The sequence below is a fragment of the Antechinus flavipes genome, chromosome 5, assembly GCF_016432865.1.
Source record: "Antechinus flavipes isolate AdamAnt ecotype Samford, QLD, Australia chromosome 5, AdamAnt_v2, whole genome shotgun sequence".
NCBI classification, from domain to species: Eukaryota; Metazoa; Chordata; class Mammalia; order Dasyuromorphia; family Dasyuridae; genus Antechinus; species Antechinus flavipes.
In genome coordinates, this window is record NC_067402.1 from 280,889,000 (window position 1) to 280,960,640 (window position 71,641).

The 71,641-nt window shown below is 41.2% G+C and overlaps 3 protein-coding genes and 1 long non-coding RNA gene across 4 annotated transcripts in view; 2 read left to right on the top strand and 2 right to left on the bottom strand.

Moving 5' to 3' along the window:
* The first annotated feature begins 7,207 nt into the window (after window positions 1–7,207).
* Window positions 7,208–8,522, top strand: LOC127538954 (E3 ubiquitin-protein ligase TRIM39-like). The gene has a single exon (XM_051962837.1). The coding sequence runs from the start codon at window positions 7,398–7,400 to the stop codon at window positions 8,418–8,420; it is 1,023 nt and encodes a 340-aa protein (XP_051818797.1). The 5' UTR covers window positions 7,208–7,397; the 3' UTR covers window positions 8,421–8,522.
* Window positions 8,523–23,130: 14,608 nt separating this feature from the next.
* RTCB (RNA 2',3'-cyclic phosphate and 5'-OH ligase) lies at window positions 23,131–41,721 on the bottom strand. The gene is made up of 12 exons (XM_051961528.1): window positions 41,536–41,721; window positions 38,899–38,977; window positions 37,035–37,102; window positions 35,487–35,586; window positions 34,575–34,731; window positions 33,022–33,178; window positions 31,937–32,096; window positions 30,385–30,560; window positions 28,979–29,167; window positions 28,131–28,241; window positions 25,805–25,924; window positions 23,131–24,976 (listed from the first exon to the last, which is right to left on the bottom strand). The coding sequence occupies exons 1-12, from the start codon at window positions 41,626–41,628 to the stop codon at window positions 24,869–24,871; spliced, it is 1,518 nt and encodes a 505-aa protein (XP_051817488.1). The 5' UTR covers window positions 41,629–41,721; the 3' UTR covers window positions 23,131–24,868.
* LOC127538048 (uncharacterized) lies at window positions 41,722–44,105 on the top strand. The gene is made up of 2 exons (XR_007947665.1): window positions 41,722–41,819; window positions 43,560–44,105. It is a non-coding gene; the product is annotated as an uncharacterized LOC127538048 (long non-coding RNA).
* Window positions 44,106–46,530: 2,425 nt separating this feature from the next.
* BPIFC (BPI fold containing family C) overlaps window positions 46,531–71,641 on the bottom strand; it is a 27,217-nt gene continuing 2,106 nt past the window's right edge. Inside the window, exons 3-15 of the mRNA XM_051961529.1 lie at window positions 69,084–69,212; window positions 65,976–66,131; window positions 65,803–65,866; window positions 64,909–64,969; window positions 63,006–63,097; window positions 60,873–61,049; window positions 57,692–57,745; window positions 56,029–56,199; window positions 54,681–54,748; window positions 51,988–52,030; window positions 50,474–50,537; window positions 48,978–49,054; window positions 46,531–47,054 (exon numbers count right to left, since the gene is read on the bottom strand). Coding sequence (XP_051817489.1) covers window positions 46,980–47,054; window positions 48,978–49,054; window positions 50,474–50,537; window positions 51,988–52,030; window positions 54,681–54,748; window positions 56,029–56,199; window positions 57,692–57,745; window positions 60,873–61,049; window positions 63,006–63,097; window positions 64,909–64,969; window positions 65,803–65,866; window positions 65,976–66,131; window positions 69,084–69,212 — 1,231 coding nt within the window. The 3' untranslated portion in view covers window positions 46,531–46,979. The remainder of the gene's footprint in view (window positions 47,055–48,977; window positions 49,055–50,473; window positions 50,538–51,987; window positions 52,031–54,680; window positions 54,749–56,028; window positions 56,200–57,691; window positions 57,746–60,872; window positions 61,050–63,005; window positions 63,098–64,908; window positions 64,970–65,802; window positions 65,867–65,975; window positions 66,132–69,083; window positions 69,213–71,641) is intronic.

The following is a 71,641-nucleotide window of genomic DNA, read 5'->3' on the forward strand; positions in this document are numbered from 1 at the left end:
ACATGGGGGAGCCCTGGCAAGAGGGGAGCCCTCCTGAGCGGCCTTGGGAAACACCCATATGACTCAGTCTTCCCCGCCTCCATGTTGGTGGTACTGACTCATTCCTGCCTGAAGCCTCTTCCAGACTGAAAGCTGCTGCTGACCTCCTCATTCTGCACTGATCTCCCAGCATGCTGGGGCAAGAGCGCTTTAACGAGATCCAGGAGATCTGAGTTCAAATCCCAACTCTGCCACTGACCTTGTGTGACCTCGAACAGGTGACATCACCTCCCTGGGACTCAGTTTCCTCATCTGTAAAATGTGCCTTTGTGTGTTGGGCTATTCCCAGGGTGAGGCCATTGAGACCTTGCCTCAGGTAGAAAATTTAAATAAATTCTTGTTTTCTTCTTTGCTTCCTCAGAGTTTCCAGAGACTGGAGCTTTTCAATTACTTTCTCTTGCTCTCTTCTCTCCTCCTCTTCCTCCTTCTTTGCCAGCAGTTACCAGGCCTTTAGCAGCCTAGAATCTTTGAGTTGTGTTGGGATATCTCACCCAGGGGCATCTCACCTTCTAATATCCTTGATCATGAAATCCAAGAGTTACAATTATGCCTTGGAGTCATGTTCAGTCATTTTTTCAGGGTTCCCCCTCCCCAGTTTTTCAGCTGATTTTTTTATTACCCCATTTGAGGTTTTCTTGGCAAAGATAGTACAGTGATTTGCCATTTCCCTCTCCAGTTCATTTTATAGTTGAGGAAACTGAGGCAAACAGGGTTAATTGGTTCACCCAGGATCACACAGTAAGTATCTAAGGCTGGATTTGAACTCAGGAAGATGAACTTCAGACCCAACAGTCTATCCACTCTGCCATAAAGCTATTCTTTCTTTCCATTTTGAAAGCATCAAGGAATATATTTTTAAGAAATCTCACAGAGGTAGATATCAAACAATTATGGAGGAAGAAAGAGAAATCCACAAAGGATATTTTTGCCTACCCAAAGTGACTGAGAAGATATCAGTAAATCTCCAGGACGCCCAATCTTGCACCAATGCCCCAAACCACTAGGTTTAATGCTTAAAAAGGCTTGATAAATTGTTGCTGGTCCTTCCTTCTCAACATCCTGACACCAGGGAGGGGATGCCATGACAGGAGAAGGAATTGGATTTCAGTGACAAGGTCGCCTGCCTCACTTTCCCCTCCAGAGCCATCTGGGTCCAATGGCCAGGTATAGATCTGGACAATTGGAGATGGCCCTGGATGAATTAATATTTGTTAAACGGATGAATGAGTGATCACTCTGTTTAGCAGGGATTTTTAACCTGGGGTTCTTAAACTTGTTTTAAAACATATTTTGGGGGCAGCTAGGTGGTACAGTGGGTAGAGCAGCAGCCCTGAAATCAGGAGGACTTGAGTTCAAATCTGGTCTCAGTCACTTAACACGTCCTAGTTGTGTGAGCCTGGGCAAGTCACTTAACCCCAATTGCCTCAGGGAAAAACAAAAACAAAAAAACATATTTTGATAACTATATTTCAGTATAACTCCTTTCCTTTGTGGTCCCACGCATTTTCTTTCCTGCATCTAAAACCATGATTCTGAGCAAGGGCCCCTGGGTCTCATGACTTCCAAGAAGGGGATAGATGGTCTAATAAAAGGTTAAGTGTGGTGATGATCTTCTTTTAAAATAAATAGAATAGTTCTCTCTGGAGGAGAGGGTAGGTTTTTCGGGGGAGGTTTTCTTGGAGGCAGCCTTAGTATCAGTTCAGATCAATAATTATCCCAAATGCAGCCAGCTGGTAAAAATACAAACGTTTATTTTCTCCTTCCAAAGTAGCCTGGTTAGTTGAGGCCTCTCTCTCTGCTTGGTTCCAAAAGCTCCCTCGGAATGTTTCCAAATCCAAAGATTTTGTCCTTCAGCCTCTGCCTCTGCTTTCTTCAGCCTTCAGAGCCAGCACCAAGTTGAATCTGTCTTGCCTCTGAGAGAGCCTTCTCAGTCTTCACTGAACTCTCGACTCGTAGCTTCTTCCTCTGAAAACTCTTCTTCCGCCACCAGCCAGCCAAGTGGCTATTGAATCACTCTTCACTGGCATATATATGACTCTTCTGAGAGAATGGGATTATGGGTTTTCTCCCATAGTGCTCTCTGGCCCTAAGAGCTTTAAGGGAGGTGTGAATTCAGATATCTCATACTAAACCCTGAAATTTTCCAAACGTGTGAACTCCAATGAGTAAAGGTGTGAACACAAGCCTTGTATCAATTAGTTCTACTTAGTGCCTTGTTTCAGGTTCTGGCCCAAAACATCTTCTTGTAAGATCAGATCAATAATCTATCAACTCTAATGAGTTAGCAGTTTATACAGATTCCAATAGTTAAGAGCAAACTTGAACTGAGGACCCCTTAGGTCAAGGATTCTGTATCTACGGTCTTGGAGAGGCAAGATGTAAATAGGTGAGAAGTTAAATCCGCTCATTCTCCTCCTCATCCGTCATCGACAAAGCCTCCAACAACTGCTGACTTACACACAGGTAGTATGATTAAGTTATCTGGGGTGTCCAGGGCTTCATATCTTGTTCCTTAGGAGAATACCCCAAGATTCCTGCTGGGATGACTTTTACTCAAGTACCAGAGAATCTCAGGGTTTCAGGGAATCTCACAGAGGTCATTGCGCTAGTCCCGCTTGCACCTGAGCAAAAATTCCCTCTTTATCAGTCCTTCGGTCTGACCGAATACCTGCAGTGAAGGGGAGCTCACTACCTCCCAAGAGGCCTTGTGCTACTTACTACCTATGTGACCCCGCTGGGCTTCAGTTTTGAACAACTCAAGCTATTCAGAAGTTTTTCCCAACATGGGGAACCAGGCCTTTACCTGTGTTTTATTATATCAACACATTCATTTTTTGTTAATATAATTAATTAATCAATTAATTAATAGTTATGTCTACACAGGGGAAAAAGTCATCTGAGAAAAGGAGAAACATGATTACTAGGGAGGGGGGCTGAAGGAGACCCACCCAGGGGCACAGAACAACCACAGACTCTCATTCCTTTTATCAGCTCATCAGGTGTGTGTGTGTGTGTGTGTGTGTGTGTGTGTGTGTGTGTGTGTGTGCTGGTCGGAATCAGGGGAGGGAAAACTACAAACTGAGGCAGTGTGGGGCAGTGGATAGAGCACTGGCCATAAGGCCAGGAAGTTTGCTCTCCAGTTATTTCAGTCATGTCCAATACTTCATGACCCCATTTGGGGGTTTTTAGGGGAGATACTGGAGAGGCTTGTCATGTCCTTCTCCAGATCACTTTATAGAAACTGAGGCAAACAGAGGTAGATGTCTTGCCCAGGATTTTACAACTTTAATGTCTGAGGCTAGATTGGAACTCAGTTTTTTGTTTTTTTTTTAAGTTTTGCACCATTTATTAAGTCATCTTGACCGTTATTATGGAGTTTAACTTCAAACGCAGTTCTCTAGCCATACCTGGTCATGGGAAAATCAATATTATATGAAAAAAGAAAAAAGAAAAACAAAAAAACAAAAAAGAAAAAAAATTATATAAAGACCAAGGAAAGAAAAATTATTTCTGACATGAGTTATCAAGGAAGACTTCCTGGAGGAGGTGATGCATTAATAAGGGTCTTAAAGGATTTCAGCAGCTGTAGGCAGGTGGTAGGGAGGGCTTTCTGTGCATAGTAGAGAAATAGTCTGAGCAAAGTTGCCAAGGTGGGAAAATACTGATAATATTGATGGAATGGTGAATTATCCCATTTGGCTGTAAACTAAGGGTGCAAAGATAAGTTGGAGCCAGAATGCAGAGAACTTCACCCAGGGCTTTTGTTGTCTCCTAGAAAAGCAGGTGCCAGGTGGGTGGCTGGGAGGGTGAACCGGGAAAGATGCCAGGGGTTTGTATTCATTTCTTGCTGCCGATTCTGAGCAGGGCAATGGCAAAAAGCTTCTTGACTTAGGTTCCTCTGGATTTAGAGCAAGAAAGGGTTTTTAGAGAGCAACTTATCTCATTCTTTAGGTGAAGACCCATGGGGAAATTACTTAACCAGGGTCAAATAACTAGAATGTGTTCAAGGCAAGACCTGAACCCATGTTTCCCTGGTTTTGAGGCTGCCTCGGCAATTCTGGAACCATGGTCAGATCCATATTGCCATAGCCCACCTTTGAGCACTTACAGTGACTTTCCCAACCAATTCTTCCTTCCTGGTCGCCTCCCTTGGGTGACAGCTCTTCCATGAAGATTCCCCTTTTTCCCGCCATCATACATCACTTCCACCACCATTTACCACCCATCGCCACCACCGGCTGCCATCACCATCACCTCCCTCCTCAAATATTCCTAGGGATCTTTGGTTGAAACTCCCCTTTGCCTTGTCTTGGGTTATTACCCCCTCTTGTATATGTTGTATGTCAGTAAAATGTGAGCTCCTTGAGGACATTATCTCTTTTTGTTTTTGTATCCAGAAACAAAGTAGGTGCTTAATAAATGTTTGTGAAGTGGAGTGGATTGGAATAGCCCGGATATAAAGTTAGAAAAAATGGCTGGTTCTTGCCCTCAAGATGCTTACAATCTAATAAAGAACATGTGCAAACATACAAAAAAAGCATGTGATCAGTTAATCCCAAATGTATTGACAGAAAACTCTTTTTTATCTTTGTATGACTAGATAGTAATAATTAATATTTATTTAACATTTACTATATGCTAGGCGCTGGGTTAAGTCCTTTAAAGTAAACAAAAATGGAACTGAGACATTGCCTGCCTTCAAGGAGCTTATAAACTAACAGAGGAGCCGTGTACCAGCCTTGCCCGGATTAGTCACTAAAATGTTTGTTGAAATCAAAGGAACAGCATTTCCATGACTGACATTCAGACGGCGGCAGTCTCTGAACTTTGGTCTCTAGAGAAGAACTGAAGATGAGCCCAAAATGGACGGAGAGAGGAAAATGTGCTTGGGAAACTGTGGAGGACGGCCAACCATCCTGAGCAGCTTCCTTTGGAAAACAGAGATGATCTTCCAAATTGGCGCTCTCCCAATGAATGGTATTATATTGCCATGAATCAGGGAACATGATGAGCTAAGAAATAATGATAATAATAATGATGAGGATAATATTAGGGATGAGTCAACAGTGACTCCTAAGACTGGAGCCCAATCACTTGGTTACCAACAGCAGAAACGAGGATGCTGGGAAAGGGAGTCAACTTGGGAGGAACTTTCTTTTAAGTTGAGAATATTTAGGATAGAAAATGGCAATGGAGCCTATGAATGCAGTTCTACTGAAGGTATTTGGAGATAGGTGACTGTCCCTTATATGAGAAGTCTTGGATCCATCAACGGTTTCCTTTCTTTCCTTTGAAATCCTATAAGCTTTATTGTTGAACTCTAGGATTTAGGATACTAGAAAAAAAACAATAATAATAATTGGTGTTAATATAGTGCTTTATATGTATCTTCCCACTTGATCCTCACAACTACCCTGTAAGGGTTGAATTATTATTATTCTTATTTTATCAATAAGAGAACCGAGCCTAAGAGAGGCTTACATAGGGTCACACAGCTAGGAAGTAGTTAAGTTAGAATTTAAATTCAGATCTTCCAGACATCAAGCCTAACATTCTATTCACATAGGGTGAATATTCACCCTATTTATTCCTCTCTCTCTCTCTCTCTCTCTCTCTCTCTCTCTCTCTCTCTCTTCATTCATTTATTTATTATTTATATAGGGTGAATATTCACCCTATTACTTAGCTGCCTAATATATGTATTCCCTCCAAAGACAGACCACAACTCGTGCATTTCTATCCATCCAGTGTGACTTCTGTCCATGGTCTTCCATAACCCTGTCACTGGCAGTCCATCTAACATGCTGGAATATGCCATGAAGAAAAATATAATTATGGTGCAAAGAAGAGAGCCCTGGGCAGCATGATGGCACAATCAATAGAGACTCACCTTCCTGAGTTCAAATCCAGCCTCGGACACTTATTGGTTGTGTGGCCCTGGGCTAGTGACTTATTGAATTCAGTTTTCTCACAATAAGATATACTGGAGAAGGAATGGCATGCCATTCTGGTATCTTTACCAAGAAAACTGCAACTGCCAATACTCGGCTGAAATAATAACTGAACAACTGAAATGAATAGGATGCCCACGTTAGGAAGACTCATTTTCTTGAGTTCAAAGTTCATCTCAGACACTTATAAAATGTGTGACCCTGTGCAAGTCATTAATCTCTGTTTGCCCCATTTTCTACAACTGTAAAATGAACATAATAGAGCCTTTGCCAGGTTATTATGAAGATCAAATGAGATGATATATTTTTAAAGTGTTTCATACAGTGACTTAGCACATAGTAGGTGATATATAAATGCTTATCCCTTTCTCCCTTTCCTTCCTTTCCTTACCTTTTCAGCCTTGCTTTACATTACCCCTTTTCACACTTTATATTTCAACCAAACTGATGTCCTAACTTGGCATCCCATCACCCACCCTTGAACATTTTATAGTAGCTGTCCCTTCTGTCTTGAATGTACTTCTTCAATCTCCCAGTTTACTACTCTGTTGTTTACTAAGTTGCATTGCCCTATATTTTCCAGTTCCTTTTTGGAGATCCAGGAGTTGGAAGTTGATGCTATTTCCCACTTTACTACTCTGTTGATGTCTTTGAACTTGGCTTTGGAGGCTTCTAGGAAGAACAACCTGAAGAGTAGCATCTGCCTTCCATCTTGTGCCATGTGGCTAGAAGTGCCATTGGCTATATGACTCTATCAAGCTGTGCCCAATTTCTACTCCCCTTCCTCTGGAATTCTGGTGAGGTGCACCAGCAGGATAATGTCATTCAGAACAGAGGGGATGCTTGCTATCGGTCTCACCCTGATTCTTGCTTGGTTAGAGGAGGAAGAGGAAGAAGGAAAAACAGACTGTACTCCAGTCTCCAACCCTTGTCAAAGATATCAGCGCAGTCTCATTGCTTTGTATATTTTTTTGTGTCCAATGATAAACAAAGAATACTCAGCAAGTCTTTGTTTTGTATGGGATGAGGGATGGTTCTGGGAGAGATATGGAATATTCAATAAGTCTTTGTCTTGTATAGGATGAATGATTGTAAAGGGCAGAATTCTGGAGAAGAATACTTGAAACAAGGTGTTAACTCAGTGGAATTGCTAAGACAATGGTTATCTACTTTAGCATGTGAGTTCTCTAGTTCAGTATGATTAATTCAATCCAACAACAAGGTGTTAACTCAGTAGAATTGAGATAATGATTTCTAGTTTTCACGTACTTGGTAGAGTTCTACAAGTCGACACCTATTCTACAAGTCGACACCTATTCTACAAGCTTGACACCTCCCATGATGTACTTATAATAGAGTATATAAGAGCTAAGAGATCTGGAAGGGGAGACAGACTTGGAGCTCTAGATGACAGAGAAGACCAGAGAAGACCAGAGAAGACCAGAGAAGACCAGAGAAGACCAGAGAAGACCAGAGAAGACCAGAGAAGACCAGAGAAGACCAGAGAAGACCAGAGAAGACCAGAGAAGACCAGAGAAGACCAGAGAAGACCAGAGAAGAGAGACCAAAAGAGCAGAAGCTATGGCCTCCTATCACATTTCAAATCTTTGGGAAGAGCTGAAGTGCCCCATCTGCCTAGATTTCTTCACATGTGCCACATCTATAGAATGTGGTCACAATTTTTGTGCAGAATGCATCCATGCACTTATGATCAAGACTTCAAAGTCCAGATTTCGATGTCCCAAGTGTCACAAGAAGTGTACGGAGAATACCCGGCCTAATAGACAACTGGGGACAGTAGCACAATCCTTCAAATTGCTCACACTTCACATGACCAGGAACTGGAAGCTGAGAGATGTGATCAGGAGAAAATTCTACGAGGAAATCTTTCTGGATCCTGAAACTGCCTGTCCTGAAATCGTTGTATCCGCAGATAGGAAAACAGTAAGAAGAAAAGCTAAATGGAAGAAGCTGTTTTGGAAGAGATCTAATCTATGCGGTGCTGTTCTAGCAACTCAGAGCTTCGAGTCTGGGAGACATTATTGGGAGGTGACAGTGGGAAACAGTTCTGCTTGGGATCTTGGTCTTTGTCAGAACTCTGTGAAAAGAAAGGGGAAAGTTTCACCATCTCCTTCTACTGGACATTGGCTTTTGAGTCTAAGACAAGAAACATATATTGTCTGTACCATGCCTAGGATGAGCATTCCCATACCAAAGAAGCTCTACAAAGTGGGGATCTTTTTGGATTACGAGGCAGGTGACATAACGTTTTATGATGTAGACAACAGATGTCTCATCTATACATTCACCAGTTCCTTTTCTGAGCCTCTCTTGCCTATGTTTTCCATCGGCCTCAGCTCCAAGAATGAAAATGTTCTGACCATAGACCCGGTACCAGATGAGGCTGCAGAATCCCCAGAACATGCATAACCATGATCATAACATTTGCTTGGAGATTTCTTTTAGAAAGGAACTCAGACCCTGACTTTTTATCTCACTTTGGGAGCAGGGAGAAATTTGTCTTATTTTGAAATATTCAGGCAATGTATTGCGCACGAGGGGGAAGTCAGATGTGTCATTAGTCCGATGTTGATTTAATAAACTATATGATCAAATTGTATTTTGGTGAACAAAATGAGAGTATTGATTTTTTAATAATAGCTTTTTTATTTTTCAAAATACATGCAAAGGTAGTTTTCAGCATTCACCCACGTAAAACCCTCTCTCCCAAGCAGGTAACCTATCTGGTCCCTTCCATTCATCACTTTCGCATTATCTTAATCAATCATACCGAACTAGAGAACTCACATGCTAAGCTAGATAGCTGTTGTCTTATCAATTCCACTGAGTTAATACCTTGTTTCTAGTATACTTCTCCAGAGTTCTGCCCTTTACACGTGATGGTTGTGGAAAAGATATGGGAAGAGGTTTGGATGATTTAAGGGACATGAGAACCCCAGTTCTAGACAGATGAAGGGAGGCCAGTAATACTATAGAAACTTATAAGTGATACACAAACTGATGCTGAGTGAAACGAGCAGGGCCAGGAGATCATTATATAGTTCAACAACAATACTATATGATGATCAATTCTGATGGACCTGGCCATCCTCAGCAATGAGATGAACCAAATCAGTTCCAATGGAGCAGTAATGAACTGAACCAGCTACACCCAGGGAAAGAACTCTGGGAGATGACTATGAACCATTACATTGCATTCCCAATCCCTCTATTTTTGCCTGTCCACATTTTGAATTTCCTTCACAGGCTAATTGTACAATATTTTGGAGTCTGATTCTTTTTGTACAGCAAAATAACGGTTTGGACATGTATACTTATTTTCTATTTAATTTATACTTTAACATCTACTGGTCATCCTGCCATCTAGGGGAGGGGGTGGGGGGAAGGAGGGGAAAAATTGAAACAAAAGGTTTGGCAATTGTCAATGCTGTAAAATTATCCATGCATATAACTTGTAAATAAAAAGCTATTTTTAAAAAAAGAAATTTATAAGTGAGAAAAAGCTAAATAATAAATAAACAAATAAATAATAAATAATAGGCAAGCATATGTTCCCCAATAAGCAAGAGAATGTACAAGCAGATTACCCTAATTTATTAATGTTTATCACATATGTATATTATTTATATGCTACATAATATACACATATATTATTTGTTGTTGTGTTTATTTATTTATTATCTTTGACTTGTCTGAGATAAAAGCCAGAGGCACATACATGAAATATTCTGTTCCCAGTAGAGTATAAGCTCATTGAGGGCAAATATTGCTTCATTTGCATCTTTATATCACTATTATCAAACATGGCACCTTTTTCCTAGTGAGTATTTAATAGATATTTGGTGTTTTTAGAGAATGGTGGCCACAGTGGGATACCCAAATTCTCTTCCTTGGGTCCCTTTGACTTTCTAAGGATGAGATCTACATTTAACTTTCTCTACTTTGTCCCAGATGCTTAGGGTCGTTATATCTTAGAACTAGGGTTAGAAGGGTGTTCAGGGTCATCTCATCTAACACTCCCATTTTACACATAAAGAAACTGAGACCTGGGGAGGTCAGAACTCCCGAGATCTAGAAGAGAACTCATCTAATACCCTCAGATATTTTAAATAGGAGGGAATTGGGACCCAGAAAAGTGAAGGGACTACCCCAAACTGATACATATAGTAGAAGTCAGAGGTAGGATTGGAATCCAGAACTCTTTCGTACACTCAGTGAATTTGGAGGAGCCAAAGGATGACCTTCAATTTCCTTCACCAGTCACTAAGGCAAGCCTAAAATTCCAAATCCATTGCAAATATATTATGGAAATCCTTGCATCTGTGGCAGCCATATGGTCCATTTTCTTTCTATCTCTACCATCCAAACACCAAGTGTGATTCTAGCCCAAGGTCATACAGGTAGGAATTGTAAGAGGTAGAATTTGAATTCAAGTCTTCCTGCCTCTTTTTAGCATTCCAGCTCCTGTACCACCTAGCTTCCTAGAACCCAGACCCTGATCTGTATCTGGCCACTAGATGCACATGGCTCTAGAGAAGGAAATAAGGCGGGTGACTTTGCACAGCCCTCCCTCCCTCAATTCCAACTGACTTGCACGGCATGGCGTCACCTCCCTGATGACATGAACAAAGGATAAACAGCAATGGAACAAAGGTAGACATATCCCTGGTTACTGGGGATAAGAAGTGCTCTTGGATTTATTCTGTTAAATATATGTAGCTCAATTGACTGGATGATTGCCTCAGCCCTCACTTTAGATTGTTTTTGAAGCTCCAGCTTCGGTCTGACCTTGAAATGTCCCCTGTTGCAGAGATCTTGAACAGCACAGAAGGAGTTCCTGTGGGGAGCACATGCTCATCTGAGATTAAAGCTCCCAAATATTTTAAGACAGATGCTATAAAGATTTAGCTGTCCTTTACTTCACCCTAGAAACTTCTCGGCTAGATGCAAATGACTGTCGAGAGAAAAAAAAAAATCAAAATCCTCCTTTTGTCTTTTTTTTTTTTTTCTGCTGCTTCTGTTTGTGTGGACCCTAGAACTGAGTCAAGGGGAACTGAATATTCTGTTCCTTCTATTGGTGTGAACTCTAGAACTGAGTCAAGGAGGATTAGATAGAGAGGAGAAGGGAGATAGAAAATGTCAGGGATGATGAGACTCTTGATCCCTTGCAGAATGAATTAAAAAATGAGTCAAAAGCAATTAAATTCAATGTTGACAGGCTGAGGGGAAACAGGTACACCCATTCTTTGCTGGGAAAATTTCAAACTAACTAGCATAATCTTTTTTTTTTTTTGAAGAAAGGAAGCAAATTTTTATTATGCACCTATTCTGTATCAAGGATTTTGTTAAACATCTTATAAATATTAACTTATTCAATTGTCACTGCAAGGTGATTTTAAAAAATAATTGCTTTTTACTTTCAAAATATATGCAAAAATAGTTTTTAACATTCACCATTGCAAAACCTTGTGTTTTGAATTTTTTCTCCCTCCCTTTCCCCCATTTTCTCCCATAGACAGCAAGTAATCCTCTGGAAGCATAATCTTTTTTTGAAGAATTAAAAACAAAACAAAACAAAACAAAGCACCTGCTATATGTCAGGTAATATTCTGGGCATGGAGAATGAAAATATAAAAAGAAGTTCAGTAAATCCCTACCCTCAAGAAGCTCGTGTTCTGATAAGGGTTAGTCTCAGAAGTCACAGGGATATGGATGGGTGGAACCATAATGCAGTTGATTGATTTGTATTTTCAGGAATGGTAGCATTCATTTCATTTTTGAAGCTGCTAGATGGGTAGGTAGAGTGTTAGTCTTGAAGTTAGGAAGACTCAACCACTTCTTAGCTGTGTGACCGTTGTTTGCCTCAGTTTCCTCATCTGTAAAATAGGGATAATAATAGCATCTCCTTCCTAGCGTTATTGTGAAGATCAAATGAAATATTTGTAAAGCATTTAGTAAAGTGCCTGGTATATGGCTGATGCTATCTAAATGCTAACTATGATTATGACTATTATTCTCAATGATAGAAGTAGAAAATTTGGCATGGAGGGGCAAGAGAATCTAGAAATCAAAGCTAGTGGGTGGGTCTAGGTCTTTTTGGGGACATCTCTCCCTGGATTCCAGATTGCTTCCACTCTCTCCAAATAGTGGATCATGTCTCGGAAATTTCCAGCACCCCCAAATAAAGCTCCAAGAGTTCTCCAGCATCACATCTCCTTCTAAGAAGAGTCCAGGTGCCCCCCACCCCCTTGCTCCATTCGTAGGTGAAATCCACAGTGCATCTTTAACGTTATGTACTTTGGGGCATTGCGCAGCACATGTTAAAAGAGAATCATTATTATAGTTTTGAGCTCTTTCCTCCTGATTCTTTCTTCCTTCTGGCTTTTCCTAATACTGTGATCTCCTGGTTATTTCTTACACATCCAACTTTACTTCAATTTCCTTTGCTGTCTTGCTCACAAAGTGTTGATGTAGCCCCAATCTTTAGTCTTTTTTCCCCTTTTCATTTAGTGACCTCATCAGCTCCCATGGATTCAGGGAAATGGTCACTCCTCTTCCATATCACCAACTGGAGGTCTGATTCATCAGTTTTGATTCATCAAAACAAAATTCATCATCTCTCCCTCAAGCTCACCCCTCCTCTGGCCTTCCCTATAACCTCCTGAGGACCCCACCAGCCTTCTGGACACCCAAATTTCATCCAGTGTCTCCCTCTCATGCCCTCCTCATATTCACTCAGTTGCTAAATCTTGTCATTTTGGAAACTCACCCCTCTCGTGTATTTTTCCTTCTCTCCACACATTTAGCTCTCAGCCTATTTCAGTTTCTCATCTCCTCTGATCTGGGTTATTACAATAAACTTCTAATTAATTTCTGCCTCAGGTTCTGACTTTCACTCTATTGACTAACTGGTATTCTTGAAGCATAAATATGTTCATATCCTTACCCCTCTCTCATCTCATTAATCTCCAGTGGTTGCCTTTAGGATCAGCTATAAATTCCTTTTTGGGGGCATCTAAAGACCTCCATAACCTATCGTTCCAGTTTTCTTACACATTTCTTTCTTTCTTTTCCTTCCTTCTTTCCTTCCTCTCCCCCCGCCCCTCTCTCTCTTTTCTTTTTTATAATAGCTTGTTAGTTTTCAAAATACATGTAAAGATAACTTTCAACATTCACCCTTGGAAAACCTTGTGTTCCATATATGTATATTCCTCCCTCCACATCTTTTCCTTCCCTTAGCAAGAAATCCAATATAAATTAAACATGGGCAATTCTTCCAAATATATTTCCACAATTATGTACCAAAAAATCAGGTCAAAAAAGGAAAAAAAAAATGAGAGAAAAAAAACAAGCAAGCAAACAACAACAATAAAGGTGAAAATAGAGTGTTCTGATCCACATTCAATCCCCACAGTTTTCTCTCTGGATGCAGATGTCTCTCTCCATCCCAAGTCTATTGGAAGTGGCCTCAATCATCTCATTGCTGAAAAGAGCCACGTCCATCATAGTTGATCATAGCATAATTTTCTTGCTGCTGTCTTATACATTTCTTTAAAAAAAAAAGACAAGTTATATGATGGTCTGTTTTTGCATTGCAGATTATTCCCACTTTGTTAGAAGTTAACAGTTAAATAAAACTAATAGTACAGTGATCTCATATGAAAATGCATATCACATGGGTAGCAGTCCTTATCTCTTTTTTTGTAAATGAATAGAAATCTACTTTTTCTCCCTTCAACCTCTCATCTCATTGGGGAAAAAAGAAAAATAATACATTTCTTATATCAAAATGTGCTACGAATCTCTCCATGTCTTGGTTTTCTGATCTGTAAAGTGGAAGGTTGGCCCCCAATTATTCTATGATCCAGATAACTTTTGTCTAAATTTCACTTTGATTGGATAGGATAATCTTCTCAAAAGGAGAAATGACACGAGCCCTATTCTTGGGTCAGTTCTCTTGCCTCCAAGTCCAGCACTCTTCCCATGAATTTTCCATAAAAAGGAAAAAAAATTTTGAAAAGTAAGACTCAGCTTCTTGAGTTGTTAACCTTCAAGCTTCAATGATCAACTCATTTTCTACAAGATGCAAAAAAAAAAAAAAGAAATAAATAAATAAAAGAGCAAACTAATTATCCTTTTCCTCCAGAGCTTAACGATTAGAAAAGGGCTGGAGACTAATTTGTCCTAGGATTGTTTTTTTTTTTTTTTTTCTGAGGCAGTTGGGGTTAAGTAATTTGCCCAGGGTCACACAGCTAGTGGGTTTTAAAAAAATACTATTTTATTTTTCCCCAATTACATTGTGAAAGACAATTTTTAGCATTTTTTTTAAATTTTGAGTTTCAAATTTTCTGCCTTTCTCCCTTATCTCCCCCCCCCCCCCCCCCCCCCCCCCCCCCCCCCCCCCGTCCCTGAGATGGCAAGCAATTTGATATGGGGTTACACATATACAATTATGCAAAAAAAATTTCCATATTAGTCATGGGGAAGAAAACAGATCTAAAAGGGGAAAAAACACACACACCCAAAATATAGAAAGTGAAAAAAAAAATCTGCTTTAATTTCCATTCAGACTCCACGACTTCTTTCTCTAGAGGTGGCTAGCATTTTTCATGAGTCCTTTGGAATTAGACCAGGAATCTTTAAACTGGGTCCCATTGACCTTCAAATGGATAGATAGATTTATTTTTATTTTTATTTTTTTTAGTATTTCTTTTTTTATATCTATAAAGCTTTTTTTTTTCCCCGCTTCAAAACACACCCATAGATAGTTTTCAATATTCACCCTTGCAAAACTTTGTGTTTATGGGTAAATTTCAAGGCATCTCTAAAATCCCATCTTTATTTGAAATTTAATATTTCCTTCATTTATTTATAAACACTCTGCGGCGAAGGAGTCCACAAGCTTCACCAGATTAACTACCAGAGGGATGGATGACATTAAAGAAAAACCAAAAACTACACCCCCAAAGCCCTTGATCTAGAGATGTTTCGGAAGAGAGAGGATTTTTCTGTGTGATATGATTTTGTAGACTTCTACCGGAAGCAGGGAATAGACTAAATGTCCTCAGAAGTTTCCTTTTAGCCCTGTCTGAGGGATGATCTTATCTGAAGGGTCTATATAAACAAGTGAGCTAAGTTCACTCAGATGTTACAGCAACATAAACCACTTGAAAAAACAGTTTTCATTTTTTACCATTCTTACTAAACACGGAGTCTTATGAGCATTCTACAGATGGGGAAACTGAGGTGCAGGGCTAAGTATATTATTACATACGTGGTTCATTTGACTTCTGTAGGAAGACGGGGTCCTTAATAAAAGGAGTTCCAGTGTTGAAGAACAAGGACTTTCCCCTTTTGTCCCCAAATTTGGGACTTCTGGGACAATCTAGTCCGAGCCGAATGCAACCACAAATATCCCTATAATAGAGCTAACTTCCTCAGGCAATGCAATTTTGAATAATTCTTATGGTTAGGATATAGGGCCTAAATCTGCTCTTTAGTAACTTCTACTCCTCATGGAGGAAACTGAGGCAGCCAGAAATGAAATGGTTTGTCCAGAGTTTTCCAGCTAATAAATGTCTTAGAATAGATTTGCACTCAGCTCTTCCCCCTGTACTTTGTACACTGATTCTACTTCCCTTCCTCTTAGATTACAGTAGAATTATACTCTCAGTTCTGGACATTTAATGCAGTTTATGGTCTACCTCCATCATCCCACTTTGTAAAGTGGGGGGACCAAGGATGTGGAATATTCCATATAATTCTTTTTTTGTTGTTGTTGTTGAGGCAATTGGGGTTAAGTGACTTGCCCAGGGTCACACAGCCAGGATGTGTTGTGTCTGAGACAGATTTGAACTCAGATCCTCCTGACTTCAGGGCTGGTACTCTATCTACTACACCCCCTAGCTGCCCCCACTCCATATAATTCTTGACTTTTACATATTGGTTAGTTTTGCTGAAGTTTTTTTTTTTTAAAACAACCTCTTTAAATTTGTTATTAGAATGGATGGCTCTTTAGGAGCTCTTCCTAAAGGAAGATGATGGAGAATACATCATTCATACATCATGTATGAAGAATCCAAGACTTAGGAAAAAAAAAAAAAGATGAAGGAGGAGGGGGAGAAGAAGAAGAATACAGATGAGATGAAAACAAAAGATCAATAGAAATTTATTCTGAAAAATTGCATTAGCCTATTGAGTTGATGCAAAATGAACTTGTTGTCCACTATAACCTCCAGATCTTTATCTGGCAAATTGCTGTCTCGTGATTTCTCTCATCTTGGACAAATGAAAATCAACCAATCAACATTCATTAAGCTCCTACTATGTGCGAGGCATTTACTAAGTGAACGACTACATTACTATTCAGTTTCTTTGGGTCTCTGACTTTCGGTGATTCCAGCTTTCCTCTTCGTTTGGGGTTTTACTTTTTAATTTTCTGTTGACTCTTTTCTATTTTGATACCAAAGCTTTGGCTCCCTTGGGATTTCTCTACTGAAAACCACAACCAAAGGGCATCCAGGGTAAGCTGCTCGAGTGGCAGGTTGTTTTGTTTTTTCTTTGTATCCCTAATTCTTAGCACAGGGACAGGAAGAACACATTAAGTGCTTAATAGATGCCAGTTACATTTTTGTTTGATGAATAAGGGCTTCTTCACCCCCCTCCTTTCTGCTGAGGTTCAGCACTTTGATGGTGTCTACCCGATATACACTGAAAATTAATCTCAACGACCTGACCTGGGAATTCTACAAGACTCATTATTCGGAACTTGTCTGATCCAGCTAGAACCTGCAGACATGCTCTGGGAGGAGTGAAGGAAGGAGCAGGAGGCGAATGCCCCAGCAGATGATTCTCCCCATCTGATTTCCAGGAATTCTGGAGTAGAATGAGAACATTTCACACTTAGGGTTTACAAAGCACGTCCACCTTTTATAATAGTCAGGTCAGGGACTGTTATTCCTATATTATGTATGAAGAACCCAAGATTTAGAGAAAGAAAGAGATGGAGAAAGAGGAGGAGAAAAAGAAGGAAGAGGAAAAGGAGGAGAAGGAAGAAGAAGGAGAAGGAAGAGGGAGGAGGAGAAGGAAGAAGAAGGAAAAAAGGGAAGAATAAAGAAAGGGAGGAAAGGAGAAAAGGAAGGGAGGAAAGAAAGAGAAAGAAGGAAAAAAGGCAAGGAGGGAGGGAGGAAGAAAAGAATGAGGGAAGAAAGGGAACAAGAAAAAAAGAAGGGAGGAAGAAGGAAAAGTAGAAAGAAAGATGGATGGAGGGATGGAGGAAAGGAGGGAAAAAGGAAGAAAGAAAGGAAAAGAAGGAAGACAGGAAGGAAGCTCAGAAAGAACAAATTAATGAGTGAATGAGTGAATGAAAACAATTTAAGTATATACTAAATGCTGGATTCAAAGAGAAAACTCATAGTCCCTTCCCTTGTGTAGGACAGTCACGTTCTAAATGAGGAGCATGGTACCCATGGGGGCTCAGCTGCAGGGTGCAGGCGTACTTAGGGTGCACTGACAGGCCATCTGTGTCTGAAGGGCACATTTACAGACGGGAAAAGCTCTTTCTTTGGGGGGGAATCCTTCCTGCTTCATGACTGACTCGGAAATTCTGAGGGCTCTTAGGAAGATGGCCCATGAGATAGCAGAGGTGGGGGAGGGGGCAATGGATGGGGAGTGGATCGAAGGCTTTAGAATGCAGGAGGTGGGAGGGGAGGGGGGCCAGTTAGGAAGAGGAGGAGAAGGAAGGAAGGAGAGAGCAAGCAGAGCTCAGGGCAGTTCAGGCTGACTTTGAAGAGCAGGAGGGGAGCCAACTCATTTTATTTATGTTTTGGAAGAAGAAAAAGCGGTTAAAAGAGACCCAGTTCCCTTTGCCAGAGATTTGATCAGAAGACCCGGGTCTCCTGCCAGCAGACCAAACAGCCAAGGGAGACCACCGGCTTTTAGAAGAGCAGACACGATGGTGGGGCCCGAGTGGAAGCGTTGACGGGAGGGGAGGACACAGGGGAAGGCTGGAGATGAAGACTAGGGTGGGCAAAATGGTGAGTTGGGAGCGAGAAAGCTCAGAATGGGCAGCTAGAACTAGGGGGTTTCCTTGGGATCAGAGACAAAAGGCCCATAGGACTGAAAAGTTGCTTGCTTCAGCCCCATAGTTTATGGACAGACGCAGAAGTTGGACATTGCCTAAGGTGACGCTGCTAAGTGCTGGAGCTGGGATTTATTGCTTTCTTCCATAGAAAGAATGAGATCTCACATGCGAAGCACTCTGCAAACCCTCAAGGGCTAAAATAACATATGGGTCTACGGAAATTCTAGTTATTTTTAAATTGATATTGAAAGGGAAGAGACTAAGAGAGAATAAACATTTCTACAGCACCTACTATGTGCCCGGAATTTTCCTACAATATTATCTCCTTAAAATGACCCGCAAGGTACAGGTAGGTCCATCTCCTGCTCAGGGACCACTGCCCATCTCAGAGCTGAGGCTAGGAGGTCACTGTCTTCGAGCTCTGTAGTTCTCTATTGGAAGAGAGCTGGGATAACTCTCCAAGCCAATGGCTGCCTAGTCTAGCTATAGTTCTTTCCAGCTCGGGATTCACCATCCTATTCTTCCTAACTCCCATTCTCATCCGAGTATTTTTTCCTTTGCACCAGAGCTTGAAGTCAGCGAGACCTGATTCAAATCCCACTGCTGAGTGGGTAGTAGAAGTTACCTAGCTCGGAGCCATAATTTCATCAGAAATGAACTGGGAATGAAATGAAGTGAAAAATGAAATAAAATGAATAAAAGCAAAATGGAATAATATAAAAGTAAAATGAAATGAAGCGAAATACAATAAAAAATGAAATAAAAGTAAAATAAATAAAATGAAAGTAAAATACATAATAAATAAAAGATGAGATGATGAAATAAATGTCTCTGCATTCTAGGCAACTTTACAAATTACTGAGCAGGAGCTGGTCTTCGTTGGGAGAGTTTTCCTTTGGGGAGTGTGTTCTTCCAGTGAAATCTAAGCCAGACCAAAAGGGATTGGTTCCTTGCACAGCTGTTTCCAGAACTCCGATGAGGCAAGGTACTTCAAAGGGCAGTAAAGGCCAGGCCGTTATTTGCTGCCCCGTTCGGATGGTCTGGGCCAGTCTTCGAGGGCTGAGCAAACTCCGGCCCCGCCAGGCCCCCACTGGGCGGCTCCCCCCTTACCACCGCCATGCTTGGGGCCGCCACTAGCCAACTGGGCCACACTGGCAGATCTAAGACACTGATTCTTAGTGCGGGAGCTTCCTTTTGCTCCTGCAAAGGCCACAAGGTAATCAGCAGGGCGATTTTTCACGAGGTCTCTGTTAAGGACATAACACGGCTCTGTTAAGGACATAAATTACTCACTAACCACTTGGAGGCCGCTATAAGGGTGAGAACTTTTTTTTCCCCCACCATTTGGGGAAGAGACAAAGTGGATGATTTCATTCTTGATTAAATTCTAGCGTTCAGAGGGTCACTGTGAACGTCGAATCCCCCAAACTTCCCAACAGGCCTCCATTGGATCGGGATCTGCTAACTGCCCCCCTCCTTCTCTCCTCCCCCCCAGAGCCCAGGGGTATTCCCGCCCTGTTTTAGTTTTACAATAACCGACACAGCTGCCTTTTGTTTACCACCCACAGTCATTTCTGGAAACGCTCCCTCTTCCCACCCTCCACAGAGAGCATCCCTCACAACGAATCGCTGGATCCCCAATGACACCTGGGACCCAGCTCTGGGCCTCCGAGCTCGCTTGGGCCGCCCTCTGTTCACACTGGGACACTGGGAGGCTGGGAGGCTGGAGGCTGGAGGCTGAAGGCAGGAAGCTTGGGTTCAATTCCTGGCTTTCCTCCTGTGTAACTTTGGACAAGGAGCTTTTCTTATCTCAGTTTTCTCATCTGGGAAATGGGGGCCTTGGACTAGCTCTCCTCATTTCATTCCATCTCCAAAGCCAGGAGCAGAGCCAGGGTCTCCAACTGTAAGCTCAAGGCCTACACTGACATGTGGGGTGGGGGGTCATGGGAGATGGACATGCTGGGAAAAACCATCTGGAAGTTTCTGAGTTTCTTTTAGACTAAAAAAAATTACATCTTATTACTCAGTACGCTCCTCCCTGCTCCTTCTCCTAGCCGTCCCTTAAAGAATTAAAAGAAAAGGGGAGAAAACAGTTCCACAAAAATGATCATGATACTGATATGTCATATACAGAAGGCCACACCCACGGGTAACAATCCCCAGAATTTCCCCACCTGGTGAGGTGTCTTCTTGTATCACTTGTTAGGGCCTCAGATACCCATTTTAGCCAATTATTTTTGTTGACTAGGGAGGAGTTCTCTATTGTTTCTGTACTGTTACAGGACTGCAAGTGCTAACCTGCCCTCTAAATTCAGTCCCTTCAAAATCTATGCCTTGGTACACAACCCCAGCTGCCCCATCCTTGTTTCGGCTCTTTTTCTCTCTACTACACTTTGAACAGTTCCCATTTCCACAGCGCTTTCAAGTTTGCTAATCGTTCTATTAGCTTCTGATCTTACGTAATTATTCCTGTTTCCATGCTGTGTTTAGTATTTTGTACCGTATGATTTCCGGTGTCCTAGGGACAAAGCCTCAGTCGCCCCACCTTGGTTCCAGCTTTGCTGGTGGATCCTCCGTGGAGGGCAGGCCCTTCCATGGGCCAGCTTTGCCACTTCGGCTTAGACTTACCCACTCATATAAGTCACAGGGGCTTCGTTGAAAGGAGTATCTATAGACTCCATGGCCTGTTTTTGTGGATCCACAGACCTTTCAGGAGCTGATGCAGGTGCAAGAGGAGCCCCAGGCCAGGATCTATAAATGCATAAAGTCAGCGTGCCCCAGCACTTCCCCCATAACAATCCTGCGCCCAGGGAGGTGCTCTGCCAAAGGTCAAACTGAACCCACTATAAACTTGTCGTTTCGGCGCTGGCCAAACATGGATCCTTAGCGGGGCTGCTACAGCCTTGTCCCGTCAATCAAATGAACATCTTCTGTGTATGCTAGGTGCAAATGTTGGGGCTGAACTATTTTTCCCCCTAAATTAAAGTCAATGAATGAGGCCTACTGAGATGTTTTGTACTTTAAAAAATGGTTTATTATTTTATTTTATAATGTAATATAATATTATTATTATTATTTTATTAAATGGCAAGCAGATACCACTACAGGCCCTTTGGTTACTTTTTTTGGAAGGGTATTAGTGGATAAAGTATGAGATTTGGTATGAGGAGCACAGGATTTAAATCCCTTGCTGATTTAACAGGGCTGTTTTTTTATGTGAAAAATGGGCTTGATACTATTGGCAGAACTGATTTTATAGGATTACTTAAATGAAAATCCTTTGCGAACTCTGCAATGTTATAGAAATATGGTGTCATACTGGATTTTATGTTTGTTTAAAAATTTTTTTTTGCTGAGACAATTGGGGTTAAGTGACTTGCCCAGGGTCACACAGCTAGGAAGTGGTAAGTGTCTGAGGCCACATATGAACTCACTCCCAACTTCATGGCTGGTGCTCTACTACGCCACCTAGCTGCCCCCTGATTTTATGTTAATAAATAGATTATTTCATTAATTATCATTATGATTTAGATGGGACCATTCTATGGAAGATAAATAAAGGTGTGGGAATAATGAGGAAAAAAAGAGAAATAGGACCTTTACGCCGGGAATTAAAGCCCAGATATTTGAGAAACAGATGTGACATTTTGATTTGGGCTTTTAGTCAAACCTCTGCTAGTGATGAGCCATTTAAGCGGTGTGTCCTTTCACACAGGGAGTCAGTATCAGGACGAGGGTTTTGACTCGGACCCTTTGATAAACGTAAGCTCTAAAAGTAAACATAAAATGCAGGGTTATGATATGAGGGGAGAGGAAGAGAAAGATGGGGCCAGAAAACATAAATTAAGTTGTTACTGCTGATGGTACCGTCCTCCTTGTCCTTCTCGCCCTCCAACTCCAACGTGTTGGCGAGTCCCTTTGATGTTACCTTTCTGACATCCCAACAGTACCCTCTCCTTGTTCCCATACCTATGGGGCATGGGGGCATGGGGGTTCTCTCCTAGCTCCAGTTCATCCTCCACTCAGCTGTCAGTGATACTCCTCAAGCACAGGTCTATGTGGGTCGCCTCCTTACTAGGGGATCTCTGCCACGCTCAAGTATAAAAGCCTGTTTGGATTCAGTCTCCATCTCTTGCCTCCTCTCCGACCCCTTCCTCCTCCCACCAGGTCCTGACTGCAGGTAGTTTTTATTGTGCCTCCCCCCCCCCCCCCCGCCTTCCGCCTCCAGGCTCTCCCCAACTTCTACAGAATCCTGATCCTTTGCAGTAGGGCCTTCTCTCTGTCCAGCTTTCCAATTCCTGCGTGAAGCTTGTTGACCTGAATAGGGACTATCTTTTGCCTCTCTATGTATGTTTAGCACTTAGCACAGTGCCTGGCATGTAGTAGGGACATGTTTACTGGCTAGGGAAAAATCTTCTTTCAAATTAATTTTGCAATTTAAGGTAAAAAAAGGAGTTCAGAGACCCAAAGGTAGATAACCATCGATCCAGCAGTTAAGACCTGGTCAGGCCACGAGGTGGCACTCCAGGGAACAACACTGGCTTGGAGTTGACCCCAGACTCCCTACCTGGGTGACTTGGGGCAAATCCCCTCACTGGCTGCCTTTTCTGTAATGAGCTGGGGAAGGGAATGGCCCAGCCCTCCACTGTCTGCCCAGAAAACTCCAAGTGGGGGCCCGAGGGCCCAGCCCAACTGAACCTGACCTAGTCACAGGCCGTTCCAGAAATCTGCCTAGGTGGGAGAGGAAGTTCCCACCAATCTCTGCTTCTCATGAACGGCCTTCCCTTCTTAGATACTACTTATCTTCAAGCTCTTGTGGCAATGGGAAGTCCCATCAGACTGGTAGGAGTCTGTTATACGCGGGGATTTCAATATTAGCCACCTGTTTTAACTCCAAGAGGGGAGAGACCGAGTGGTTCTCCTGACATAGGTGCCCGATCCTGCCCAGCCCATGGATTTCCCTGGCTGGGTGTACATGTGCCCTGATGTGTCTGGGGGCCCACCTGGCGGAGAAACAAAAAAGGCATTCACTTAGACTTCATTTTCAGGTAATTTATTTTTAAGTCGTGTTTTTTGAATGGGCAAAGAAAACTTTTTTAGAACAAGCGAATCCTAATGTTAGCTCCTTTTCTTCTACAAACTCAAAATACCAACAAATAACCAATATACGGCTTGGGTAAGACCAGGGAAGGAAGAACAGTTTCTCTACTGGGCCAGAAAACAGCATGTCTACAAACCACCAAAGAAATACATTTCAGAAAGTCCAATAAAAGTTAATTTTGTGTCATTAAAATGAGCTAAGCCATCATTTCCTGAACTGACGTCAGTCAGCTACTGGAAAGATTCTTGTTTTGAATTAGCTTCATAAACAAGAGTCGCCAGGCAAGCCCTGAGATGTACCCTGGCGAGTCTGGCCACACCAGACTGGGCTTCTCGCTGTGAAGTGCCCTCCAGCGCCCACCACTGCCCAGGGGAGTGGGTCTGGTTTGAAGGTGTGTGTAATCTAAAACAATTACATCGTACCTCATCGCTTAGTTGGTTACACAGTGACACGAAAGTTGGTTTCCAAGGACAGGTGTAAAGAATTATCCCTCCCCAAACATGCACCACATCTAAGAGGCGTGACCCCCCCGAACGTGTTCCCGCCCAGTATTGAGAAGAGAATCTGGGAAAAGTACTCCAGTGAGATTAGGATGGAGAAGGGTGTGAACTTTACAAGAAGGCAGATCTGTCTCTATTAAGCCTGGTTTTTGGAAGCAGGAAAAAAGACCAGGAAAAATGGCAGCATCTGATGGCAATCCTGGGAAAAACTCATTTTCTTTATAAGCAAATTCTCTTATGTTTCTGATATAAAGTATAAATAAGCTACGGTAGTTTTGTGACATTGCCACTTTTCTGGGCTGTTCAGATATACTAAGGCCTCAGTGCCAGGCCATCCATTCACCACGAATGGCCTTTTATCAGTCCATGGAAGATCGCAGAACAAGATCAGACCCACTTGGCAGCCTCAGATTTATTACTGCTGCCAGGGGTCATGGGTCAGCCATGTTTAGCCACAGAGACCAGCCACTCTATGTGCCCGATGCAGTAATCTGAGTCATGGGGACACCCGCGTCCACCATGACTGCAAGAACTTTCGCACACAGAGCCAGACCCAAGGAATATCGTCTGTCACAGGTGCGAGGTCTCCAATTGGCAGGCAGCCCCAAACGTTGCTTTGTATTTAGAAATAGGAAGGAAGCCCTGGTGATGGTAAACTGAAACACTTTGTCTTTCTACACTACTTTTCTCCCCTAGACTTACCCCCCCCCTCCCCCCTTACCCCCTCACCCCTCAAAGGAAGCAAAAGTTACTCTTCAGTCAGGGTATCCCCCGAATTAAGAGCAATGGAAAACCTTTTGGACAAGGAGCCCCAGAGCCGCCTTGGAACAGAACGTTCTGATGCTCATCTCAGCTACCAGAATAGGAACAAAACTCAGTATTAAGATAGGACTTCTTTTTAAGCGCTCGGATGGTGGGCCCTGGCCGGCCATGGTGAGTGACTGTGGCCGGACCACCGCAGCGGCAAGCACAGTCGTATATTCCTCTTTGAATGAGTCAGCGTGGCTTCTCTAGTGGCGGTCCTTTACCACGCTGGATCAGTCAGGTTGGAATGAGAAATGGGCCAGGCACCCTCAGAATCAGGGAGGTCAGGAAATTTGGCGTCGGAAGTGTGCATGAATGCGTGTCTGGGTCGGGGCTGGCGTCAGTGCTCTCAGTCGGGCCAATCGAGCCCTTAGCCTTTGATGACTGCGATTGGTCTCAGTTTAATTGCTTTCTTGCTGATCCCAGCATCGTGGCAGGTATTCACGACATCTGTCACATTTTTATAGGACTCAGGAGCCTAAGAAGGAAAAAAAACCCCGAGAGATTTGTACAGGAAGTCTTTGAATCCTGCATATAGATAATATTTTTGAAAATGCATCTTCCTAACCAAACTTCCTACTCTTCTCTACAAAGATTATGTGTAAAACTTAAAATACAAGGATAACAATATGGTAAAGGCAATATTTACAAACCAGGACACCTTTCCCCAGCCCCAAGAGAACACTTTATTTTTAGCCTGGTAAAGTATTTTACTATTTAACAAGGGAAAAACTTCTTTACCCCTCCTCTTTCCCCCACAAGTAAATTTAATTTGGGAAAATCTTGATGTTCCTCATCTGTGAAATGAGGTGGAGAAGGAAATGTCAAAAACTCCGGGATCTTTCCCAAGAAACCCCCAAATGGGGTCAAGAAAAATGAGACATGACTGAACAACCATAAAATCTTAATTTTAGGAATTGAAGACTTTTACTGAAAACAGTTTGGTCAGAAAGAAGTTTTTGAAGGGGGAATATCTGAATGATTTTACTGGGGGGCTTCACAACTTCTTGGTAATGTTTGCTTACAACCAATGATCGATGTTACTGTGAAATGATATTACTTTGCATGCCCTTATGCAGAATATGTTTATATGTGGATCCTTTATACAACACAACAGACCAAGTCAGGATCCTTTCCACACTGAACCACAAATTAAGAATGTGATTGAGAATACAACATATAGTCTAGTTTAAAAAACATATAATTTACATGAATAGCAGCTACAATGCCCCCTACTCACAACTGCTCCCAAGCAAAGATATAAAATGTAAAACTGTCACGTGAAGGCCCATTAAATCTTCCTTACCTCTTCCATCACCAGTTTAGGGGAAGCCACCCGGATCGCAATGCCCATGTCAGCCAATTTATCCAAAACATCCTGGAAGTCTAAGTTACGTCGAGATTTTGCTCGGGATAACGCACGACCCTGTAGGGAAAAGTATTGAAATTTTAATAACAAACTAGGGACTGAGAATCTTCAGACTAAAGGATAAATACGAAGAAGTTTCTGGGCACATAAGTGCCCACCAATAGGATAAAACAAATCTCCTCCAAAGAGACTGAGCCACATGTTATGATTCTGAATTCATTGCCAGCCTTTGAGAAATGTAAAGAGTCCTTGGCAGGTGTGGAGGGCAGCTGTACGGCACCAGGCCGGCCCTGACAAAATACCACTGACTTCTTGGGATTGGTGCAGCTTGCATATTATTAATCCCTTTTCACAGATAAGGAAACTGAAGTTTAGGGAAATAGTCCCAAAGCTAGGAATCCAGAATCTCACTCCAGTCTTCTCGCAGAAAGAGCAGGGGCAGAGGCTCTTCACATTAAGAGTAGCAGGGTGTGGTATGAGGATCTGCAGGGAGCCTGACAGACAACAGGTGATGGGGCCCATGAGTAAGAAAGTGCTCAGAGACCAAGGACTCAGAGAATTGCTTATCTATTTAACAATGTCCTTAAGAATGGAGAAGAATCTCATCTGTTGGCAACATTCAACATCTTTTTTTTTTAAAGTATAATATGTACAATCCTTTTAAACATGTTTATATACGTCATATGTTGTGCAAGAAAAATCAGGCCAAAAGAAAAAAATAAACCATGAGAAAGAAAAAGCAAGCAAATACACTACAACAAAAAGGTGAAAATACTCTGCTTCGATCTACAGTCTCCACAATTTTCTCTGGCTGCAGATGGCTCTCTCCATCTCAAGTCTCCAGTGTCCTTTTTATAGTATATTCTCACCACGCAACCTCGTGGCTACTTTGTGGACCGGAGAAGACTTGGGAGGGACACGACTGTTGGCCGCCAATATTTTAACTGTCATCAGATAGAAGAGGGATTAGATTTATTCCACCTGGTTCCCATAATGCAGAACCAGAAATAATAGGTGAAAATTACAATGTGGCAAATTGTGATTTAATGGAAGGAACTAATAATCATGGGCCCATTTGAAAATGGAAGAGACTGCTCTCCTGGAGGCTAGATGACCCCTTGGTGGTTCAAAATAAATAATCTTTAAAGACCTGAGGTTAATATAGCAAGAGTGAATGACAGCAGGGACAACAGTTTGGCTCTGAGCTGCTAAACATTATATTTATAAACATTTATGCATAAAGGTATGACTGGCAAAATGCATCAATTTATCTGATGACACAAAATTGGGAGGAAGAGCTAAGTCACAGAATGAGAGGATCCCAAAGATCTTGACAGGTTAAAGCACCACAGCAGTTACTATGATTAAATTCAAAATGGACATATATAAAGCAGTCTTATACCTGAGTATTAAAACAATCAATTTCTAAGTATAAAATGGGAAGGCATAGTTGGATAATTTAAAAAAAAAAAAAAAAAAAGACCTGAGGGTTTTAGTGGACTCAAGCTTAATGGGTCAGCAGCATGGCCTGCATTAAGAGGCAGGAGCACGGCTTCCAGGAGCGAGGAAGGATAGCTCCTGTCTGCTGCCCTTATCAGACCTTCTCTAAAATGCCACAAAAGGAAAGACTGATAAGCTGAAGAGCAGTCAGAAGCAGGGGTGACCATGATGGCAAAAGGCCCAACATTTAAGTCTTAGGAAGATCAAGGTAAAGTATGGCCCATATTTAATGTGGGGGTGCGCGAGACTCTTATGGAAAAGGGAAAGACATTTCTTTTTCTGGCCCCAAGAGCAGAACCAGAAGCTAAGGAGAAGAGGCCCAAGTGCTCCATGTATGAACAACCCAAAGGGGGAGGGAGATGGCCACATCTCCCAGGGATGTTGCGGGGATTCCTCTGAGGCAAAGGCATGCAAGAGGTCAACGAACTCATTAGGACATTAAAGAGTCCTATTTAAAGAGGCTAGGAACAAAGGACAGATAACCTTTTCTGCAGCATGGATCTACCCAGTCACCAGGAAAACTTGGGAGCTTGGGAACAACCTCAGGCCCGGCTTACACGGACTCCTCTGGGGTTAGTCACTATGGGCCCAAGCATCACCTTCTGATCTCTGCCCTCTGACCCTCGAATGCATTTGGGGGCAGCGGGCTGTCAGCTCATCTGCAAACCACTAAGACCATCCATGTGCACAGTGAAGCACACTCAGCAAGAAATGTGATCTATTCCAGAAGGAACAGAAAGGAAGGTAGGTGACTTCTACTTACGGCTCCGTGACAGGTGGTTCCGAAGGTCTCAGTCATGCCCTGCTCGGTCCCAGTAAGAACATAGCTGCAGGTTCCCATGGTGCCCCCAATGAGGACTGGCTGTCCGGTCAGCTGAGGACCCAAACAAACCCACCACATGAAAATCAGAGTAGCAAAACCCTCCAACACGCAGCTTCGAATCTCTCTGGTTTGGTTAGGCGGTAAGAGAATCCTAAACAGAGTAACTATCTCCCCACATTAAGACAGAGCAGGTCTAGTACAACAAGCAGGGCTTAAAGTGCCAGTTCTGATCTGCCATTCCCCTTTGAAGAAATGGTCTCAGGGGTGGGAAGAGGAAGCCCCTTGGGATCCTAGCATGAGGCCTGGAGAATGGAGAGAAGTGAGAAAGAACTTGAAAGGTCCATGATTTATTAACATTAATTACTAAGAAAGTCTCAGTGTTTTGGACTGGAAAAGGTTTGACAGGGAAACAAGAGGGTCTGACACCAAAATTACAAGGAAAACAAAGGGAAAGGCTGTGACTCAGTTCTTGTGTGTCTCAGGATAATCCAGTTCAAAAGCAAATTCATTGGGCTTCATATTAGCACAAAGATATGCTATATATGTATGTATATGTATATATATATGTGTGTGTGTGTGTGTGTGTATGTGCTTCCTTCAGAATCATTTAGGGGCAATCACACAAAACTCCCCAAAATACACCTTCTCTGAGGCTCCTCTGTCCAGTGGACAATATTCCCATGACTGCAGGGGCAGAGAGGCTCACGGCAGGCCAGCCTTCTCACTAGAAATGCTTCCTGTGGATTTCCCCTCCCCCTGCAAGGCTCCCACGAGGCCCAGTCCCTGACCTGGTAATCCACAGCGATGAGGGGGTGGTGTGGAGGGAAGGCCCGCGTGGAGCCCTTCCTGTGCACCAGCAGGGTCCGTTCCTTGCCATCCACCACATGCTGCTCCACTTTGGCGATATTGTGGGAGACGTCATAGATTACATGGAGGTCCAAGTCATCAGGGGTTGTGTTGAAGACCTTGGCAAAAGCCTAAGCAGGAGAAAGTTTGGTTTGGGTTTCAAGCAGTCAGGACCGAGTATCCTGGTACAGCGCAGGCATGTATGCTCACACACACATGCACACACGCACTTCCTCCCTTCTCCCCATGTTGGCTCTTACCTGTTCTTCAAGTGGTCCAAGAAAGGCTAAGAAACTTGAACGACAGCCTCTCCATGATGGTGACTGGAGATGACCACTGCTCTACACTCTCTCATTGCACAGAGCCCTGAATCCACAGGATAGTCTCCTCCTCTTGTCACCCCCACACCCTTGACCTTGCCTCTCTGGCGGTCTCTTTTTCAGGAGCTAAGCTTTACCCCTCTGGATTATTCAGTTATTAATGAGGTTTCACAGGATCTCCAAGGCTGCTGACTTGGCATCCCTTTGCAGGAGGATGACTAGCTGAGCAGTGGAGTCTCTCCACTGTCTCTGTCCTCTGAGTTAAATCAAGAACAAAGCACTGGGGTTGGGGTTGTGGGTGTGTCAGGGGTCCCAAGGCCTGAAGGGAGCTGCCCTCCACAAAGAAATCCCAGGTTACCCATGGGTTTTTTGTTTTAACACAGTGCCTTGCCAGGTCCTTGGCTGCCCTGTCTAACTTTACAAAAGGTTTATTTTTGAGTCTTTAAAAAAAAAGGACATCTCTTATCTTCTACCATTACTGATTTGGTTTCCTAAAGTTAACATGTTACTTTACATAAGGAGGAAATGCCATCTCTGAGGGAAAGTTATATTCCAAACGGAGATCAGACATTATGCCTCTTTTGGCCTGGGCAGCACGGGGAAGAGGGAAGAGTTTTTCCACTTTTGCTCCAGGGAGGCCCTGAGCTTAGAGCAGCGCTGCTCTCTTGGGAGGGTTACAGAGTTCTCTGGAATACCATGGAACTGAAACCTAAAATACATCTCACAGAAAAAATGAAATCCAGCCCCAAAGGAAGCACAGTGTTCAACTTTTTCAGAAAAGAAGGAAGGCCAGGGACCCTGATGGCCGACAAGTGGCGCCTCAGAAGGACTCAGCAGTTCCCCACGTGCTACTGGGGAGGTCACGCTTCTTACCAATAAACTGCAGAGCCATGTTCTCTAATTCCATTATCTTGGGGGGAGCAGATTTAGTTATAACTATCTTATAATTAATTCACTAAAAGTTAATAGAGCGCAAGGCCACCAAACCCTGCCAGCGATACCTTCTCCAAAGAATACTCGGAACCCACCTGTCGGGTCAGGAAGGTCATGGAAGAGCGGTTGACCCAGGCGTAGTTCCCAGCAGCGGCCATCCCCTTCAGGTAGTCCTGCCCCTCCGGGGAGCTGATCCGAGCACACGCTAACTGGCGGTCATTCACAATAATCTTGTCTCTCTTCATGGCCTTTTCCATGGCCACCAGTGCATCTGGGAGAGAGCAAACAAAGCCCCGTTTAGCCTTCAGGAGGAAGTGGCGGGGGTTGTTAAAGCATTCACAGCACATAAATCTCACAGGCTTATTGTGAGGGAAGCGTTCTCTGTACCTTCAAATGCAATACAAGTACGAAGTCATTATTATTGTTATGGTTATAAAGAAGAGAACCTGCAGAGTCATCTTTAAGAGCATTTCACTACAACAGAGTCCCCAGACGTGCAGGGACTGTGAGGTATCCAGCCATGTTATCTGGGGTGTGTTCCCTGCCCACAGGGATCTTACCACCCCATCATGGTTTGTGTACAAGCAGAAGTTAATATGGATTGCATGAAACTGGACCAGAACTTTCTGTACAGGAATAGGCTGGGATAAAAATGTGCACAACCGAGTAATGTATAATTTGTTCATTCCCATTGGGAGGCAGGTTAATGAGGGCTGGATTTCAGGGAGTGATGAGTTAAATGCCATGAAACACCAGAATATACAGAGATAGATTGTTATTACTTGTGGCGGGAAAAGTACCACAGACCACAATATTCTCTGATCCAAGAGTCTGTATTAAGTGCCTCCAGTGTGCCTGCCCTCAAGGGGCTGACAGCCTCGTGGGGGAGAGAGCATGGAGTCAAACTGGAGACAGTGAAGAAAGGAAGGATTGGCACTCAGGGGACTGGGAAAGGCCAAGAAATAACACTCCAGGGACGGGGCATGGCAGAGAAGATCTGTCAAAAAGGTGGATAGAGGAGCAGGTGAGAGCCAGTTATAAGGTGGCAGAATGCAGAAGGCACAAGACAGCAGCCACGGAAGGGGACGTGAGATCTGCAGTCTCCTGAACCTTTCCCACTGCTGCCAGGCTGGCATCCTAAGAGACCCCCTTTTCCAGTCTCTATTCCCTCTCAGCCATTCCCTCTCACTACACTTCTGTCAGATCCTTCTTCTCTCAGCAAATAGCTGGCCATATCTAAGCTCTGATAGAACCCTTCAAGAGCTCCTTACTGCCCTGACTAAAGTGACCTCTTTGTAACCTGGCCCGATAGCTCCTACTCCACTTCCATGCCTTTGTCCATGAAGCACCCTTGCTCCCTCCTGGCCCTTCCAGGCCCACTTTCAATGTGGAGTATCTGCTGAATGATCCTTCCCTCAGACCTTCCGTAAGAGCTTACGATGTATCTTTTTATATTTGATCTGTGTACTGACTCCCTCCCCTGCTCCCCAAAAGCTGGAACTGATGGTATCTTGGCCAGATCACTATCTCAGCCAGTATCCAGCTCATGACATCCACAAACACAACACCCACAAGTGCACAACCTGCCTCCAGCATCTATTAACATCATCAAGTCCCATTAGGCCCAAGATCAGGGCCAGACCGTACCTGTAGCTACTTGATGGCCCAGGCCTCTGCTGCCGCTATGGATCATCACACACACCTGTCCCTTATGGTCAATGCCCATCTTCTTAGCAGCATATTCATTAAAAATCTCATCCACAACTTGGATTTCTGCATAATGATTTCCTGCTCCCAGAGTTCCAAGCTGTCAATGCAAACAACAAAAATCACCTCCTGTGGCAAAATGATTCCCATTTAAATCACCTGGCAGGCCCAAATCCCATTACAACAAAGAACATCACAGATGAGGCCCAATAGCAAAACTTCTAAGCCCCAAATGATGGCTTACTTCCAGCAATATTTGAGCTAACAAAAACAATTCAGACGATGCCTTAGAGTTTGCTGATTATTATAGATGTTAGAAACGCTACATAAACAGAAAATGTTTGATAAGTTAGCTACAAGTATAGGTTCTCATTTGTTTTGTTTCCCAGTTGAAACATCATTAGGAAAGTTCACTTTACAAGTAGAAAGACTCCTTGGCTAAAAATCTTACTGACTCCAACATGAGCAACATTTCAGATTTGGGAGTGATCAAAGTTTAGGATAATTTCAACAAGGAGGAGGCACATTTGGTCTCTAAGGCAAAAAATTCAGGATCATAAAAGACTCTTTGTACAATCAGTGAATGAATCTGATCTTAGGGATAGCAGAGGCACATCATGGTTCACTTCCATGTTTTTGTATTGTTCCAACATCTACGTTTCTGTAGAAGGATGTTCCTGCCCTCTTTTTTTTTTTTTTTTGGAATCCGGGGCTCCCTTGGCATGGGACCCATAACATCAGGTTATCGTCCACCAAAATGGTGGGAGTGGCAGTAACCATCCACTGGCACCACTTAACAACTGGGGTATCTGTCAACAGTTTTTAGGATGACAGAGAAGAGACATTACTCCCAAGAAGCTGAGGCCCCATTCAGGCTCCAGATCCCTCTCCCAGGTCCCTCCTGGTGCTTTTCCTCAAGGCTGGATGTGTGGGGATGTGGTCATAAAATGAAACAAGGATTTTAAATATAAACGACGTGGAGAAGTAACAGCTAAAGGACCCAAAGGATCATCTGGGCAGGTTACCTGAGGAAGGCCTCTCTTCTTAGCCCTGGCGGAGACCTTGTTGGGGTCGGCCTGCAGCATACGCCCATATTCCTCACAGTGCTCTTTGTCCTCTGCCCAGGCGTAGCCCTCTCGGAGAGACCAGTCCACCCCCATCTCCAGAGCCTCCTCTAAGTCCCTGAAATAAAAGCACTGTGGTCACCAAAGGGTCAAAAACCAGGTCGCGCCATTGTAACAAGTGCTGTTGCCAAGGTCTCTAAAGGCAAATGGAATAATGACTACCATGAAGTGGTCTGCCTTTTCCCACCCCAGTGCTCACTGGACCCTGAGCCCCAAGGGATGGGAAGCAGGAGGAAACCCCACGCACACGAGGGGAGAGGCAACGGCTTCAGAGTGGCCTCGGTCTGCACGAACCACTATTTCTACCAGGGCCTTGATGTTTTGTGCTTCGTGAGGTTTCATGCCCCAGCCGGCCTGCAGGGGTTGCCTCTCACTCCCAAGCTGCCCTGCTTCTTCGCAGCATTTTGAATCCCAGCCTTTGGCCACACATCCCGCCTACCATGGCCTTTAATTCACCACAAGGTCCCTTGGCCTCTGCCTGATCTTTCTAAAGTGAAGGAGACAGTCTAGAACACAGGTCTCTTCCTACTCTCTGGATGGAGCCTCTGAGCCACAATCAGTCTGTGTGTTAACAGACTTTCTCTGATCCTAAGCCCTGGAAATCTGACTTTATGCCTGCTACTTTCATTCTCATGATGGAGGTCTTGGCTTAACTACAGGAACACTCCATCCTAACCATGCTCTTGGGGCAGCAGGACGGCACAGGGGACAGAGCCCAGCCCTGGGGTTAGGAGGCTGCGCTCCAACCTGGCCTCAGACACTGAACACTCATGAGCCATGTTATTGCAGAGGGACCAGTCGAGCTGCAACCAAGAAGTTGAGCCCTTGGGGGGAAATGGACTGAGTAAAGCCCAGTCAGGCGGGAGAGGGAAAACAATTCCTTTAATTCCATAACTGGCTCAGCCAGCCCCTCCTGTCCCCTTCCTTAGTGGCCCTGAGCATCATGTGTGGGGCTTAAGGAGAAGGTGCCAAACATGGAGCCTGCTTCTCCTCCTCCTTTTAAAAAAAATTAATTAATTTTTTAAAGCATGGTAAAAACATATGTAAATCCAATACTGGTATATGTATTTATACAATTATTTTGCTGCACAAGAAGAATCAGATCAAAAAGGAACAAAAAAATGAAAAAGAAAATAAAATTCAAGCAAACAAGTGGACCCTGCTTTGCCCAGAACCAGGAGAGTTCTGACTCGGACTTGTGGCCTAGACTCTGGTCAAGTCCTCTTGATCACTGCGTGATCCTGGCAGGTCACTCTACCCCAACAAAACAAAACAAATCAAACAGAAGACACTCTTTATGCTCCAAGTTCATCACATTCAACTCCAAGAGACGTGGCGGGATTCTTTTGGGACACTGCAACTCCCCCAGTCAGAGGGTTTCCACTGAGAGCTTAAAAACAACACAGCCAAACCCGTCCCCTCCCAAACCTACACTCAGTAGCTTTTGCCCTTACTTAGCGTTCATTGGAATAACTCCTTTGGATCCCACCCCAACAGGAATGTGGTCAAACATGGCCTGGGCGAGCTGCTCCTTCACGGGCTGGACGTCGCTCTCGTCCAGGTTGGTTCTCAGCAGCCGGACCCCGCAGTTGATGTCAAATCCGACACCACCTATGGCAAAAAGAGCACCCAAACCAAATCAGTAAGTCCAGGCACCTGGCAGTACAGGAAGGAAGCAGGAATAAGATAGATGGAAGGCAGAGCAGAAGAATGGGTGGTGCTCTGGGGAGCTGTCTAAGCTCTTGGAGTTGGAGGTTCCTCATCTGTAAAATAAAAACATGACTTGTGCCCTATACCTGTCTTACAGGTACATTTCAGGGAAAGAGCTTTTTAAGGTACTTGATAAATGTGAGGATTTACTGACAAGGAAATATCGATAGTTCAGTTGCTTATGATCAGGCAGACCCTTTAATTTTATTTTAACTTTTGTTTCTGTTACCACAAAATAGAATCAACTATATCAAGGTTGCTAAGATAAATAATGCAGCAACACTTGGTACAATTAGAGGCCTAAGAGCTAACACTGAATCAGTGAACACTGTCCTAAAATAGGAAACACGACATAAATTTAACTTTTAATTCCTAATTAAACCTCTTTCAAAGCAGCAATCAATATTTTGGAGCAGTTTGTTTTTCGTGATTATCTAACAGCAGGGATGCAGTATGCAGCTGGAAGATGGATGTTTCAGTAAATGGCCATGTAATTCAATGTTTTAATGCATATTGATTGCCTATGATCAATTTCTTTACTCATTGGAATGGAGAAAATTTACTGTACTTCCAAACTGCTGATCATGGACTCTGGTTCACAGAAAGGTGATCAATAAGCAGGATGGGGATGAGGTGGAGGGAATCCATGACCTTACCTGGGGACACCACAGCTTCTGGGTCATTCATATCAAAGGCAGCCATATTCCCAATAGCAAATCCATAACCAGAATGGACATCAGGAAGCCCAATAGATCTCTGAAAGACATTTCAGAACATCTACAACTATGGACTATCTTTTCTTTCTTTCTTTCTTTTTTTTTTGCATGCACACACATACAGATTTTATTTTCTTTCTTTTTTTTATTATAGCTTTTTATTTACAAGTATATGCATGAGTAATTTTACAGCATTGACAATTTGCCAAATCTTTTGTTCCAATTTTTCCCCTCCCCACCACCCCCTCTACCAGATGGCAGGTTGACCAATACATGTTAAATATGTTAAAATACAAATTAAATACAATATAAGTATACATGGACTATTTTTTCTTAAAAGTCTTTCAAAGCCTTTTCCTTTCACTATATTTTTCACCTGAATTCACCCACTACTAATCAAGATTGGGCAGCCTATCCTATAATAATACTTCTGAACCTAAATCACATGAGGGCTTACATTGTCCAGTTTAGTAATCAGAATGTTTTCTTGTCCACTTAGAGCTCACAAGGTTTTCTTTAAGGGTAAAATCCTCCATATACAAAGCTGAAAATGGGAAAGGCACCTTTGTACAGCTCCTGAATAAACATGAATTCCAATCAGAAGCCAAAGAGTTACAGGCTGATGAGAATTATTTTTTCCTGACTGAAGATGGCAGACATTTTTCATTTACTCTGAGAACATTCTAAAAAGTAACCCATGGCTACTGTGAATCATGATAACATAGAACTAAGATGATGAATCTATCAATAGAAATATGATCTAATGGGAGAACACTGGGCTTGGATTAAACCTTGTCTCTGATGTTTACTAAACCCCAAATGGGAACAATATTATTCACAATAACTGTCCCACAGAGTTAGAAGAAGCTGCTTTCTTTGCAAACTTTAAAGCTCTAAAAAAGTTTAATTGTTATTACTACTATTACTGGATAGTTTACATCATGTGATTTCTATTTGTTTCCAAGATCTGACTAATGACGGCTACACTATACAACTGTGCATGACATGTCTTTTTTCTACAGCTTTAGGAGATGCTGATGGATCCAGGGCATGGGAGAATGAGTTAGTAGGTGTGTGTTCATTTCCTATTTCCACCCCCATCTAATGAGGAGCTGGGGGCCCCTCACATACTTCCTGGGCCACTATATTCCTTTACCAATAAATATGTCCAGAAAAAGTTGTCTTTTCCACCTAAAGACTTAACTCTCCACCTCCATTTCCACTCATGCTCCTACTATTCTCTTTGAACACGGCAACACATTATAATTACTGCACAAAGTGATCAATCAAATGCAATATTAAGCAATCAAAGAACAAAAAATCAGCTTAATTAGCTCTGAATTTGTATGACTTTTTGCCAAGTAAAGCTACCAAGTCTAAGTATTCCCCATTGGAAAACTCTTAAGATTCCCAAGTATCCACAATCAGCATCCAGCCATTTTAGACAGAATGGAAATGTCAACAGCAAGATTCTGAACTCTGACTCACATGGACAATCCCAGGTAAGGCTGCCACGTTGCCAATCTGTTTCATTGCTGGCAGGAAGCCACCAACACCTAAAGAAGTGAAAAAAAAGAAAGAAGAGTATTTTCATTTTTAGAACACTTCTGTAAATACATTCATAATTTACTAAGAGGGTAGGAACAGCTGTTCTTGTCTCAAGAGCACAATTTAAATCAAGGCAACTCACACCACATGGCAGAGAGAGGAGAGCCCACAGATTGCAAATATCCTGTTAAGCAAGGAAATGAGGATAAGTGGACTAAAACCTACGGACCATGGTGCCACTTTACAGAAATCACAGCTGCTGTGAGGTGTCAAGTGTGTGGGGCCCACATGGAGTCAGCAGAGAGCTTGGCTTGAGCCCCACAGCCCTGACTTGCTCAGGGTTCAGTTAATTCCTCTTTTGCTCTCAGCTACTGAATGCAGACACTTCTATGACCCACCAGGAGGTGCCTTAGGCACTGGCATCCCATTGGCAGATGAAGAAGTTGAATCTCAAAGGAGGTCAGATCAGTGAGCCAAAGGCCTGCAAGCAGCAAAGTACTATGAGGAAGGGTCAGACCCACACTCAGCTAGGTGCTGTAAGGGAGGAACCAGGCCTGGAGTCAAGCTCTCAAAGCCAGCCTAGATACTTCCTAGCTGGGTGACTTTAGGCAAGTCACTATTTGCCTCAGTTTCCTCACCTGTAGAACGAGAATAGCATCTATTTCCCAGGGTTGTTGTGATGATCACATGAGGTTATTATTTGTTTAAGAGAATATAGGCTTGGCACAAAACTCAGCACATAACAGACATCTAACTAAGGTTTATTCCCTCCCTCTGCTTTTTACCATTACACACACTGCTGCCCCATCAAAGTATACCAATGGCCTTCCTGAGGTTATATAAAGCAGTAGTGATCAACACATGTCTGGGTTAATGCAGTTATCCTCATTTCCTTCCCTGGAAGTAAGTTTAATATTTGAAGATCGATGTCCCCATCTCAAGCCTGTCTTCTCTATTATTACTTTTGGCTTTTTTTTTTTTTTTTGGCTGAGGCAATTGGGGTCACACAGGAAGTGTTAAGCATCTGAGACCAGATTTGAACTCAGGTTCTCCTGACTTCAGGGCTGGTGCTCTATCCATTGTGCCACCTAGCTTCCTTCTACTATGATTTTCCTTGCAGAAGACCACAAAGATCTGATGTGGCAGTCAGCATTTGAATCTAGTCCTCTGACACTTGTCCACGGTACCTTTCTTCAGAGAAGGGGCAAATCAGAAGATGTGCATGTGAGATGATTACATATCTTGGGGGGTTCAGCTCAACTAATTCATGTTTCTTATATAAAACTGTTATGATATGGGAGCCACCTGCTAAGGGCTGCTGGAGGTCTAACTCAGACCTGTAGAATGGATCTCTTCATATTGGAGGATGATGATGATACAAGGAGCCTGAAAGTCCTGTCTGACCTCCTCCCTCTTCTCTCTGCCTCCAATTTATCTCATTCCCAGTCTGCAACACCTGTGTCAGTAAAGGCTGCTTTGCAACTCCTTCAGATGCTATGATCTCTCGGAGAACTGACCTGCCCCTTCATCTAGACATGGTCCCAAAACACCCATCAATTTTTACAAAAGCAAGAAAGGTTTTTGTTTGCTGTTAAGTGATGCTATTTTGCATTTATTTCACTAAGAGTAAATACTTTCTGGTTATGATTCCAATCCTTGATTATTACTTTGGTGGAGGTTTGTTTGTTTGTCTTTTAAAATAAAATCAAAATGTACTTCAGTTCTTTACCCAAGAAGGAGGGAAGATGGGGCATTTGATGAGTAGAAAAATCACTTCTTTGCACCCAGTCCTTGGTGTACTTACCCCCACCTCGGCAGGCATTTCTTAACTCCTCAAACATTAGTTTCTCCAGCGGGTCATTCACATAGAACACTCCTTCCACCTGGAGCCAAACACATATGAAAAAAAAAAAAAGCCATGTTATTTATAACATGCATGCACCAAAGGGCACAAAAAGTGATAGAGGAACCCAGAACTCCTAAAGAGAATGCATGCTGGACATGATTTCTCCCATCTCTCCTGCTCCACACTTTTGTTACTTGGCTTGCAAGCTGATTATATTATCTTTTACAATAAGGAAGATCTAAGTTGGGAGATGGGAAAAGGGGCAGACTTTTTTTTTTCCCCAAATAGAAAACTGATACTATATATGAAACGCAAGCAGCTTGGGGAAAGGGGCTGTTCTTTACTTTGTCTTCCCAACGTCTGACACTGTACATAGCAGAAAGGCCTTGATAAGTATTTGTTGAATTGAATCACACATTATCTTCATTATGAAAAACCTTATGTTGAACTACAGTAATAAAACAGGGAATTTATAACTTTATAAAACAAACAGCACTCCAATCTACAGAACAGGGCAAAGTTCTAAGTGGCCTTGTGTTCTCAAAGCAGCAATCAGTAACAAACCAACTCTAGCAACTCAATAACAAATTTTGATAAAGCCAGTATTTTTCTCTGGCCTTAAAAATGAAAATAGGCTTGTTCAGCCAATCTAAATTTACTAATGCCAAATAGTGTCAAAGCAATAGGATAAACACCGAGGAACGTTCAGATAAGAAACACAAATACAGACAGGAAATATGCCGTGAGCTTGAGATGAGTTTAGAAAGGAAAGAGAAGGGGGAAGGTAAAAAAGGTATTATATATATATATATATATATATATATATATATATATATATATATATATATATATATATATATAGCCTACTCTGTAACAGATGTTTTTTTAAACAACTGTCATCTCATTTGATCTTCACAATAATCCTGCAGAGTAGATACTATCAGATCCATTTTATAGTTGAGAAAACTAAGGCAAAGAGAGGTTAAGTAACTTGAGCAGTCATATGGCTAATGTCTGAGGCTGAATTTGCACTCTTCCTAACTCTGCATTCATATCAGTATCCACTTATCCACCAGCTGTTCTGAAGACCTTAAAGCTCTGTATAAACAGAAAGAGCCCCTTGAAGCTGAGAGAGGTTAACTTACTAGTCCATGGTCACAAGCTAGTATTTAATATAGGATTTGAATTCCCAACTCCAAATCTGGGCCTGCTGGTAGGATGCAAAGGAAAGATCATTGCTCTTGGGGAGGATGAGGGAGGACTTTGTGGAAGAGGTGACAGCTGAACTGGGTCTTGAAAGATGAGGAGAATGTGTGAGGGGTGTGAGGGAGGGCAGAAGAGAGAAGGGTTTCACCAACAGTCCACATACCAAGAATGGCGAGGAATCTAATGTGTGGGATGGAGGGGATGTGAGTAGAAAATATGTAATAAAACAGCCTGGTATAGGTTGTGGAAGGGTCAGGGAGAAGGAACTGTGCTAATCGCAGTCACTGGTTCACCATTCCCAAGACTGGCACAACTGTGTTCCGTTAATCAGGAGGCCAAAATAATACAACAAATTATATAATTGTGACAAGAAATGTCCAGCACTTTTTTTTAAGCGGAGATAAAATACGACTGAAGACGGCACTGGCTAATGAAAGGATGATAAAACCAAACATTTTATCATCTAAGGAACGCTTTGTTCTTTTCTATCATGTTTATCAGAAAAGAAAATCATTAGGGTCCAAATTGCAGCAAACAGGGAGTGCTGGAGAAAGTTCTTATCTGGCGCAGCGTCAGGCTGTTCAAGGAAGCAAGTTGTAGAGATTCTGACTAGAGCACAGAGTGGGCAGTTTACAGTTGAAATTTTACTACTGTCTTTTAAAAAAGTTTGTGTTCCCTTCCCCTCCACCCCCAAATCCAGTCAGGTGAATAGTTTTTCGTTTTCCTCTACAGAGTCCGTTCTGTCCATAGTGGTTTGCTTCCTGTCTGGCTGTCAGCTCCAGGAGGGCAGAGCCACCTTCCCCAGCCCGCAGAGCCGGGCACTTAGTAGATGCTTAATATGCTTCTTGATCAGTGTTTCCCCCATTAGACTTCGAACTCCCTGGAAGTCTGTCTTTTTGTAAACGCGTCTCCCACTAAGCTCAGCACAGCGCCGGGCACGCAGCCTCTTACTCTAGGTTTATTGATTGATTTCATTGGCTCTCCCAAAGTACTCTGCATATCCTAGGATCTGAGATTTGGGGCTTCAGCGGAGACCACCAGGTCCGACGACATCAAGTAGCATTTATTAAGCGCCTACTATATGCCAGGGTTAAGAAATGCAGCCTGCGGGAGCTTAGAGGGGACGCCCCGTTATTGGGTGGGGCGGTGCGAGATCGTGACGCGTGGGGGAGGGGCCGCCCCGGCCACCATTGGGGAACCATTCGGTCAGTCAGCGATGGGAGGGGCCACGTGGGCCCACCTCACCGGGGTCGGACGCAATCGCCCAAGAAACTGAGGCACAGCGGGGTCTACTCAAACACACGCCCCGCCCCGCCTCCCGGGGACCCTCGGGGCGGGGACAGAGAGGCCGGGCTGAGGCCGAGGCCAGGCCGGGCAGGCCCCGCTCACCTGCATATTGGGCACGAAGCCCTTCTTGATCCTCCAGCAGTTCTTATGAATCTTGTCCAGAAACTGCAGCTCGTCATTGTAGCTGCGGCTCATGGTGGCTCCAGCTCCCGGCCCCGGTGCCGCCTCAGATGAATCGGTCCCAGTTGCCGGCGCTACGCTGCCGTACTCTGACTGCGCCGGCGCCGGCGCCGATGCCCGCGGCGTGGGAGAAACGGAAGCGGAAGCGGCGGGGACGAGGCGCAGCGAGGCTCAAAAGACTTTGGAGCGAAAGCCTTTTAACTTCAGTAAGCTTTGACTGCCCCCTAGTGCTGACTCCCCTCCCTTCCCTTCTACTCCCTCCCTTCTCTCCTGCCCTCCCCTCTCTTCCCCTCTTTCTCTATTTCTTCTCTCCTCTTTCCCTTCTCTTCTTTTCCGTTTCCTCTCCTCTTTCCCTTTTTTCTTTTCCTTCTCTTCTCTTTCCATTCTCTTCTTTTCTTTTTCCTCCACTCTTTCCTCTTCTTTTCTCTTCTCTTTTCTCTCTTCTCTTTCCCCTTCTTCTTTTCCTTCTCTCTTTCTCTTCTCTTTTCCTCTATCCTCTTTCCCTTCTCTTTCTTCTCTCCTCTTTCTCTTTTCTCTTTCTCCTCTTCTCTTTCCCTTCTATTCTTTTTTCTCCTCTCCTCTTTCCTTCTCTTCTTTTCTTTCTTCTCCCCTTTCCCTTCTCTTCTTTTCTTTCTCCTCTCCTCTTTCCTTCTCTTCTTTTGTCTTTCTCCCTTTTCCTTCTCTTCTTTTCCTTCTCCTCTCCTCTTTCCCTTCTCTTTTCCTTCTCTCCTTTCAACTTTCTTCTTTTCTCTTTCCTCTTTCCTTCTCCTCTCTTTGTCTTCTCTTCTTTTTCTCTACTTTTCCCTTTTCTTTTCTTTTTCCTCTCCTCTTTCCCCTTTTCTTCTTTTCCTTCTCCTCTCCTCTTTCCCTTCTATTTCTCTTGTCTTCTTTCCCTCTCTCTTCTTTTCTCTTCTCCTTCATTTCCCATTTCCCTTTCTCTTTCTTTCTCATTTTTCCTCTCATTATTTTCCTTACCTTTTCTCTTTATTTCTGTTTCTCTTCTTTTTTTCTGTTTCATAATTTTTCTTTTCCTCTTCTTTCTCTGTTTTATACAATTTTTCTTTCTCTCTTTCTTTCTCTCTCTATTCCTTTTTTCCCATTCTTTCTCTGTCTGTTTTTGTGAGGCAGTCAGGGTTAAGTGACTTGTCCAGAGCCACACAGCTAGTAAATGTCAAGTGTCAGAGCTGGCATTTGAACTCAGCTCCTCCTTACTCCAGGGCTGATGCTACTCCTGATCCATTTCTTAAAGACCAATTGTTAAATTCATTGTGAGCATTTATCTCTTTGTTTATTGTATTGATTTATTGTGTTGACTTAAAGAAAGATGGAGAAAACATTAACATTGTAGATTATTAACCTTAAAAGTGTCTGGATATATTTTATTTTATTTTATTTTATAAAGCTTTTTATTTTCAAAACATATGCATGGATAACTTTTCAACATTGACCCTTGCAAAACCTTTGAGCTCCAAATTTTCTTCTCTTCCCCCCTACGCCCTCTCCTAAATGGCAAGTAATCCAATATATGTTATTACAGTACATTTTATTTTTTAGAGGGTTAGATATCAAACATTTATCAAAAAAAAAAAACTTCCCCCCCCTTAGTTGATATAGTCACAAAAGGGGAGTTAACAGAGATAACAAGATTTGAAATTCTTAGAAGTGTGAAAATGAACTTTCTCTTTATTATTCCTTTATGTGACGAAGTTCTCTGATTTAAAAAAAATGGAATTTGAGGGGAGTTGATCAGGGATTAGCTAATCAAGAATTACCTGTGCCACTGGTGCTCCTTTAAAAAAGTCAAGATACAGAATGTAGCAATGCAGTAGAAAGAGTAGATGGCTTTGAGGTGATCTCTGGCAGTAGAGAAAAGAGCTGTTTTATGGAAGGAGAACCCGGCTCTTGGATGATATTGCTCTTTACTTTTCTCCTTGTGCCTCTTCCAGGAAACAGGGAAAAGACAAGAAAGATGATTTCTATCTCTTCTTTCCTGAGAGCCACAGAATACTGAAGCGGAGCTACTTGACTACCAGAGGACACCATACCCATCAGATAACAAATCTAGAGATTCAGAGTGAGTTGAGAGTCAGCTCTGCCATTGGGCATTGAGTTATAGAGAAATATGGGTTGAGAGATCATAGCCAAGCAATTTACAGAAGAGGAAACTGAGGCACAAGGGAGGAGAAAATGACTCAAGTGCTCAAGGTCACAGAGGGAACACGTGGCAAATGCTACTTGGACTTGGGTCTCGACTCCAGGTCCAGTGATGTAGAACCTGCTTTAGGCTGTCTGTATCTTGTTTGTGAGCATTTGTTTGCGTGTTGTCTCCCTGTTAAATTGGGAGCTCTTTGAGGGTAGAAACTGAGTGCATTCCTTCTTCTATATCCCTATGACTTAGCACTGTGCCTGATTGTATGTACTTAGGAAGTATTTTTTTTTTCCCTCAATAGTATTTTATTTCTCCAAATATATCAAAGATAGTTTTCAACGTTCATTTTTGTAGGACTCTGTGTTTCGACTTTTTCTCCTTCCTTCCCTTCCCTTTCTCCTCCCCAAGACTGCAAGCAATCTGATATAGGTTAAATAGATGCAGTCCTTTTAAACATATTTACATATGTCACATGATGCAAGAAAAATCAAAACAAAAGGGAAAAAACCACGAGAAAGAAAAAACAAACAAACATACTATGCTTCAGCCCGTATTCAGTCCCTGTAATTCTCTCTCTGGATGAGGATGCCATTTTTTAGGAAATATTTCTTGCCTGATTTCCTTAATTTGACTTAAGCCCTATTTGATAAGCCCTCGGGCCCCTCAGCCCCACTTCTGAACCCTTGTGACTCTCTTTTGGGGATGATGGTGATGATGATAAGCATTTAGATAGCATTTTAAGGTTTGCAAATTGATATTATCTTATTTTGTTCTCACTACTACTCTGAGAAGGAGACGCTCTTATTATTCCCATTTTACAGATGAAGAAATGGATGCAGATTGTGACAGATTTCTTGAGGAAAGAAACGGGTTTTTTTCTGTACTTTTCCCATATTACAATATGGTTTGGTAGGGTCTAAATTTTACTTTAGTTGTTTAATTTTAGCTAATAGCAAAATTACAGAATCTGAGAGCTATCTTCTATTATCAAATTAGCATTATCAGCAATTTCTAGAATATTTTCCTCCTCAAACTTAAGGAGATCAGGAAGGTTTGTTCTAACCTAGCAAAATGTAACCCACAAAAGGTGAAGGGCTTTGAATACTAAAAGGTGGGGGATGGGAAGTGGGCCATGTCTGGTTCTCGTTTTGCTCCTCAATTTTTCATGTTTCTCACATACACACAAAAATGTTCATCCATCCCCCTCCCAGCTTTGCCCAGGGGCAAAAATTGCTTGTTGAGGCTGTCTTCTCTGCTTGGAACATTATGCCTCCTCTCCTCTGCCTCTTGGAACCCCTAACACCCTTCAAAGCTTAGCTCCTAAAGCAGGTTGGGGAACTCTGGGCGAGGGTGGGTGGGCCACGGACCCCCTGGTTCAGACCTCAGCAGTCACTCAGTCATCACTGTATGTGTTGTTTTCCTGGTTTGGTCCATTTCACTCTGCATCGGTTCATATCCCCAGGTTTCTCTGGAGTCATATTCCTTGTTCGTATAATTCTGTATTAAGATCTTTAAGGTCCGTTCCTTGGATCTGGTCACTGGATAAACCCAAGCCTTTTTGACGTAGGATCTTAGATTTAGGACTGAAAGAAAACTCGGAAGCCACCTGGTCCAACCCTCTTCTTTCATAAAGAAACCTGAGGCACATAAGGCACTAGACACTGGGCACACAACCATAGAGTGTCGGAGGCAGGCTTTGAGTTCATGTCTTCCTGGCTCTGAGCCCACTTTCCACTATACCATGTAACTTGGTAGAAGTCACCTGAGTCAAATCTTTTAGAGCCCAGCTTTTTAAACTGTGGGTCTAGACCCCATCGAGGGTCTCATGGATGATGATTTATTAACAGTAAATGTTTGATTGTATGCCTGTTTTATATACCGATGTACTTGAAGTCATGTAAACATTTTTTGGGCGAAAAGAAGACCCGTTTTAGAGGATCACGGCTTCTGTGTTTGGTCCAAACCTGATATTTCTCACTTCAACATTTTAAAAAGCAAGGCCAGGCCGTCCTGGAAACTTATTCATCCTCCAAAATCCTGCACCCTTTGAAATTGCAGACTGAGCCCCTTGTCGATTGGACTGCCTCTTTTCTCTTTTTTTTTTTCTTTTAAATAACTTTTTATTGACAGAACCCATGCCAGGGTAATTTTTTACAGCATTATCCCTTGCACTCACTTCTGTTCCGATTTTTCCCCTCCCTCTCTCCCCTCTCCCCCAGATGGCAAGCAGTCCTTTACATGTTAAATAGGTTACAGTGTATCCTAGATACACTATATGTTTGCAGAACCGAACAGTTCTCTTGCTGCACAGGGAGAATTGGATTCAGAAGGTAAAAATAACCCGGGAAGAAAAACCAAAATGCGAGCAGTTTATATTCATTTCCCAGTGTTCTTTCTCTGGGTGTAGCTGCTTCTGTCCATCCTTGATCAATTGAAACTGAATTAGCTCTCTTTATCAAAGAGATCCACTTCCATCAGAATACATCCTCAAACAGTATTGTTGTTGAAGTATATAATGATCTCCTGGTTCTGCTCATTTCACTCAGCATCAGTTCATGTAAGTCTCACCAGTCCTCTCTGTATTCATTCCGCTGGTTATTTCTTACAGAACAATAATATTCCATAACATTCATATACCACAATTTACTCAACCAGTCTCCAAATGATGGGCATTCATTCATTTTCCAGCTTCTAGCCACTACAAACAGGGCTGCCCCAAACATTTTGGACTGCCTCTTTTCTCAAAGCAAAGTAGGTGGGACTGCATGCACGGGGAGGAGAGATTTTATTTAAATAAAGGGAGAATAAAATATGAAGTACAAAATATAAAACACTGAATGCAGTGGGAACAAAGCAAGGGCAGTCTTGCAGCTCACAGATGGATTCTCAAGACTTTCTCACCATCTTATAAACCTGCTTTGTGGCCCCAGAAACAGACATCTACATGCACTCATTATACGTAGTCATACACACATGCATACATGTGCCCCCCCCAAACAAAACAAAACAAAACAAAACCCTTTTTTTCTTTAGTGCCATTAAAGCTGGGAAGGAAACAGTTCCAGTCCTCGTTGCCGTGATTCCCTCGTCTGCCAGCCTCGGGGGTGCAGTAGTCTTGGTGGAGGCTGGGAATTACTTGTCTCCTCTTCCTATTAAGAACCATCAGTCCAGGAGCCAGGCGGGGTGAGCTGGGAGCATCCTCGGAGGCGTTCTGAGCTTACCACTCATCCAGATGCCGCTGCTTCTTCCACAAAGGCTCATATCTGAAGTCACTGGAAATCAGGAGGAAACCCTGAAGGGGAAAAGGCATTTACAGGTCATTTGCTCAACAACCAGTAAAGCATTTAGTAAGTTCCTATTGTGTACTAGACACTGTGCTGCACCTGGGGTCAGGGAGACAAATCTTGTCTCAGACATTTACTATCTGTGTGACCCCGACCTTCACTACAACCCTAGGAGGATAGAAAAAATACAAAAAATATTTTACAGATGAGGACACTGAGAGAATTCCTTGCCCAGACTCGGCCAGAGTCACTTTGGAGGCAGGATTAGAACTCAGGCCTTTCTGGCTCCAGACCCAGGGTCCTCTCCACTAGCTGCCTTATTATTATTATTTGCTTTCTTTTGTTGTTTAGCAAATCACTAATCGATGGAAGTGTTTCCATGTCCCCAGGCTTTGAAGTATCAATGAAAAGAAGACTTTTGAAACCACTGGATCTTAGTTTAAGTCTCGGGGCCCTTGTTACCACCTTGGACAAGTCATACAACTCTCGGGACCTCGGTTTTCTCATCTGTAAAATAGGGCATTCACCTGTGAGGTCCTCTCTAGATTAACCGGGGCTCTCACTGATGATTTGTATCTAAGAAAGCTGCTGGGGCAGGGCCCATCCTGGCGCAGTGCAATGAAGGGTTTGGCCACAAGGTGGCAGCAGATTGCCTAATCCCACTCCAAATGCTGCAAATTTTAAGGAACAAATGGGTGGCTGATACAAGTGCAGGGCGTGGAACTGGGGAAACCGAGGTGCACATCCCACCTGTGTGTGGGCCCCTGGGTGAATGGTTTAATTAATGCCTTCCACTGTTTCCTTTAAAATGATGGGCTGGGGTGGGAGGATGGACCGGGGCCTCTGAAGTCTTTCAGCACCAAACCTCTGCTCCCAGGAGCCACAGAACCTCAGAGAGGGTCCAAAACTGAACTGGGAAAAAACCCAATGATTTCTTTGTAATCCTATATATTTTATGAATTCAGAGGACACACCTATTGGTGACTGTGAAAATGATCAGGCCACCCAGAAAAAGTCAAAATCCTGGCACTGATCCATCAGCTTCCCTTAACGGAGGAGGAAACAGCCCTTCGGAGAAGGCAAGCCAGCTGCCCATCGTCAAATATGCGAAAAGTCGTTATCCAAGAAATGGACTCAACAGATTTCTTTTTTCAAACTAAGTTTGACCAGTGAGTAGAAGGTACAGGGGGAACAGAGTTTGGTTCTATATATATATATATCTTCCTAAAAATTAGACTATATATATAAAACATATATATACACACATATATATATATAAAACTTCCTAAAAATTAGACTATATAGATAAAACTTATATATATATATACATATATATATGTAAAACTTCCTAAAAATTAGACTTGTCCAAAAATGGAATGGGCCCCCCAAAGATGGAAGTAGTTCCTGCTAAGAGGAGTTATGTGGACTAGATTTAGAGATAACAGGGAGTTATCTAGCGTAACCCACTAATTTCGCAGATGAGGAAACTGAGCTCTGGGAGTTTAATTTGACCAAAGTCACAAAGGAAAAACTGTGAATTGAATTCATTTCTTCCGACTTGAAATCAAGCCCCCTTTCCACTATGTCATGATGTTGAACTGTATGACCCTTTGTCTGGAATCATGGGATCAAAGATTTTTTTTTTTAGGGGGGGTATCAAAGATTTATCTGTGATAGGGAGGTCATTGGATCCATCTTATTCATTTTACACATGAGGCCCGTTTTAACTGAGGCCCAGAGAAGTTGAGATTTTCCAAAGATCACAAGGAATCCAGAATGTTGAAAAGGACTTCAGCCTTCATTGTCATTTGGCCAAGATGACATCTGGGCTTGGGACTTTGAGAGTTTAGAGTAATAGAAAAATTAGAATATTTCTAATAATTAGGATAATTCTAAGAAAAGACGGCAGGATAGGAGAGTCATTTTCTCACCTTGTGAACTTCAATGTCAGAATTAACGAAAGAGATCTGGTGTGGGTTAGGAAGTGGGAAGCCTTGCTGTAATCTGGCTAAAAAACAAAACAAAATATTAAAAAAAAAAAACCCCAACTCAGACATACACAGGTATATAGAAGCGACTTTGCAAACATTTGTTTTTAATCTTGTTTCTTCTATTTTTCTCTTTTGTATTTTTAATTGAATTTTATTTTTAGTTTACCTTCTCTCCTTCCCATTTTCCCTGCAGCCTCATTGAGAAAGCATGGAAGACAAAATCCCCATTACAAATATGCATATAATTAAGCAAAACAGATTTTTATATTGGCCATATACAAAAAAATAAATCTCAACCAGTACCCCAAGTCCATCACCTTTCTGTTAGGAGGTGGATTTTCTGGGTTTTTAAAAAAATTCTCTTGGATCAACACTTCCCCAGCTTTTCTCAGAAGAACTTTTAAACCGATCTGCTTACTTAACTGAAAACGTCGGCAATTTTGCACATCTGGGCAGCAGAAAAGAAAATCTGACAGCTTGCTATTTTCTCTTAAAAGCACAATTTACATTTTGCCAAGGCTCAAACTCATGGGCTCTGAGAACATTTCATTCTTTAAAATGAAGAACAATTTGAATGAATGCCCCATAGTTGCAAATTGCTGAGCAATTGTGTGTCAGTTGAAGGAGCAAGATTGGCAATCACTGAAACTGAGTTTGTCAATCTAACCCATGAATTCTGGTCTTTGGATGCGAGGCCACCATGATTTCACCCTTGAGCTTTGTGAGATTGAGAAGAGAATCTAGTTTCCTGTTGATTCAAACGAGAATTTCTTCTCAAAAGATTATAAGAATTTTATAATTTCCCCTATACATATATATATACACAATTATAAATACATATATATACACACACACACACATATATGTGTACACACACACACACACACACACACACACATATATATATATACACACTCCCTTATATCGAAAAAGACCTTACCCTTCTTGTTTAAAGTACCAATAAGAATACTATTATTAATGAAGACTGGACTTAATCTATAATTCATTTCATAATGAAATTGTAATGTAATATTAACTCTTAAATTCCAGTGTTTGTAACCTTGAATCCACAGATTTCAAAAAGGTTTATGGGTAGATTTCAGGGGGTCTCTGAATTTTGTTGTGAAAAAGTTTATTTTCATGAGCTTCTAAGTAGAATTTAACATTTCCTTCAATTATGAATTATAAAAGATTATTCTGACAGGGAGTGCATGGGTTTCACCGAACTGCCAAAGGGGATCATCATGCAGAAAAGGTTTAGAACTCCCAAGTCAATGGTTTCTATCTTGGGCTAGGTTAATACCAGTGCCCCAGAAAGCAGCAGCCTTGGAGTGGTGGATAGAAGGTATTCCCAGATGCTTTCTTGATCCCCAGGAATCCCACAGTTCCTTAAGATGCCCTCATCATTAAAGGGCCTTGGGCCAACCCTTACTTACCATTAACTAATGGGAAGACTCCAAAGTGGAGGATTGAGGAGAAAATGTTCTCAAATCTCAGGACCTGAAACAAAGGACCAAGTAAATGAATAGGCAGCTCTCCAGATTGATATTCTTATGTCATGCTGTGTGAACCTGACAAAGCCCTCTACCTCCCTATGCCTCAGTTTCCTTATCTATAAAATGGGGAGGAGGGCAGTGGTTAGCCTTGAAGGAGATTACCTTTTCTTCCAGGTATAAATCTATATTAAAAGAATATGGGTCAGCTAGGGGGCGCCATAGTGGATAGAGCGCCGGGCCTGGAATCAGAACCACTCATCTTCCTGAGCTCAAATCCAGCCTCAGACACTTATTAGCTGTGTGACTCTGAGCAAATCATTTAACCCTGATCCCCCTCCCCCACCCCCTGCCCCAACACCATTTTTTTCTTATATTATGAATTTTGGGCAAACATTATCCTTTATAAGAAATGATACTGAGGATGATGTAATTGTATCACTGGAAAATTTAACTCTCTTGATTTGGATGCTGTGCAATTATTAAGTTATTAAGAGGCTATTGTCATAATGTTAAGATCTTTGTCATTCAGTTGCTTTTTAGTCTTCTATCAACTCTTTGAGGGCCCACTGGGGGTTTTCCTGGCAAAGATATTGGAATGATTTGTATTTCCTTCTCCGGTTCATTTTACAGATGAGAAACTGAGGCAAACAGGGTGAAGTGACTTATTTAGGGTCACACGGCAAGGACATGTCTGAAGCTGGATTTGAACTCAGAAAGATGAGTCACCTAGCTGCCATTAGGTATATTTTAAAAGTTGGACTTTTAGCTGTCCCAACTGATGAAGCTATGGATCAATCAAAAATTAAATCAAACCAAACCCATGAGTTTGTCTTTCCAGCTGGTACCATTGAGCTCTAGGGTGGCTTCTAGGTTGTTACTCTGACCATGGGATCTTCTTCTAGTTAGAAGAATAAGAGCCACATAAAACAGTGAGAACTGGTGGTGAGAAGGAGGATGATATGCCTGGCCCAAAGAGGCACCCATACCCTCAGAGCCTGCATAGACACATTCCAAACATCTGTGGGAAACTGGTTTAAAAGCCTCAAAGAGTAAGTGCAATAAATATTGACCTACAATGCCCATTTACCACCTTCCTTTGGGATTCTGGTGCATCAAGTTAACTCCAGCAGTTTAGCTTAAAATTATTTTTTAAATAGACTTTGAAATCTCTGAGAGCAACTGCTCCTACATCCTGATGAATTTTAGCAATCTTCTGAATGTTCTGTTAAAAAAAATCCTTTCATAGATTTCGCTGAATGACAGTGTACTTCGCTTTTTTAAAGAGCAAATTATCCTGGTGGGTGGAGGAACAGTAAGAGGGAGATTTTTGGAGCAGAAAAGAAAAAGGGAAAAAAGGACATTTGGAAGCAGAAGATATAATCATTCAGGCAAAAAGGCAGCAGGTGAGGAGGTGGCTCAGGTGCCTTCTCTGCTCCAAGGTTCTTAAATCTTACCTCAATAGAGCTACGATTAGACTCTGGCCCAGAGAGACGGAACCTAGAGAAAGAAAAGTTCAGAAAGTAGTTTTATAAAAAAAGAAGTAAGAAGTATTTAAATTTCAAAATGCCCCCTCTCTCTCTACCCTCACCCCAAAAAACTATCAAAATCAGAGAGGGGGAAATATCTTCTATTATTACATTTGCCCTTTTGGGAAATGCTGGGGGAAATCTTTAGCTTACCAATATTGTTCTAAAAATCCTAGTGTAAGTTCCATCCGACCCATTCATTCATTCATTCATTCATTCATTCATTCATTTAATAGACAACAAAGGGTATTTGGAAAAGAATGCTGTATTGAAGTTGTGAGATCTGGGTTCAAATTCTGACTTCTACCATTATCTATGTGATCTTAGGTAATCACTTCACGTGATTAAGCTTCTCTTTCCTTATTTGTAAAATGAAGAGTGTGGATTGGAGGGCCCCTAACATGTTTATGAATCTATGATCTTGGGAATCTTCATTCTGCTTTTCTCTGTGTGTGTGTGATATCACTTAATTTAATTTCTTTAATCCACTCTTTCCTCCTGTGTAAAGGGCCCCTAGAGTTCTAAATCGATGCTTCGGACATTCATGAAGCCTCCACTGTGTGCTCAGTGCTGAGGTTGCTGGCCACCCACTTCCTTTTTTCCACAGGAAGCATGCGATGATTGAGGTTTCCCAGGCTGGTCCCTCCGAGCCCATTTGCCCTTTCATGCAGCTATATTGTGGCCCCACTTGTCATGGGCAACTTGTAATCATGGGAACATGTTTCCCCATCATAAGAGCCAAGGTTGCTTGTGGCTCCTCTGACCTCCGCTGGGTGTGACTCAATGGCCTGTGGAGCTCCTGCTCCAGCTGGAGTCCTTGGCTGAGATGCTGTGTCTTAGAACCTTTTTTCTGCATCATGTGGGAATGTGAGCACACACACACACACACACACACACACACACACACACGGCACCAGGTACTGCAGAAGACAGAACCATGGGCCCATACAAATCTGATGTGTACATGTACACAGGTTCTCTCTTTTTATAGAATATAAGACCCTTGAGGACAAGGACTATTTCATTTTTACCTAACACCTAACAAAGTTCCTGACATATAATATATATCTCATGGTTGACTGAGTAGAGAAATATTGTAATCAAATCCTTCCCTACCAAATAGCCCTCATTATTAGAGAGATTTTTGTAAATCTAAACAAATCTTTGGTGTAGATGACCAAAAAAAACAATGACTACCCCATTTACTTAAGGCTCCAAGGTTTACCAATATTTCCTGTCGTATTCCCTTCTTCCCCCAAAAAACCCATTGAGAAAATATTATTTTACATTTTATAGATGAGAAAATCAAGGTGTAAAATGACCTCTCCAAAGTCTCACAGCTAGTAAGTGTTGTAATTCTTGTGATTTGAAATTTTGCCATTTGACTGTTTCCCCAGTGTCCATGATATTTTATGACATTATGGCCTGGGATTTCCCTAAATGCTCTTGGAAAAGGCATCTTTCCATGGATATACTTGTAAATGTTTAACAATTGACTCTCTGGTCATTTGGTGGTAGGGGTGGGGATGTATGCTAGACACAGTTTTAAGTTTAATGTGTATTATTATCAATATTTTCTCCATCACTTTCTTAAAATATAAACAAGAAACAAGGCCCTGATTTGTGTATTTATTTATTTTTCAGGTATAAACACTCACAATGAACTGACTCTCTAGAAGGAGTTTGAGCTGACTCTACCACCCACCACCACCACCACCACCACCATCACCATCACCTTGCTCCTGTCCCATCAGCCCCCTGGCTTACTGTTTGTAAAGCAAAGGCCGATGCATATTGCTTGGCTCAGCAGATTGCTCAGTCAAGCAAAGAGAGAGCAGTCTGTCTGTCCCACTTTGGGGAAAGCTGCTGCTCCAATGAGATACTGTGCCAGCCACTTTCTGACCTAACTGGTTTGCCCTCCCCTGTTTGTCCCACAGAATGCATCTATGTTTAAATGGATTAAACAGTTAAACAGATGTTTATCTGTCTACACTTGTATGGTGAGAAGGAAGGAGGCAGTTTTACTGGTGTGACCAAGCATAGTGTTACAGATATGGGCCTAGAAGGAAACTTGGTGCCCATTCACCTCATTTTGCAGAAAAGGAAACTGAGGCAAACAGGACTAACTCAGGGCCACCCTATCAGTAAGTACCTGAAGCCAGATTTGAACTCAAGAAGATGAGTCTTCCTAACTCCAGATCTGGTACTCTATCCATCACAGCTCTACCTAGCTGCCCCATCACATAACTCGTAAAATACCTAAAGGAGATACTAATTCAGTTACTTTTTTATTTCAAATCTAATCCTTTCTGTATAATCTCTGTATAACCTCTTTAAAGTTATAGGCTTAAGGGTCCTAAGAAAACCAAGAGACCATTTAATGTGACCTGCTCACTGGAGACATGAGTACTGAATCCACACCAGAACAGAACTCAGCATTCTAAATCATTCTCTGCTTTTGGGCTCTGAGAATAAGGATCTGTTTCCCTGCTTCATTAAGGAAAAAAAAATTCGTTTCCTACAGAAGAAAGTGATTTATCACTTGCTGTCCAAATGCTGATTTTGAAGACATGATCTTCCAGAACTCCTAAAAGTAATCATTTAAATCCAATTTCTCTTACCTGTTCAGAGATAAGGAGCAGATCAATTTCTTTCCCAAAATAGCCAGGCCGACACTGGTACTGGCCACCTGTGGAGGACCAAACGCTTTGGTTACTGGGCTGCGTGAATGTCATTTCAGATTCGACACTGTTATCTTCTGTAACTGTAAATGCAGAAACTATCTTGAAAATAATCCAGCTCAAGAACTTCTCTTTCTAAGGAATGGGATTTGAAAAGATACCGTCTTTTTTGGAGGTGAGAGGATAGTTCTTACTTACCTGCTATTGTCATACTTCCTCTGTCCCTCTCAATTATCTTTTAACATCTTTTTAAATAAATAAAAAAAAATCAACGATGACAATACTTGCTGATCATAATGATCAAACTTGCCCTGAGGAAGAAATAAATTCTCCTTTCTCCCTTTTTGAGAAAAGGGATGTCTGAGGTTGGAATACAATATAGGGCCAGATCCAAATGATGTTATTGGCTAGTTTTGAGGTATTTTTCTATGCCCCTGTCCTCTCCTCCACTTTTAAAATTCATTATTAGAGAGATTTTTGTAAATTTAAACTAAATTGAGTAGATCACAAAAAAATGACTACCGCACTTACTTAAGGCTCCAAAGTTTACTAATATTTTCTGTCCTGTCCCCCACTCCCAACAACCTATTGAGGAAATATTATTCTCCTCATTTTACAGATGAGAAAATCAAGGTGTAAAATGACCTCCCTGAAGTCTCACAATTCCTCTTTGGGGAGAGAAACATACAATTAGGCTTTAAGGTAATGCAAAAGAAAAAGATAAATAAAAAAGTTGAACATCAAAAACAGCTAACCAAATTTTTACAATAACTATTAGAATTATTCTCAGCAAAACAGTGGTACAGGACAACTCCAAAGGATTCATGATGAAGCCTCCAGAGCAAGAACAGATACTGTCTGAATACAAAGTAAAAGCATCTATTTCTCTCTCTCTTCCTTCCTTCCTTCCTTCCTTCCTTCCTTCCTTCCTTCCTTCCTTCCTTCCTTCCTTCCTTCCCTTCTCCCTCCCTCCCTGCCTGCCATATTATTCTCTGAAAAATCCCACAGGTTTGCAATTCCACTGGCAATGAATGAATATACTTATTTCTCCATATTTCTGTTAGCACTGAGTTTCTTTGCATTTCTAAATTATTGTCTGCCAATTTGATGGACATCTATTTTTTTTGTTGTCTTTCTAGCCCATCAGGAAAGAAGACCTCAGTAGGTCCCAAGTACAAATCATAAATACTTCCTGGCACTTGGGAAGCATGTGGCCAGGGCCTCCATTGAATGAAATCTATTTGGGGATCTTTGAGTTGAAATCATCTCCCTTGTGCTGGTTACTTACAAAATCCATGGAGACGATAGCTTCCTCAGTGGTGTTTTCAGGCTTGGTCAGCATCACGACAGATCCAGGGATGTTGAGGGTAAAATTGTTTGGTTCTAAATTGACCACTGGGGGTTCAGTGGTTAGGATCCTCATCATCAGTGGCTGGGCCATAATATATAGTTCTGCAATCTGTCCAAATTTAAGAAGAGATAAATGGGTTAAGTAATGTGAAAATAGTAAGAATCGAAACGAAGCAAAAGAGACTTGCTTACTAATCATGATCATTGAAATTAATCAATTTCAACAAAAAAGTACTACTAAAACAACTTTTTCCAGTTATTTGTTTGGGTCTCTATGCTCACTCTATCTATTCAGGCTTATATTTGGGGTGGTCTTTGTTAAATTTTTGTCAAATTTTAGGCAATTATTCTTTAATGATAACTAATATCTAAAGTTTACAGAATTCTTTTTATATATTTCATTTGATACTTATAACAATGTAAGGTAGGAGCTGCTATTGTCCCCATTTTAGAAATTAAGAAACTGAAGCTGAGAAATGTTAAAGAGACTTGCCTAGAATCATAAAGCTAGCTAATTGCCTGATAAAGGATTTGAACTCAGGCCTTCAGAGCAAAAGGGAGAAATCGTGGGAGAGAAAAAAACAAAACAAAAAAGAAGTGAACATAGCATGGGTTGATTTATATTCAGTTCCTTTGGACGCAGATGGCATTAAGGGTTTATTGGGATTGCTTTGAATCACTGAACCATTGAGAAGAATCAAGCCTTTCATAGTTGATCATCACACATCCTTACTGTTATTGTGTACAGTGTATTCCAGATTCTGCTTGTTTCGCTCAGCATCAGTTCATGTAAATCTTTCCATGCCTTTCTAATATCAGCTTATTCATCATTTTTTATAGAACAATAATATTCTATTATTTTCACATACTACAATCTATTCAATCATTCCACAATTGATGGGCATTTACTCATTTTCCAATTCTTTATTACCACAAAAAAAGCTGTTATAAATATTTTTGCACATGTCCTTTTCCTTCATTTATGATTTCCTTGGGATACAAACTCAGGCCTTGTTGACATCAAGTCCAGTATTTTATCCACTATACTGATTTATAAGAAATAAAGATAATTCCTAGGTACCAGAAATGAAAATGACTTTGCTAAAATCAAAATGCTTTTTATGTGTACATATGCTTTGCCTATGCTGAATTATAAGCTCCATAAAGGCAGACATTCTCAACATAGACTATTCAGATGAATATTAGCTTCACAAAATTCATAAATATAAACAAAATTCCTTTTCCTTTCATTGGTTCAAATAATTTTGAAGCTAGATGAGACCTGAAGGGAAAAAAAAAAACATTTATTTGGGGAACTTACAGTGTAATGTTTGAATACCTTGAACATATTTACAGTGTCACCTTAAATTTGTCTCAAAGGGAATTCATTGTTTTTCCCCCTCAGCCTACTCTGCCTTTGGATTTATTTGTCTGTATTGCCAGCACTCACCCAGTATCCCAATTTCAAAGTCTTAGAACCAAGTCAGATTCCTTCTCCTTTACCTCTTTTGATTGTTTGTCCTTCATTTTTGAAGGACACCACCATCACCAACTCTCCATCTTTAGATTTGTGATTAAGAAACAGAACTTGGATCACTCACCTGAGAAAACAGACTTCCAATGCCCTGGGGGTTTTGAATTAGATGCTTGGATAACTGGAAAATAAATGGAGAAGTCAGTCAACATCGTGTCAATTTCTCATCTCATTTTCCTTCATGGGGAAAATGCTGTGTGTACTATCATTTTTATGAAGCAAAAATGCTCCTGAAAGAGAGTTATAGCATATTCCAATTAGATGGTGCAGTGATTGAAAGCTCTAGACTTGGGGAATCAGGAAAACTTGATTACCTCTGATACTTCCTAGTTGTATGAATCATGGCAAGTCACTTCACCCTGTTTTTTTCACCCTTTACCTCTGTTTTCTTATCTGTGAAATGAGCTGGAAAAGGAAATGGCAAACCACTCTAGTAGTTTTGTCAAAAAAATCCCCCAACCACAAAACGGGGTCAGAGAGGACTGGAAAAATGACTCAATAATAAACAATCACACATATCTATGCAAATATATAAATTCTTTAAACTGTTCAGAATATTTTCACATAAACTTTAACTACTTCAATGTCCTCATCTGTAGAATGGGAATAATAACAGCAATTATTTTATAGGGTTTTCATGAGAATCAAATAAGGTAATAGGTTTACGATGCTAGACAAACCTTAAAAAGATATGTAAATATTGATTATTGTCTTTTATTTGCAAAAATACCATACAGGAATAACTTTAAAGAATAAACATTTTATTATTGCCACTGATTTTCAAAAAGAATATGGCAGCAGTGGGGCTGATGGGAGTGGATGGGGATAGATTGTCATAGGACTCATAGTCACACATGAGTTTTAAACCAAGATGCTTCTAAACCAAGATGACAAAACTCAAAATGATGCTATGTATCATTAAAAACAACTAGGATATTTAACCTGAGAAAAGCTTCAGGGAAGACATGAAAGCTGTCTCCAGGTACATGATGAGCTGACCTGTGGAAGAGGGTCAGAGTTATTCTATTTGGCCCTAGGAGACAGGGCAAGAGCCAGGGATGGGAGCTGCAAAAAGGAAACTGATGGGTTTGAAGTCAGGACAAAATTTCCTAATAATTGGAGTTGTCCCAAAATGGGTTTTCTGGGCAAGTAACAGCTTCCTCCCCTTGAGGGTCTTCAAGCAAAGGCTGAATGAGTTTTATGGACAGGTGATCTAGGAAATTCTTGGTGAGAGATGGCTTAGATTGTTGGCTTTCAAGGTTCTTTCCAATCCTATGATTCAGAGCTTGAGAGTTTTTAACTATTACGACAATCAGCCTTTGAATCATTAAATGACAAGCCCCCAGAGATAGAGGGTACCGTAGAGGTAGTCCAGTCTAATTCTGATCTGCACAAGAATCTCCTCCTGACAAATAATAATGATAGCTAGCATTCATATAGCACTTTAAGATTGACAAAGGACTTTACAAATATTACCTTACTGGGTCCTTAAACAACTCTGGGAGGTAGATACTATCATTTTCCCCATTTTACAGTTGAGGAAACTGAAATAGACAGGTGGAATGACTTTGCCCAAAGTTAAGTGTCTGAGACAGAATTTGAATTCAGGTCTTTGTGACTCCAGATGATGAGCCAATCGCTTCTTGAAGGTTTCTCACATAGGAGAAATCACAACCTCCAAAGCTAACCCATTCCACTTTTGGACAACTCCAATTGTTAGAAGGCTTTACTTAGATGGAACTAAAATTGACTTCTCTTCAACTTCTGGCCATTGTTCCTACTTCTGTCATTAGGGGCCAAGCAGACTTTCTCACAAATATAAAATACTTCCTTTGTACATCTATGTATCCACTCTCTATTCATCCACCCATCTCTCTCTGTCTCTCTTTTCCTTCTTTCTCTCCCTCCCCATCTATCTATCCAGTTAATTCTCATGATTGCACAATGAAGCAATTCAGGTCTATGGCATCAAAGCAGTCAGGGCTCTATTTCCAGATGACAGTTCATTCTGACTGTTGACTAATTGTGGATTTGCTTCCATTATGGGTGGGAGGTACATGACATAAACATCAATGACTATGTCTGCTCTCTTATGAATTACTCTAGATGAAATAATTCCAGTTGATAGGAGGTGGGAAGGCTTGGGGAGGCACATGACAAGATATATTCGTTCCTGAGAACCAATACAGAACAATATCCAAGAAATTCAGGGTAAGCTAAAGGCCATTTCTTTTTCACAGTTCTTTTCATTGTTGTCATTGGTATCATTGGAGCTTGATCACTTAGGATTTATAAACAACCAATTAGCTAGTGCTTATGAAATGCTTAATATGTGCTGGATATCATGCTAAATCTAGGGAGAGATACAAAGAAAGGGAAAAATCATTAGTACTTCAAAGTACTAATAGTCTAATGGTAGAGTTAAGAAACATACATACATACATATATACATAAATATATATAATTGTATATTATATACGCATATATCTTTACATGCAATATATAATACCTCAGCAACAAAATAAATACAAAACATGTAGATATAGCCATAAATGCACACATATATGTAATGTATACATACACACATTTTGTTTTTTTTTTGTTGTTCAGCTACTTCAGTCATTTCCAATTCTTTGTGATCTCATTTAAAGGTTTCTTTTTTCTTAATTTCTTTCTTTCTTTTTTTTTTGGAGAAGCAATCAGGGTTAAGTGATTTGCCCAGTTACACAGCTAGTGAGGGTTAAGTATCTGAGGCCAGATTTGAACTCAGGTCCTCCTGTCTCCAGGGCCGGTGGTCTATTCATTGCACCATCTAGCTGCCCCATTTGGGGTTTTCTTGGCAGAGATACTAGAGCGGTTTGTCATTTCTTTATCTAGCTCATTTTACAGATGAATAAACTGAGGCAAATGGGATTAAATGACTTGTCCAAGATCTCACAGCTAGTCAGTGCCTGAGGCCAGATTTGAACTCAGAAAGATGAGTCTTCCTGACTTCAGACCTGAGGCTTTTTTTCCATATACAAACCCAAACATATGCATAAACGTAGATACACAAATACAAATACACTCCCAATATGACAAATATATAGCAGATGGAAAGTAACATTCAGTGGGAAGGCTCTAGCAACTGGGGAGACCATTTGATGGAGATGGGATGGAAGCTTCTCAAGAGTGGGCCCTGTCCTGCTTAGTGCAGAATAAGGTCCCAGGAAGTGACTGAAGCCCAAGATAAACATGTTCCCTCTCACCTCTTTAGTGGTCAGGGTGACATTGAAAGCTCCAGTTATGAAATAAGTGAAGGATGCCGACTTAAGGAAATACTCCGAGATTCCAATATAAAGCATGGAATCACTGCGGTCTGGGAGGGTGAATGGAACAGGCTGGAAGGGAGGGTCGGTAAGATTCCCCACTGGGTAGAATGTGCCCTATAGGGAGAAAGAAAAAAAAATCAATATATTTTGTGAAAAACCAAGTCATCAGAGCGATTACTGATATATATGTACATATATATGTCTGTGTACTATATGTATTACTTTAAAATCTATAAAGCACTTTATATACATTATGCCATTAGATTCTGGAGGCAGGGTTTTCTTAGTGGACAGAGTCTTAGTCTTAAAGACCAGAAAACCTGGGCTTCAGCTCCATATAGGCTATGTGATGCTGGGCAAATCCCTTAACCTTTAAGTGCCCCAAATAATTCTATGACTACAAGATGCAAATTCATTTTTAAAGGGGCTCCCTTCATAGATGAAATCATAGTTTTAGTAAAATCAACAATGAAGACAATAACAGCTACCATTTAAGGTTTATAAAATACTGTACATAATTTATTTCATTTGATCCTTACAACAACCTGAGAGGGAGGTGTTATTATTAGTCCTATTTTATAGATGAGAAAAGTGAGAGTTAATAAGTGTGTGAGTCAACCCAAAGCTTCTAAAGTAGATACCGATATTTCCGCTTTACCAATGGATAAACTGAGATTCAGGGAGGTTACATGACTCGTCGAGACAATAAGTTCATAAGTATCCTAGGTTAGGTGTTTTATCATGATGTCACATCCTTTGTTCCTTAGAATATAGCAACCAGTGAGCCATGAGTGCAAAGAAGATAGTAGAAGAAAAACTTTAGAAATTTGGTAAAATTGGGTGTGGAGAGTTGGGAGAGAAGGTAAAGTGAAACAACCCAAGCCTAATGATTATTTGGTCAGGAACTATATTTTTAAAAGCAGTGATAATTAGCCTCTAGAACAAGAATGAATAACTCTGCCATAATTAATGAAAGCGGCTTCTTCTTGTTCATTCTTTATTTTAAAAGAGAACCAATGACATCACGGCATGATGAATTGAACTGGATTTCAATGAGGCAGGGCTGAACAAAGTCCTCAGCCTCTCCCTCTCTTCCTGAGTCATGGAAATCCATTGGCAAGACAGTCAAGATGACTGGCGATGGCCCAGAATACTATTATGGTTTCTGACCAGACTTCCTTGGGGATAGCAGACATCAGTTAAATCATTAAATCAGCACATTGTGAGTGGAAATGCCAACATAGGGACACTGTTATCATTAATTAATTTTCTAAGCACCACTAAGTACAGCCAATTATGTTGTCTCCTAGCCCAGAATGGATGGATATGAAAGTCTGGACTGTGCTGGTATGTTTTGAATTCAGAAGCAATTGCTACTCAGCTCCAGGGGCTTTAAGGGAAAGAATCATGAAAGAGTTTTGGAAAATGAAATCAAACTATTCAGCTCTTGGAGGTGTAAAAATGACCCTGAGTTCTAGTTTAGGCCACACTTGGAGCTACAATGTGGCCACCGTTGTTGGATACCTCTGGCTTAGACAAGTCACTTAATAATATCTCTAGGGTCTCAGTTTCCTCTTCTGTGTCTCTCATGTAGTAAACATTGAGGGACTGATCTGTAAATAGAAAAGTCTGGACCAGTTCTGAGTTCACTTCCAACTCTGGGTTGAGAGGAAAAGGATTCCCCTTCCCCTACAAGTGAGCTCAAGTGCCACATCCTATAGGAGGGTTTTCTGAACTTCCTAGCTACTGGTTTCCAGGGAGATTCTGAATGTACAGAAACATCAATAAAAAGACCTATTGATAACATCTCATTCTGCTGCAAATCAATGCCACTCACCAAGAATATGCTCACTTTTCAAAGTACTTTTATCCCCACGAGGCAATTGGGGTTAAGTGACCTGCCCAGGGTCCCACAGTCAGGAAGTGTTAAGTGTCTGAGGTCAGATTTGGACTCAGATCCTCCTCACTTCAAGGCTGGTGCTCTGTCCACTGCGCCACTCAGCTGCCCCCTCAAAGTACTCTTATTGATGATCAAGATGATGATGGTGACATTGACAATAACAAAATTACCTTCAAATTCAGGTCAATGGATGACGGGGTGATTTCTGGGGAATCCAAAAGGGAATAATCTAGCAGAATATCCTCACCAAACTTGGTTACAACTAAATGAGAAACAGAGAAAAGATCTTTATTATAAAAGGCACACTAGAATATAAAAGTTGTACCTATCCGGAAATTTTGCATAGCTAGGAAGGCAAAAAAGCACTGCAAAACAGAAGACAGAGATAGGAAGAGAGACAGTACAGAGACAAAGAGAGAGGAAAGGGAGAGGAGAGAACACACAGAGACAAAGAGACAGAGAGACAGAGATTGAAAAGAGGAATGTTGAGAATGAGTGGGTTGGGGAAGAGAGAGACAGTCAGAAAGATAGTCAAGAGAGGGGAGAGAGACATGTAGATAGAAATGGGGGGAAGTAAAAACAGAGAGAGAGAGAGAGAAAGAGAGAGAGAGAGAGAGAGAGAGAGAGAGAGAGAGAGGAAAAAGGGAGAGATAGATGGAGAAACAGAGAAAAAGAAAGGATGGAAAAGGGGGAGAAGATGAGAGAAAGAAAGAGGGAAGAGAGAGACAGACAGAAAGATAGAGAGACAGAGGAAGAGAGAGAGACAGAGAGATGGAGAAAAGATTTAAGAAGTAGAGAAGAGAGACAGATTGAAATGGAGAGACAGGGAGAATACAATCATGATATGATCAAGAAGCTTAGACGAGTTCTCTGTGACTACTGATTTGCTCCTGAGTCACATCTGTTATCCCCATTGCCATTTTCAGAAATATAAGGGAACATTTCTTGGAAATTCTGGGCTAGTTCTGTTCCACTTTCTGAAACAAGGCAAGCACATCATAGTCTAAATCTATATGCTTCCTCTGGGGGCTTGGAAGAGAAATCTCTCCCCTATCTATGGCATTTTCTCTGTGATATGACTAATTCTTCCCCACTTGGTTGCTATAGATGTCATTGTTAGTCAGGGCAACATAAAGTCACAACATTTTCTTTTCTTTGATTTCATGTTTGACTGGAGCCAAGGCTAGAGGTAGGCAAGTAGGCAATCGTATCTTGGTGAAATGAAAGATGCTTTCTATTATTATTGTTTTAATAAATGCACATTTTTAATCAGGGATCTCTGTTCTCTCTGGGTGATCAGTCAAGTGGAAAGTATTAGAGTGAAGTTCCCAAGACCTCAGTGGACAGTCATTTATAAAGAGTGTATTTTACAAAAAAAGAGAATTTCAAATCAATAGATTCTACAGATGAAGGTGGGGTGGGAATAAGAGATGAAGGGCCTTGCCAGGTATTACAAATAATTAATAGTGGCTAAAGTTGAACTGAGATTTAAAAGATTTTAACTTTCAGTTGTACCTTTAATCCACTTAAGTCCAACTTTGATCTGGATGAACTCATTTGGGAAAGAGAGAAGGCCCCATGTCTATAGCGGATATTAAAGACATTGTATTCATTATAGCAATGTGGGGCTGGATCACAGAGTCACAAAATTTAAGAGTTGGAAGGAACTGCAGTTATCCAACCTATATCTGAAACAATAAGGGTAATGACTTTGGCATAGTGCACCCCAATCACCACATACTGAAAATTGAGATGGGAAAATATAGAGAAGGAAGAGGAAATAGAAGGAGGAGGAAAAGGAGGAAGTTTGTAAAGAAGTCCGATATCACTGACAGATACTGACTATATGACCATAGACAGGCCACCTAATCTCCCAAAGAGTGCCCCTTGAAACTCTTTAAGTCTATAATAAATCATATAGGAATTGCTTATCTAGATCATTAAAATGAATATCCATTTTCAACATTTCCTACACAGTTAAATTCCTTTTAGCCCAGATCACATTTATTTACTTCTTTAAAGTTTAAGATTTTTAAATAGAAATATTAAATGGAAGAGACTCAAAAGACTCACCATCCAGAGAACTAATATTGGCATTTATACTTTCTAACTGGTCCGTGATAATTGGACATAGCTAGATAAAAAAACAAAGAATAAAAACATCGTTAATTATGTTATTGCAACACAGGAAGAAATTCCCATAGAGATCAGAGGAAAATTGAGATGTTCCTTGTTTTCTCTCAGGAATAAAAAAAGTGCCAGTCATAGTATAAATTATAGGTCAAGAACCACTGATGCTTCTCCACTGATGCTGAACAGGCTGTGGTATATAATTATAATGGAATATCATTGTGCTATAAGAAAGGAGCAGAATGTGCTCGGTAAAACCTGAAAAGGCTTATATGAACTGATGTAAAGTGATGTGAACAGAACCAGAACATTGTACATAGTTATAGCGATATTGAGGGTTGATTAATTGTAAATGAACTTAGTTATTTTCATCAATATGATGATCTAAGACAATTCTGAAGGACTTATGATGAACAATGCTCTCTGCTTCCAGAAAAAGAACTGATGAGAGTTTGAATGCAGGTGGAAGCAGACTATTGGTCACTTTAATTTGTGTGTGCATTTTATTATTGTTATTATTTTTTGGCCTGTATCTTCTTTTACAACATGGCTAATATGGAAATGTTTTGCAAGATCTCACATATATAATATGTATCAAACTGTTGATTCAAAGAATGGGAAGGGGAAGAGGGAGGGAAAGAATTTGGAACTCAAAATTTAAGAAATTGAATGTTTAAAAATGTCTTTACATGTAATTGGGAAAAATATTATTTAAAAATGAATCTCAGTTATAATAATAGCCCTAAGCTGATGAAATTATAGGTCTCAAGGTATTAAAAAAAAGTCTGGACCACAGGTATCTAACCACTGTTACCCCTGGAGTCTTCAGAGACTTACCTTTTTATTCAAGGTCTTCAAAATGGGTTTCTCCATTGGCTCAGCAAAAGAGTTATATAGGACACTAAAGGAAAAAGGGGGAAAATAGTGTTAACATAGTCTAGGAAAATCCCTGATCAGTGTTTGGAAACTTATCCCCAGCCTAGCTGTTCCTTATCCAGAGTCTTACTCACCTGAGCTCTCCTGTAAATGAGATGCGGGCAAGCCCAATTCGAACATAGCAATCTTGTAACTTCATGCTTGGGTGGCCTGTGTCACTCCGGGACAGGTTAACGAGGCCCAAGAAAAATATCTCCGCTAGAAACAGAGCAGCTCCTCCTTCATCTTTACTGCTCATGAGACAAAAGCCCAGACTTAGAACAAAGGCCCATGGTGGACGCTACTGAATTATGAATGACAGTCATAACCAGAGAATAGCTCACAATTTTAAAGCATTTCTGAATTTACAAAGCACTGTTCTCACAGCAAGTCCTGGGAGGTTGGTAAAGAGAGTACTGTTTTTCCCATTTTATAACTGAGGACTGCCTCAGGAAAAGGACTGAGGGAGTACCAGCTCTGGAATCAGAAGTCCTGAGTGCAAATCCCCCACTTGTGATGTTTATTACTTGCTACCGTGACTGAGGTCAACTCATATAACTTTCCTGGCCCTTAGCTGGACTGTGAGGACCCTTCCAGCTCTGGATCGCTGATGCTATATTTCTGTGATAAATCACTTAATCTCTCTGGACCTCAGTTTGTTCATCTGTAAAAATGAGGGGATGGGTCGTTGAGGTCCCTTCTAGATCTCAAACTACAATCCTGCCATTTTTTAAGGCAGAGTGAGGATTATCTTTGTTATGAATGAACATTTATCGAGAATCATTTAAAACATGTCACCTCTTCCAAAATCAATTTCCTCATCTATAAACTAAAGGCGTTAGACTATATGACTTTCTCTCTCTAAAGTCCCCCCCTCTAAGAATCAAATTCTATGATTTTGGCTATTGTGGGGCTTAGTTTTCTCTGGATCACATGACCTCCATTAAAGTTCTAAATCTATGGTCTTTTTATTTTATTTTTTATTTTTGCTGAGGCAACTGGGGTTAAGTGACTTGCCCAGGGTCACACAGCTAGGAAGTGTCTAAGGCTAGATTTGAACTCAGGGCCACTGCTCTATTCACTGCACCATCTAGCTACCACCTAAATCTATGATTTAATGATAAAATAAGGACTGAAAGGTGCCCGGAGGGCTTTAAATGTCTGACTGAGTGGTTTATATTTTATCACAGCTACAGGAAGCAGCTAAAAGTTTTTGAGAAAAGCACTGAAGCATTAGCAAATTCAGGACTCTGTCATTGAAAAAAGAATCTTTTTTCTCCCACTTCTCATCAAGGTGGATCATCATTTCTGAAATATTCTGAGTGTCTTGAGTGATCCTTTATCATAAAACCTTGCCCAGCAGGGCAGGCTGCATTATTAGGAATATTTTTAAAGGGTAACTCACAAGGTCCTCTTGATTTCATATATTTAGAATATATGTAACTGATTAGTTGTCCCAAGAGGGCTTAAACAATGACATTTCTCATTTGCTTAGTGTTTTATAATTTAAAAAGCATTTTGCATATATTTTTCCTTTGTTTCTACCTTTTTTCTCTTAGCAATACCAGATAAAATGAGCACTTCACACACACACATATATCCTAGAACAAAAGGTAAGGTTTATACATGAAATTATAACAATTACATAAAGCTTGCTTTTCCTTTTAAGTATATAATAAAGTCAACGAGTAATGACCAAAGCTGTCCTGTTTGTCTGAACAAATTGAGATCCTAATTATAAAGCACTTGGTAGAATGCTTGGCACATACTAGGTGCTTCATGAATATTTATCCCCTCCTTTCTCTCTGCGATTCTTCCTAATTATCTTTGTATTTTCATTTGGTGCTCACAACCACCTTGCAAGGAAGTAGTAGCGAGGGTCATTTTTACAAATAAGAAAATGGGGTCTCCAAATACTAAGTTAGTTGTCCAGGGTCTTGTAGCAAGATGACAGAGTTGGGGCCTGAGCTGTTAACACTCGTGGTCCTACCTACTGTACCATACTGTCGGAATCAACACCATGTCGATTTTTAGGTTCTAATTAAGACCAAGTTCTCTCTGTCTAATGTCTGTCTAATGAGATAATATTTGTAAAATGCTTAGCACAGTAAATGTTCTTTCTATATGTATATATACAACACATGCACACACATACATATACATATATATAGGAAAATGTATACGATGGTCTCTCTATAGCATACATAGCTATATATATGCTCTGTGATTAATATATGTAGGTGTATACATTTATAAATTTACATACACACATATACATGTGGATAGATACAAGTAGTCATATATACATATGTGCACACACACACATATACCCTTATTCTGTCTCATATTATAGGATCTGCTTTGAGGACCACTCAGAGAGGATACTGAATCACAGAGGAATCAAGTGATTTCCCGGAGGATTCACACAACTTGTATTCCTGTTGCTATTTGAACCTTGGTCTTCCAGGTCCATGTCAAGGCACCTGTCCCACTCATTCTAGGGAGGATGACAGCAGGGGAGCAATGGGATGGGTTTGGCCAAGGACAAAGGAGGAGGCCCAAACTGCAAACATCAAAGGCAGAATTGGAAGCCAGGTTCAGAGCTGAACTGCCTGGACAGTGCTCTGGCTGGGCTTGTCTGGCCTCAGGCACGGGAGGGATGTGCAGGTAAATCTGGTTCTGCCCAGCCCCGAAACGGGCAGCCCTGCCCAGATCAGTGGCCTCTGAGCCGGCGCCTGCTGTCACCCCAGCGAAGAAGCTCCATTCCCAACCCTCCCGGGTGGGAAGTCACAGCTGGTCTTTCACTCCATTGGCTCAAAGGCCAACATTTCAGGATAAGCTGGTTCCCACTTCTTATGATCAAAGGATCATAGACTGCAAGAGCTCTGAGATCATTCAATCCAGGGCTTCTTGGCCCCTTTCTGTATCATAGAACCCTTTGGCAGTCAGTCTGCTGAAGCCTAAATCAGAATAATGCTTTGAATATATAAAATGAAAGGGTATTATTATGAAATGTTTTACATAATTTGAAATTCATTAGTAATTAAATTATTAAATGGGTATTTTATTAAATGAATAAAAAGAATATATTGGGTTACAAAGGAAACCGATTATATTAAAACGCAGTTAGATTTCAATCCCCTTTTGGAGTCTAAGCTCCCCATTTGTTCTGGGAGAATCTCTCATGTTTTGGCAATACTTACAAAAGTGGAGATGATATTTCCCATCCCATGCTGATGTTTGTTGAACCGTGATTGCTTAATACTTTAACTCCAACTCCAGACATAGGGGTTAATGAAATATTTGGAAATGAGAAGGTACTGATTTTTATGCTAAAAAAAAAAAGAAACAGAGGCATTAATTTGATATTTCCTTCTAGAGATTTTGAATGAGCCTCAAATGTATTGGCCCAAATTTATCACTCATTAATTTTAAATTACTAAATAATTAAATTACTAATAATACTAAATAAATTAAGTTACTAAATAAAAACAATCCATGCTTCTTTTCAAAGCTAAATATACCACTTTCAATGGTGCTTATCACAATTTCCTCTGATCAATAGTTCCTCTTCCTCCAAGATATTATCTTGCATGACTGTGATAAATAAGATGGCTTTTTGGATAGAGTGATAGATCTGTAGTCAAGAAGACATGAGTCCAAATCTATCCTCAGATACATTCAAGCTGGGCAAGTTCCTTAATCTCTGCCTGCCTCAGTTTCCTCAATTTAACAAATCACTTAATCTCTGTTTGAATTAATCTACTGAAGGAGGAAATGGTAAACCAATCCAGCATCTTTGTCAAAAAAACTCCATGGGGTTACAAAGAGTTGGACATGATTGAAAGATTGAATAACATAAGGTTGTATGTAATATTTATAAAGCACTTAGTACAGTGCACACATCAGGCACTTAATAAATGTTTGTTCCCTTCCCCTTCTCCCTTTTTATCCCCAGGCTCATATTCTTTCCATTATAACACATTCTTTCCAGATAATTTCTAGGTTCCAAGCCACCTCTATACTCTTGTTTGAAGCTTATCTGCATGTGAGAGTCTTCTCCCTGATAAGCAAAGTGAATTAGAGGAGACAACTCTTCATTAGAACACAATTAGTCACTGCACTACTTCCATGGATTGTTTTTTTTTTGTTTTTGTTTTTTTTTAATGATAGGTTTGAGTCATTTTATCCAAGATATAAACTGTTAGAAGATGAGAAGATTTCCCAGAGAAGAGCTTTCTGGATTAAAAGAGATAAAGCTAGGAAGACATGGAAGCATATTTCACATGGATTTTGACATTTTCAAAATTCAATGCTATCCATTTAATTTTGTGGAGGCAGACTGTGCAGGAGTCCAACTCTAATGCTTATTCCAGGCAAGGAGAAGAATTATCTGGCAGCAGAATTTGGGCTCTGACTGGTGTTATCAAGGCTGGGCAGATTTTAGAGTATGGTCTGGGCAAAAGATTGACTCTACCATCCAAGTATCAGCTCAGCCAATGATGGTAGAGCTCATCATCAGTAAATGGGTCTTGAAGAGACAAGACCAGATAAGTCATGAATTCTTTGGCCGTGGCATCCATGAAGGATGGAAACTATTTGAAATACTTCTTGTACTTTCCTCTTCCATTTTTTCATGATAGAAAAGGGGGAAAAGGTACTAAGAATTATACAGTTTATAGATCAGAGGTCCATAAACTTAAAAAAGATAATATTGCAATTACTAAATTTCAATATAATTGATTTACTTTGTAATCTTACATATTTTATTCATCTAAAAACATCATTCTTAGAAGGATGGCTTCTCAAAGGCTTACCAAAAGAGTCTATAATACAAGGTTAGGGACCCCTGTACTTTATAAATTGGACAGCTAGGTGATACGAGTGCATCGAGCACCAGGCCTGGAGTCAGGAAGTACTGGGTTCAAATGTGGTGACCTCAGATGCTTAATAGGTGTGTGATCCTGTGCAAGTCACTGAACTCTGTTTCAGTTTCCTCATCTGTAAAATGAGCTGGAGAAGAAAATGGCAACCCACTCCAGTATCTTTCCAAGAAAACTCCCAATGGAGACCCAAAGAGTCAAATGACTGAACAACAAGACTATGTAAGTGAATAAATGGAAATGCCTTTATTAAGCATATACTATATACTGCGCACTATACTAAGGACACAAATACAAAAGACTAAATATTAACATCCAGACTTTGTGTATGATTTATTCTTGTTTAACTATGATGGTTAAAAGACTGAGGAACTAGTCTAGGCCCAAGCCCACCACAGCATTTGCTTTAATCTCCCTTCCAAGGTTTCACTGAGAGATAATTTCTACTATACTGGGAGCTAAGACTTTATGCTAAGCTCCCTCTGGCTTGGATAGCTCATCTTTTTGTCATGTTTAGCCAGGAATCAGGCTATCATAAACTTTCTATGTTATTCCCCTCAGTGGGCACCTTCTTCTCTCCTAACTTTCTGCCATCATTTTGTGTGGACTAGATCAAAGTTTTTCAAACTGTGGGTCTCGACTCCATGAAGGGTCACAAAACTTGATGACATTAAAAGGTTTCTGAATGCTTTATGTCCTGCAGTATTAAATATTCTGCTGAGATTTAATTTTTTTCTGTAAAAGTAAACAGCAAACCATCTCATTAATATGCAAATTTGCTTTCATCTTTACAAAATGATAAAATTTTAAGTATGCCAAAAATTGTTTTAAAATAAATTTGTGACTTTATCAGTAAATGTTTGATTTGTATACCTGTT

Excerpts from the sequence above, each read along its gene's own strand:
- LOC127538954 (XM_051962837.1), top strand. The coding sequence starts at position 7,398 with ATGACAGAGAAGACCAGAGAAGACCAGAGAAGACCAGAGAAGACCAGA.
- RTCB (XM_051961528.1), bottom strand. The coding sequence starts at position 41,628 with ATGAGCCGCAGCTACAATGACGAGCTGCAGTTTCTGGACAAGATTCAT. Across the intron at positions 38,978-41,535 it reads GCTTCGTGCCCAATATGCAG|GTGGAAGGAGTGTTCTATGT; the intron begins GTGAGCGGGGCC and ends GTTTGGCTCCAG. Across the intron at positions 34,732-35,486 it reads AGAAGCTGTGGTGTCCCCAG|GTGGTGTCGGATTTGACATC; the intron begins GTAAGGTCATGG and ends TTTTTGCCATAG.